This window comes from Geotrypetes seraphini, chromosome 5 (genome assembly GCF_902459505.1).
Source record: "Geotrypetes seraphini chromosome 5, aGeoSer1.1, whole genome shotgun sequence".
Classification (NCBI taxonomy): domain Eukaryota; kingdom Metazoa; phylum Chordata; class Amphibia; order Gymnophiona; family Dermophiidae; genus Geotrypetes; species Geotrypetes seraphini.
In genome coordinates this window covers 41,583,208-41,644,155 of record NC_047088.1, presented here as the reverse complement: position 1 = coordinate 41,644,155, position 60,948 = coordinate 41,583,208, and the positions used below count along the sequence as shown (strand labels likewise).

At 42.2% G+C, this 60,948-nt stretch overlaps 1 protein-coding gene across 1 annotated transcript; it reads left to right on the top strand.

Annotated features, from left to right (window-relative positions):
• Positions 1-1,494: 1,494 nt before the first annotated feature.
• Positions 1,495-40,711, top strand: VGLL1 (vestigial like family member 1). Its single transcript, XM_033943972.1, has 4 exons — positions 1,495-1,800; positions 27,902-28,135; positions 31,269-31,691; positions 38,128-40,711. The coding sequence occupies exons 2-4, from the start codon at positions 27,922-27,924 to the stop codon at positions 38,199-38,201; spliced, it is 711 nt and encodes a 236-aa protein (XP_033799863.1). The 5' UTR covers positions 1,495-1,800; positions 27,902-27,921; the 3' UTR covers positions 38,202-40,711.
• Positions 40,712-60,948: the final 20,237 nt, after the last annotated feature.

The following is a 60,948-nucleotide window of genomic DNA, read 5'->3' as shown; positions in this document are numbered from 1 at the left end:
ACGCCTGCTCAATGCAGGCGTTAGCGGCTAGCGCAGCAGGTGGTTTAATGCACAGTATTAAGCGTGTTAAACCCCTACCGCAGCTTGATAAAAGGACCCCTTAGCCTTAACCGGATAAACCTCGAACACTTATGATTTTGAAGTGTTTGAGGCTTGTGCAGATCAGGACAGAACTTGCAGAAATGGGGCAGGGACGGGATGGAAAAATGAGTTCCCACAGGGATGGGAAAAAATGTGTCCCTTTGTCATTCTCTAGAACAGTGTTCTTCAACCACCGGTCCACAGGGCCGGCATGTGCATCAGGCCCAAAACAGTGTTCTTCAACCGCTGGCTTCGGCAGTGCGACTGATACGGTGTTATCTTTGGGCCGGCTCCCTCTTCCTCACTGACTCAGTGCACAAAGCCACGGGCAGCGGCTCCTACGCACGTCCTGCGCCCGAACTGGAAGCCTTCTCTCTGATGTTGCAACATCAGAGGGAAGGCTTCCAGATGGCCCACAACTTAGCTCAGTGTTGTTCAACCGCCGGTCCGCAGACTGATGCCGGTCCACAAAATAATTCTTTTATTTCTGCCGGTCCATAGGTGAAAAAATGAATTCCTTCTCTCACACCAAGCAGCATCATGGGGTAAAGACCTAGAACAATTACTTTCGCCCTCTACTTATGAGGAATTTAGGAAACGTCTAAAAACACACCTGTTCCTAAAACATCTTGACAACTGATCCACGTATCTCTTTCCTCTCAATAGCGACCTACTGTCCTTTTGATCACTTTTCTCCTCAACAATGAATTTCCTGTCTAATTACTTCTCTTTCTTCTTCCCCTCTTGAAGTCAGTCAATTTGTACCTTTGCTTAATCTTTTGTAAACCGCATAGAACTTCACGGTATTGCGGTATATAAGCTGTTATTATTATTATTAAAAAGGTTGAAGAACACTGCTCTAGAACAAACCTTTTCCAGCCTCGTTCATAGACAGGTCCAAATTCAAATCTGCAAATATCTTAACATTTATTCAGACAATGGCAGTCAGTTCTGACCTAGTTCAAATATAACAAGAGAAAACCAAAATCAGATGGGTTTGAGATCATGGACAATTAATAGATTTAAGCTGTTGAAATATAATGCAACTTTAAAAATACGATTTTGACAGACTAAATATTCATTTTCAAAACAACAAAAAAAAAATGACAGCTTGACTTGATTTGATTCTATCTGAAGCCCCATTTTTCCAATTTTAAGGAAGCTCTTACTTAACCTGATCTGATTTACCCTTCCTTAAGCTCTAAGCATAATTATGTATTAGGCCCTTTGTATGACTAGGTGCAACATATTTTTTGACCAAAATGATGTGGGCAGTTAATTACTGCATTTGTTTACTGTGTAAGGTAATTTAAAACACGTTGCTCCCTCTCCCACAATGAGACAAATCCAGTTGAATGCATTTTCCTTGTTCCTGAAACCTCTAACCTGGTATTCTTGTTTGAGTGCATTGCATACATTCTTCATCTGTTAAATGGAAAACGCCTTCAACTGCTGCTCTAGGGTAGAAACTCGTGCAGAGTCTGGAGGAGGTCAAGCGCTGCTTCTGTGCTGTCAGTGGTTGTGGAGACAGTTGTAAGGGCTTTTAAAGAGAAAACTGTTCATTTAGCATTTTGCAGAGAGATTACCAATCATCAGAGGATCTTCCGTGCTTCGGGTTTCTGGTCTGCGTAACGTGCTGAAGACCAGGAGGGAAAAAAAAATGTTTTCTTGCCTTATTCACCGTTTCATCACTGGCACAACTGAAAGTACCAAGACAAGGTAAGACTTGATTTAAGGAAGGGGATGGAATTTGATATACTAAGGCAGTTTATATTTAGTTAGTGGAATTTCTTAGGCGCCTTTAAGGAGCGATTCAGCCAAGGTGGTGCACAGCAGGTACAATTCCACATAAAATGTACCATTTTCTTAAAAAGCATAACGGTGGCAAAAAAAAGTCTGAACATAAACATAAATACAGTGAATGAGGTTAAATTCAAACTCTGCAAATTGATACTTAATAATAGGACTACCATGAAACGGTTTCGAAAATATACTTATTCAAATGAGAGAGAGATAATACAATGTTAGCATAATATTTATGAAACATCTAATAAGCACAAATGGGAACATTCAATAACATCTTGGCATCTTGGGCAGTGAAGGGTTATGTGATTTGGCCAGAGGCGCTAGGGGCTACAGAGGGAATCAAACCTATTCTCCCCCCCCCCCCAAGTTCTCAGGCTAACTCAACCTTAGGCTACTCCCCCCACTCAAGAGTTTGCTGCTGTTGCTTCTTCTGTTCACAGAATTTGAACTCTATCCTGTACCTCCAAGTTCTGCTTTCAGATCTCGTGCTTGTTAATTGACAGTGTGATGTTACCTTAAGTGTAAACCCCCTCTCTTTTTCTCTATATTAATCAACAAAAATTGTCTTACGTCATGCTGTGCTACGTACAACACCGGCCATCCTACATAGCAGACTAGATTGGCCATGTCGATCTTTTATCTGCTGTCACATACTGTTTTACTATCGTCCATTGTCTATTGAAAAGTTTGGCTTTCCATTGGGAATTGAGCAAGAAGGGTAGGAGAGACTAGAGATAAAATAGAAAGGGAGATTGCCAAAGTGGGTGACAAAAAGAGAAGGTAGAGTCAATAAATGAAAGAAGAATACCCAAGAAAAGACAGACGGGCAAAAGAATGAATGAGATGAGATATTCCAACATGTCTCTAGCCGTTGTGAGCTGCTAGCCTTTATCCTGACCTCTGGACCAGCACAGGATTATTCATTCATACTACATTTGTCTTAAAAACAAAATGATTATTGTAGGCATCTCACAAAATCCTAAAGATTATACCAAATAACTTGTCAGAATAGAAACATGAAGGCAGATTAAAGGCCAAATGACCCATCCAGTCTGCCCATCCACAGCACCCACTATCTCCTCCTCTCCCTAAGAGATCCCACATGCCTCTCCCATGCTTTCTTGAACTCACAGTCTTTGCCTTCACCACTTCTACCAGGAAGCTATTCCATGCATCTACTACCCTTTCTGTAAAAACATATTTCCTTAGATTACTCCAGAGCCTATCACCTCTTAACTTCATCCTTTGCCCTCTCATTCCAGAGCTTCCTTTCAAACGAAAGAGATTTATCTCATGTGCATTTATGCCATGTAGGTATTTAAACGTTTCTCAAGAAAAAACTAGAGTAACAAAATAACTCAAAAACCAAAAAATATATATTACTCACCAGGGATGGGCTCCCCCGATAAACATTACATGAAAAACGGTAGAGAAAAAGCCTCAAAACTTTCAAATGCTTCAGCAGTAAACACTCAAACTGATATAAGTTTCAAGCTGCTTAATTTCCTATCATCGGCAAAAAACTCCACCACCCCAGAAATGTAATTATCAAAGGGGTGAAAAACCCATCACTGTGCACAGGAAAAGAAAAATCAAAAAGTTTTACTTATCTTGGGATCCATGGTCTGAGGATGGGGGTTGTATTGGGGGCATCGTTTGCCCCCTCAATTGCCAACTTGTACATGACAGGCTTTGAACAATGCTGGGTTTATTCTTCCAGAGGCTTTTTCTCCACCATTTTTCATGTAATGTTTATCGGGGGTGTTGAGCCCATCCCTGGTGAGTAATATATATTTTTTGGTTTTTGATTTAAACGTCTCTACCATATCTCCCCTTTAAAGTATACATATTGAGAATTTTAAGTCTGTCCCCATACGTCTTATGATGAAGATCACCGACCATTTTAGTAGCCTTCTTCTGGACCAACTCTATCCTGTTTATATCAGAAAAGAGCGATGCGATTGATAAAAGGTATGGAAAATCTTTCCTATGCTGAAAGATTAGAGAAACTGGGGCTCTTTTCCCTGGAAAAGTGGAGGCTTAGAGGGGATATGATAGATATTTACAAGATCATGAAGGGCATAGGGAAAGTGGAGAGGGACAGATTCTTCAAACTTTTGAAAACTACAAGAACGAGAGGGCATTCGGAAAAATTGAGAGGGGACAGATTCAGAACCAATGCTAAGAAGTTCTTCTTCACCCAAAGGGTGGTGGACACCTGGAATGCCCTTCCAGAGGGTTTGATAGGACAGAGTACGGTATTGGGGTTCAAGAGGGGATTAGATGATTTCCTGAAGGAAAAGGAGATAGAAGGGTATAGATAGAGGATTACTATATAGGTCCTGGACGTGATGGGCCGCCGCATGAGTGGACTGCTGGGCATGATGGACCTCTGGTCTGACCCAGCAGAGGCACTGCTTATGTTCTTATGGTCTCCAAAATGTAAAGCTATCTATTTAAAATGTAAAGCTAGCTATCCTCTTCATAACCTCTAATTTCTTATTATGTCCTTCCCTCATTTATTGAATTACCTGTAAACCGTGCCTAGCTCTATCTTTATGGAGATGATGCAGTATACAAACTTAAGGTTTAGTTTAGTCTCCAAAATTGTACACCAAACAAAGGAGAACCCAAGAGTTCCACAGTGAAATGAAAAAGCCAAAGAACAAAAAAAGAAGTGTGGAAAAGATGTTCCTGATACAGTTGTTTATTGAGTCAATCAAAAGTTGCAAAAAATGCATTCACAAAGTGAAATCCACATATGTATGAAGTGGTGCGGACCCAACGCAGTCCGTGTTTCGACTCCAGAATTGTGCACAATATTTAAATGAGGTCTCACCAGGGGCATCAATACAGTGGACTATCTGTTAACTGGAACTCAAGCAGCCAGAAAAAAGAATCTAAGAAATACTATAATACATTAAATATAAATGAAAACAAAATCAATTTCTAGCCGAAATTTAAGTATAAGCTTGGCATGCCACATCTGAGTACGCTCACATTTTGCCTACCAAATGTCCGGTAGTTTGTCTGGTAGTTAGGCCCCAGAAACTACATTTATCCGGCATCTATCAATCCTCATGGATGCCGGTTAACTGAGAGTCTACTGTACCTTCTTTTTCTTACTCTTTGTTATGTAGGTGCTGAAGCATAATCTCAGTTGCTGCTCAAGGAGTGGCCGCTTTAGCACCCACTAACCCAACACCTCATGCACAACACAATCTTCTCTTTTATTCACAGTTTCAGTATTTCATTATGTAGTCTAATGTCAGTTCCTAGAAATTAGAATATAGATAGTTTATGTGAAGACCAGAAAGGAGCCTGAGGTGAATAATCATTCAGTTATGTGTTTTGTTTTCATGATTATGTAACTAATTATTGTAATCCGCCTTGGGCAAAGGCGGGCTATAAATAGAAATATATGAAATGAAATTCACTCCAGTTGATGAACACAATAATTTGCTCAGGAAGTTGTATTGGGGGAAAATGGGTATTTAATGGGACATTTTGTGTCCATCCTGTTTCAAGCTGCAAAATGCATTAACTGTGCAGGAGCCTCATTAATCCTTCTTGGACATGCAAAGTCAATCCAGTGGTGTCACTTCCCTATAGATAGAGGCAGGGAGACATACTCGGCATACCAGTGCCATGATTATCAGTGTGATCAAAGGACAAAAATTCAAAATCACCAGCCCTTGCTAAAGTCTCCAATGGCCTGTTCCTGGCCAGAACCAAAGGCCTCTATTCTATCCTCATTCTTCTCAATCTATCTGCTGCTATTGACACAATTTATCACCACCTGCTCATTGATAAACTGTCCTTACCTGGATTTCGGGGCACTGTTCTTTCTTGGTTTTCTTCTTATCTCTCCCATCCCATTATCGGTCAGTATACCTTGGGGCTCTGTCTTGGGACCTCTTCTTTTCTCCATCTATACTTATTCCCTTGTTGCGCTGATCTCCTCCCATGATGTTCAGTGATGACTTTCAGATCTACCTCTCCACAAAAGAAAATTTCAGCAGGAGTCCAGGACCAAGTTTCAGCCTGTCTACTTGACATTTGCCGTCTGAAACTAAACATGGTCAAAGCTGAGCTTTTGATCTTTCCTCCTAAACTCACCTCTCCTCTTCCCCCATTCTCTATTTCTCTTCCTTCCTGTCTTGTCAGCTCATAACCTTGGGGGTCATTGTTGACTCCTCTCTCTCTTTCTCTGCACAAATCTAATAGACTGCTAAAACCTGTTGTTTCTTCCATGTCACCAAAATGCATCCCTTCCTATTTGAGCCTCTACTAGAACCCTTATCCACACTGTTATCACCTCATAGTAACATAGTAAATGACAGCAGATAAACACCTGAATAGTCTATCCATTTACACTCATTATATATTCACATTTAAATTGTCTTTTCTTTAATATTTCTGGGCAATTGACCATAGAAGTCCACCCGGTACTGTCTTTAGGTTCCCACTGCTGGATTTGCCTTTAAAGCCCAGACCAGCCTATCCTAACCACCCTGTCACTGGAGCTTCAGCACATCCTAAACTAAATCACCATATATGGGGCGCCCAGTACCGGCCTTAGTTTGCTTTATACCGTTCATATGCTAATTAGAGATCTTCTGTGTTCGTCTCACGCTTTTTTAAAATTCCGTCACTATTTTCATCTCCACCACCTCCCTTGGGAGGGCATTCCAGCCTTAGATTGCCGCAACTTGCTTCTCACAGGTCTCCCATTAAACTGTTTCTCTTCCCTTCAATTCATTCAAAATTCTGCTGCACGACTAATAGACCGCCAGCGTCGCTATGCTCACATCAGCTCTCTCCTCAAGTCATTTCACTGGCTCCCTATCCATTTTTGTATACAATTCAAACTCCTCTTATTGACTTATAAGTACATTCACTCTGCAGTTCCTCAGTACCTCTCCTCTCTTATCTCACTCTACACTCCTCCTGGGAACTCCAGTTAAGTCTCTATTCTGTACCTTTTTCCTCTACAGCCAACTCCAGACTCTGTTCCTTCTGTCTTGCTATGCCTGGAACAGACTTCCTGAGTCTGTATATCAAGCTCCGTCTCTGGCTAAATTAAAATCTAGGCTAAAACCCACCATTTTGAGACTATTTATAACTCCATTCAGTTTTCTATACCATTCTCCCAGGGGAGCTCAGAACGGTTTACATGAATTTATTCAGGTACCTAAGCATTTTTCCCTGTCTGTCCCGATGGGCTCACAATCTATCTGATGTACCTGGGGCAATGAGGGGATTAAGCGACTTGTCCAGGGTCACAAGGAGCAGCGCGTGTTTGAACCCACAACCTCAAGGTGCTAGGACTGTAGCTATAACCCCTGTGTCACACTCTCATACATAGTGTGGTAGGGGATAGCATGGCAAGCATTGTCTGACAGAGATGGCAGACATATGTTTTTGCCATGCTTTGTTAACTAACATGACAAACACGGTGTGGTGAGACATAGCATGGTGAGCATTGGATTGTAGAACATAGCATGAAAAAGATAATATTAGAAAGTATGTCCCTCTGAACGATAGGAGGGGAGGAACCTTCATTTATGACTGACTGGTTATTTGTTTCTTATAAACTCTCTAGACTGCCTTCTTACAGATACAGACCTCGGGTTCTTTCAGAATCTGGCAATGTTCCTACGATTGACTAGTGCTTACATTTTTTGATGGTATCTGATACCTCGTTAGGGGGGTGGGGCCTGCAAACACTGCTTCACAATAGTCTCCTATTCCAGTAGGAATGTAGTCAACAAAAGAGTTGGGTGTATATATAGGTAGATAATTGTGATAATCACACACACAGAGACATGTGAATGCTAAAATAAATACAGGCCTATTAGGTTCATCCTAAATTCTCCCAAAATAGATCAACAACTCCAGTTAAATAAACATAGAAACATGATGGCAGATAAGGGCCAAATGGCCCATCCAGTCTGCCCATCTGCAGCATCTACTATCTCCTCTTCCCAAAGAGATCCCTAATCTGCTTTAATTTTACCTGCTCACGCATGTTGGCTGCAAAACCTTAGGCCTGGATTCCCTAACCGGTGCCGATTCTTTAGGAGCCGATAGGCACCCAAGCTGACAGATTGCTCTAGAGAATGACACGGGGATGGATACCCATGGTTTACAAGGGGGGGATGGGGATAAAGCCCACAGGTCAGGGACAGAGACAGAGCCCATGGGAACAGAAAAACTTTGTCCTCGTGCCATTCTCTCAAAACTTGAGACTAGTATCAATAAGTAAAAACTTAACACATCTTAGACAATTGGCAATTGAATTCAATGAATAAAAAAAACAACAACAAAAACCCAACCTTAGAAACTGCTTTTGGATTTAAATGAACTACTGTTAAATTGCATCATTTGTGTCTTGTCTGCCCGTGATATGGCAACAAAAGTCTTGTCTGATGCCCAGACTCCTACCATCTGCAATGTCCTTACATCATATGCCCAGCCGCTCAGTCATCTTACTGCTACTGCAACAGATTCATCTATTGTTGCTGGCATCCAGGAACATTTCCAACATTTAATAGACCCTCACTTTCCTGTTTATTCACTACCTATTTTAGGTTCTGTTCTACACCCATGTCTGAAAGACAATCCAATTACCTTCCCAGGAGATGTAAAAACATAGACAACTGAAACCTGGGGAAGTTAGTACCAAACCAGATCAAAATGGAAGGCTGTATTTGGGCTTTATAAACAGTTGTGCAGAATATCGTCCCATTAAAAATATTTGTATATAGAATCATAAGAGTTTGAGGCTTGTGAAAATGAGGACAGAGTCTGCAAGGTCAGGGATGGGGACAGAGCTTGCAGGAATGGAGACAGAGACATTTGTCCCAATGTCATTCTCAGTTTTCAAAGTCTGCAATGGAAAAAGTGTCAGCACTCCTCCGTATCGCCTTTTTTGTGCGAATGCATTTTCCAAGTAAAACAATGTACATATTCCCAAAACCTGCCCTAACACTTTACTTCCTCTGTGCATAGTGGATCTTTATGTCATTTTGTTTTTATTTAAGGAGGGTAGTTTTCAAAAAGCTCATTTTCACTTTACCCATAAAAATGGCTTTGAAAATGTCCTGCTATGTGCTTAAGAATTCGCTCTTAAGGGTTTAAAAAATATATAACTTGTAATATATTTGGTTTCATTTATAACGTAGTTAGAAATATCTTCTTAAATTATGGGATATTCTTCTCAAATCAGTTATATATAAATAAAATAACTGATTTGAGAAGAATATATATATACTAGTCTTTAAGCCCGTTACATTAACGGGTGCTAGAATATATGTTTGTCTTTCTTTCTTTCTTTCTTTCTTTCTGTCTCTCTCCCTGCCCCTGTCTCTTTCTTCTTTTCTTTCTGGCTCCCTCCCTCCCACTATCTGTCTTTCTTTCTGTCTGTCTCTCTCCCTGCCCCCTATGCAGCAGCATTTCTCTCCCCCCCTTCCACTTCCTTGTGCAGTAGCTACATCAGCATTCCTTCCCCTCCATTTCCCTGTGCTGCAGCATTTCCCTCCCACCCCACTTCCCTGTGCAGCATTTTCCTCCTCCCCCCTTCCCCCACTTCCCTGTGGTCTCTCTGTCTGTGTTTGTTTTGGTGTTTGTCTCTTTGTCTGCTGTATGTGTGTTTGTTTGTTTTTTTCTGTGTGTGTTAGGCTGTTCGGGCAGCAGCAATCAGAATTAATTGCTGTTGTCGGCTTCAGGTCTTCCTCTCTGGCGGGTCCTGTCTTCATCAAAACAGGAAGTAGGCAGGACCCGCTAGAGAGGAAGGCCTGAAGCCGGCAACGACAGCAAATTTTAAATGCTGCTGCTGCCCGAAGAAGCCAGGCTTTAACAACAAAGCTCCCTTAAGCGTTGGCAGTTGCGAGAGCGTGAGAGCTACCCGGAGCCGCCATCCAGAATCTTCCCTCACATACACCTATCACCGGCCGGCAGGGAGCTGAGGATGAGCGTCGGGACCTCTGAGCAGCCCCCGGATCCTGCCCGGCAGCTCTGACCTGGCTGATGTCGCTCCGGCCGGCAGTCTCCCGGGGGCGAAGCTGCCGGGCGCCCTAAGGCAGCTCCTGAACGCAGTGCTGCCCTCCTGGCACGGTCGGTCGACGCTGAGCCGCTGGGGGCAAAGAACCTAGCCGTCTGCGAACGGACTTTGCGAGGCGGGCAGCTACACGGATCACCGGGGACTGCTGGAGCTGCCGTGCGAGCTGACGGAGGGGGCGGCGGCGGGTGGGCAGTGGCGCTGCTGCTGGTATCGGAGCTTTGTGCTGGTCTGCGTCTTGCAGGGAGGCTTGTCTGGCACACATGCGCACTCCTACCGGCCACATCCCGACAGATCAGATCTCAGGGAACACGTGGCGAGAGTGCACATGCGCGCTTAACATTTTATTATTATAGATACACCCAATCAGTTATTATATATATATAAAGTATATGTATCCAACCTTTTCTTGAATTCCACATAACCACAGAGATTTGAAATGGGATTGAGCCAGATGGCTCAGTGGTAATCCTGTGTGGTGTTAAATGGAAAATGCAAGCCATTTACCATGGCCAGCTAAAGTTTTTTGGACCAACTGGGATTGGTGATGCTCAGAGCAGGGGTGGGCAACTCTGGTCCTCGAGGGCCGGAATCCAGTCAGGATTTCCCCAATGAATATGCATTGAAAGCAGTGCATGCAAATAGATCTCATGCATATTCATTGGGGAAATCCTGACTGGATTCCGGCCATCGAGGACTGGAGTTGCCCATCCCTGCTCTAGAGCAGGGGTAGGGAACTCCGGTCCTCAAGAGCCGTATTCCAGTCGGGTTTTCAGGATTTCCCCAATGAATATGCATCGAAAGCAGTGCATGCAAATAGATCTCATGCATATTCATTGAGGAAATCCTGAAAACCCGACTGGAATACGGCTCTCGAGGACCGGAGTTCCTACCCCTCCTCTAGAGGCAACATTAAAAGCAAAGTCTCCGAGCAAAGGAAATCAAGCCTTTGCTCAACACTAACAGCAACTGACCATACTTGGGAGGTATCTGAGAGTCATCTGTGGCCCCTGGCTGAGGATTTTCACAGGATCAGCAGGATCAGATAAGATGGGTTCAGATGAAGTGTAGGGGAACAGAAATAAAATGTTGGTGCAGTAGTTCAGTGGTTCCCAACCCTGTCCTGGAGGACCACCAGGCCAGTCGGATTTTCAGGCTAGCCCTAATGAATATGCATGAGAGAGATTTGCATATAATGGAAGTGACAGGCATGCACGAATATGCTCCATGCATATTCATTAGGGCTATCCCGAAAACCCGATTGGCCTGGTGGTCCTCCAGGACAGGGTTGGGAACCAGTAGTTTTTTCTAATTGAGCTATAAGCTCAAGCCAAATGAAAAAGCTGCAGGTCAAAAAAGTTTGTACCAAAAATATGACGTTTCTGAAATGATCTACTTTATAACCTGATCCAATAATTCTTCTGTTTCTAAATAATATGCTTGCTTTTCTGAAGTAAGCTGTGAAAACTGTTAAGGCTGTTTGTAGCTTTTCTGCATGCTGTTTTAAATTCTTTAATTTGTATTTTATATTTCTTATCTTTTCATGACTTTTCATTCTTCTGCATTTTGATTAAAATTCATAATTGCGATTCCCCTCCTACCCCCCCCCCCACTGCAGTTCCTTTTGACTGGGCAATGGAGGATTAAGTGACTTGCCCAGAGTTACAAGGAACTTCAGTGGGGGAAAATAAATAACATACCTTTAATCATGCGATTAAAATTTTAATTGACATGCAGCCCTACCAAATAACATTCTTGGAATTGTCCTTCTTTGAAGCTCACATTCCGTAGTTTTAATGTTGTTGGAACTACAAAGGGTAGCAGTACATGGTGTTTACTCAGAGGAAAGGGATGTTATTAGAACCCGTGCTGCTGGTTTGGAGAGGTTAGTATGGTGTAGTTGAGTAGATTGGATAGGATGTGTGATCTTTTATCGGCCATCTTTTTCTGTATTGGAAGAGCGCGTTACTTCACATCGTGCAAAGACTATTTCCTGCACTAAAATTGCTAAAAGTGCATGTTTAAGAGGTCTGGTGCAAGTGGTGGGTTGCTTGTCTACTGCACCCACAGCCTGAGTTCAGATCCCTCACTGGGAATTCTGCCAGGTAGCCGGCCTCTAGTCAATTCAGCCAATCATCCACTTTCGGACAGTAAATGAGTACCCTGCTTTAGCCATGGGGTAAATATGACTGGGGAAGGCAATGGCAAACCACCCCATTACTAGTCTATCATGAACCTGTCATGCAAATGGAAGCCTCATAAGTCATTCATAACTTGGTATTTGCATATAGGGACTACTTTTACCTTTTAGTGCATATTAAACAGCATAATGCATACTATTTAGGCTTGTAACTTGTGAAATTTTCTTGTTTGCTTTGCAACTAGCTACTGTTTTTCATGTGTACTTTACATGCAAGACATTTACATTACATTCAGTGATAATAGAAGTAGTAATTCAAAATCAAGCTAAGAAACATGTTAGTTATGCATGCTTACCTAAGCACCAAAAAGAGGCTTTGCAGACTTAGGACCCTGTTACTTATGCAGTGACATAGCTATGGGTAGGCCTGGGTGGGTACCACACTGTATACTGCCCTCTCCCCTCTGCAGCATCCCGGTATCTGCGCTCCTATCTCTCAACCCCATCCCTCCCTGGTATACCTTACATGAATCCCAGTGCCTGCAGCGATTAATTTCTGCTGCCAACGCCAGCCTTTAAGGCTTCCCTGTGCCACATCCTGCCAGACAGGAAACAAGAAATGACATCAGCGAGGGCAAGATACAGCAGAGAGAAGCCTTCAGAGCTGGTACCAGCAGCAGAAATTAATCACTGCAGGTGCCAGGAAGCGTGCAAATATATCAGGGAGGGACGGGATTGAAAGAGAGGCCCGCAGATGTCGGAACGCCACAGAGTAGAGAGGGCAGAGATGTTGGATAGGTGTAAAAAAACCTGTATTTAAAAAATAAAAAAAAATCTCTGGGAGACAGAGAGAGGGAGGTGTGTGGAAGGACCTATCAAAGTTAACCGTGGACACCATCCAAAATACTGGGGTCTGGCTATGCCACTGCTAATGTGTGGTACGTTTTGCACTTAACTCATGTTACAATAAAAAATTAGCGTAAGGTGTGTGCAAACCCTGTGCAGCACAGGACAGAGAGTTATTTTACAGGCACCATGTTATATGAAGTGCCAGAAAGTGTGGGAGCACCTGCGCTAACAGGCACTGTATGTAACGTAGTGTCAACCCACTGAAAATAGATTTTAAAAACCTTTCCCCGATCCAATCTCCCCAGATAATGACCCCCATCCCAGTCACAGTTCCATCCCCGCCCATATCCTCCTACCCCATGATCTAATCCAGGGGTGTCCAATGTCGGTCCTCGAGGGCCGCAATCCAGTCGGGTTTTCAGGATTTCCCCAATGAATATGCATGAGATCTATTAGCATACAATGAAAGCAGTGCATGCAAATAGACCTCATGTATATTCATTGGGGAAATCCTGAAAATCCGACTGGACTGCGGCCCTCGAGGACCGACATTAGACACCCCTGATCTAATCCCTCTATCACAACCTTGAACCCCTCAACACCTCCTGATGATAACCCTGAAACTCCAATTACAATTCCAAACCCCATGACTTCCCCTAATTACAATACCAAGTCCCCTGGTCAGAATTCTGAACTCCCCAGCACAACAAAACAACCTTGCCCCCCAGTAATACCACTATGGTTATATTTAAATTATGATTTTGGCATTTGTTTTCCAAATGACTCCACGTATGCAGATGCTTATAAAACTACTGTGTTTTGGGGCATGTCCACCTCAGCCCATAATATAACTATTACATTATAAAATATCTGAGAATTTTTTGATAAACTTTCACTGCCAAGAAATTATTCTGTGCACTAAACAGAGAGACAGAAGGTCCTGAAGTACCAAACAGTAAATGTATTGAGAGAATAAAGAGCTGTCTGACTTTTGCCTGAGAAGAGAAGGCCTCATCTTGGGAGGCACAGAGTCCTAAAAGGTTCAATTCGGTATCATCCAGTCCCCCTCCCCCCAGATTCCTTAGATTGTTGAATGATAGAATGGATTGGGGGGTGGAGGCCTAAGTCCCAATCTTGTTCTGTCCATGCCCGATGAATGAGCTGTAAGCCGCACTTCCTGGTTGACATGAAATGCCAAAACTATCTTCAGTAGAAAGGAAGACACCTCTGCTTCTGTGAATCTGAGGAAAGGCTCTCTGCAAGATAACATTTGCATTTCTGATACCCTCCTCGCTGAAGAGATTTTATTTATTTATTTAGATTTTTATCCCGTCCTCCCAGTAGCTCAGAACGGTTTACAAGTAAACATTCACAATGGAGTGAATTGGACATACAAGATTATACAGTAGATTTAAATACTTGGACATACGAGACTGAGCAGCAGTTTAAATATAGGGACTATACAGCAAATTAAGAACAGTAGTTTAAATATAAGTAGTTTAGTTTAGATACGAGTTATTTGAGTATAGGCTGAGAGTGGACTATACAGAAATTTAGGCAGAAGATTAGAATGGAGAAAGAAGGGTAGAGGTGGGGTTTAAGGGGTTGGGTGTAGCCTGAGGGGACCTTTAGTTGAAGAGGAGGGTCTTTACCATTTTCCGGAATGTCATTAGTGAGTTCTGTAGTCTGAGTTGAGGGGGGAGTTGGTTCCAGAGTTGGGGAATGAAGTGGCTGTAGGAGCGTTTGCGAGCGGTTTCTGAGAGGAGGGACCTTCCGGGGGGAATGCATAGGCGTATCTCCGTTTCTGAGCGGAGGGTGCGGGTGAGGATGTAGATGGGTAGCTTGGATCGCAACTAAAAAGACCGTCTTCAAGGTTAGATCCATGATAGACATTTCCAACAGAGGCTCACACAGCTTTAGCAAAGGCCCATAACATAATGTTGAGATTCCACGTAGGGATTGGCGGCCACTCTGGAGGGTGGAACCTGAGAACTCCCTTCAAGAACCTGGACACATCTGGGTGAGAGGCCAAAGACCTTCTGTCCACTCAAGCTCTGTAACATGAAAGACTGGCTATTTGAATCTTGAGAGAGCCTATTGCCAGGCCCTTCTCCAGACCTTCCTGCAGAAAGAACAGGATTTTGGAAATGGGAGCCCGTAAGGGATCTAGCTGCTTCTCCTTATAGAGCTGAAAAAGTTGTTTCCACCCAGTTCTTGAACTGGGGAAAGTAAAGGATTCAGGAAGGGTGGGAGGATTAGATCACATAGGATAGCGCTCTGTAGCATTTGACGAGGTTGAGAAAATGAGACACAAATATTCACAACCATATTAGGCACCTCTGGCCTGATTAAAAATAATTTCCCAGCTCACCATGTGCACAGACCAGCAAGTATAGTTTCCAGATGCCAAACACAGAGGAAATTAATATTTAATGACTTTACACACAAGAAAACCAGTTTATATGGGGACAACTGAAAAAAATGCAAAAAATGCAGAAGCTGCATTGCAACAATGACTGTAAATCTTATTCAACCGATAGCTAGTGTTGCTTCCTGAGTGACTAATCACATACACAGCAATGGCATGTAGGTTAATATGAAGACACTGTCATTAAATAAAGGGTTCTGATTAGCAGATTAGTCACATCTGAGCTGCATTTATGTTACGATAATTATATGACTAAGATACATCTTCAAGAGCACAAGTAAACCTGGCTCTCTTCTGAAAATACAGTATATGTAATACTTCCTCTATAAAATTATGAGTAAATATAGAGGAGATAATTTAATGACAGGACACATATATGAAGTGCCTATGTGCCTTTAGAAATAGACGAAAGCCAGACCATACATGTAAAAGTAAATGAGCATACACATGTATTTTATAAAGTTATGCACATACTTTGTGCACACATCTGTAGCTGTACTAAAACTTTTTGCATGTTAAGCAGACTTTACATAGAAAAGGCTTTATAAAATTACCCCCAGAAAACCAAAACTCGACACATGCTAAAGGACACTAGCAGGCACTAAGTGCTATGTGGCCTATAGGCATAAAATTGGTTGCATTATATTTAGCGCATGTTAATATCGCTCAATACACACTAGTTGGGTGCCATCGACTCATGCTCGAGTCCTAGCGACTTGATGAATTACAGATCTAAAAAGAGATCGGTTTTGTGTTAGTCTGGAAAGGTCCTCCAGCGTCATCCCCATGGTTGTTTTCAACATGTCCTTCGATCTTCCCATACATGATGTCCTTCTCCAGTGATCTCTTTCATGTGATGGTGTGACCAAAATAAGACAGTCGTAGCTTCGTCATTGGGCTTTGAGTGACTTAGCCTTTTTGATCTCTTCCAGAATCAATTTGTTAGTTCTTCTGGAACTAAGCTTTAGTAAAAGGGCCTCTAAGTGAAAGAAATGTTCAGAAATAAAATTGTACCACATCCTAATTTTATTCACCTTTATTGGAGTTACTTAATGCATTTATTGACTAGCTAGCAGGAGCCGAGGCTCCCTCAGCTCAGGTTATTGAATCTTATTCCCATGCATAGTAGCCATGCTTCTTTTCATTGTTTACCTCTAGCTTGCCATATATTTCCTTCACCCCCTCTAAATTCTCACTAACTCTATACTCTTCCCCGCATTTCTCTTTTTTCTTTATCCCCTCCTTGCATCCACTATGTGTCCTCTTTCTCTATCCACTTTCATTCCCCTCTTGATCTCCTCTCCACTTCCATCCAGCATCAGCCTCTCTCTCTCTCTCCACTTCCATTCATTGTCCACTCCCCTCTTTCTTTCCTCCCCACATCCATCCAGTGTCTGCTCCTCTCTCTACTACTACTACTACTGCTACTACTACTACTCTCTCTCCCCTCCCCGCTAACATACAATGTCTGCCCCCTCTCTCTACATCCACCCCACTTGCATCAGCATCTCTCCTTCTTTCTCCCTCCATTCCAAATTCATCCAGTATCCTGCCCTTCTCTCTTTCCCTCCACCCCACTTCCAACAGCATCTGCCATTCTCTCACCCTTCACCCCACTTCCATCCAGTGTCTGATCTCCTCTCTCTCCTCTCCCTTCTGTCCAGCATCTGCTCCCCTCGCTCTCTCTTCCTACCTCACTTCCGTCCAGCATCTGCTCCCCTCTTTCTTTCCATCCACCACACTTCCATCAGCATGTGCCCCTTCTCTCTCTCTCTCTTCTTTCTCTTTACTTCATTTCCATCCAGCATGTGCCCCCGCTCTCTCCCTCCTCCCAGCATCCTGCCCCCTTCTCTCCCTCCCCCCACTTCCCTTCCATACAGTATCCTGCTCCCTTCTCTCTCCACCCCATTTCTACTCTGTATCCTGCCCCCTCACCTCCCCACTGCTGCTACTGCTTTCCTGAACCAGCAGCAGTAGTAAACTTAAATGCAGCCACTGCAGGACCTTCATGCACCCTCCTGCGGCTGCTGGCTCTGCTCCAGAAGAAGGAAGTGATGGCAGAGGGGGAAGTGATGGCAGAGGGGAAGGACCGGCAGTCACCAGAGGGTGCCTGAAGGTCCCACGATGACTGCATTTAAATTCACTTCCACTGCTGCTAGTTTGGGAAAGCAGCAATAGCAGAGAAGTACAGGTGGTGTTGTGTGCTGGCTGTATCTCCCTTAGTGCTTGCGGTCGGGGCGGACCACCCACTACCCCCCCCCCCCCGCTTGGTACACCACTGTTTCCATACCAAAGAAGGTGTCTGATATAAGTTTTGAGGCAGTAGGGGGTTAAATGGTTTGTCCAAGCTTGCAATGAATGTCAGTAGGAGATGTAGATTGGCACCCTAGCTTCCATGCTTCTTAGGAGGGAAGTTATCAACGTGGGCTACGGTTATGACTGATTATTATACTGCAAGTCATGCTACTTTAGCACAGGGTCTCTCTGTATAAAAGAAAATGCCAATTGCCCACTTTGATAATTTTCCCTCTTAGTTTGCTACTCTAACCTCCTAGTTAGTTCTTCATTTCACTTCCTGCATGTTTGTGAATCCTTATTTCTACATAGTCAAGAGGGATGGCTATGACAATCACAATACTTTTCTCTCCCCTAGATTTGAAAATCACTTAGGTATGCTAGGGAACACCATCCTGATATGCACACAAAAAGGATAGCTTTAATGCCTGAACTTTTCATTAGGAGTATCTCGGCTTTAAACAAGTTCTGTATCTCACAAGTCTAAAATAGATACGACGGTTCAACTGCAAACCAAACCAAACATTGGTACACCAGCTTTAAGGATTTGAAATTAGTCTTGCACCCTAGCATTATTAATTTGTATTCAATTTGTATTAATTTGTATTATTAATTTGTATTTTATAGACTGTAATGTGTACTCGCGATTCAAAGTTGCTAATACATAATAAGCAGGCCAGCGATAAACACAACTTTGCAAATCAATTTATATACATTTGGATTTTAGATTTAAATTAGATACTTTCCTAAATCCAAGCTCAATGCAAGTAACAAATATAGCTGCAGTTGGCAGCTTCTTATTCACAACAGCTTACAATTAATAATAATATTAATAAATTTATTTATATTCCGCAGTACTTTGCAGGTCAAAGCGGTTTTCATCAAGAGAAGCTGTCATACACAGCAAAGATACATACTTAAACACCTGCACTAAGATAATTTAAGTTCAATAATGTTTATTAGAATTTTCAATAAATATAATATAAAAAGACAACCAATAAAGAACAAGAAGGATATTTTCATTCTTGCAGTATGAGAAAGAGTTATAGCAGTATCCAGTGTCTGTGATATTAGAGGATAAGCGATATATTAGTTAACCATGTCATAAGACATAAAATTTACATATCAGATGTTAGAAATGTTGCAATAGTCCAGTACTTTCCTCCATGTCTTATTAAAAGTGGTAATATTATTTATATTAGTAGCAATTAATTTTTCATATTTCGCATAAAGACAAACAGTGTTCTACCACTCATTATAGCTCAACGCATGAAAATATTTCCAATGAGAGAGAATAGTTTTGATGGCAATCAATAGAAAACATTTTAGCAACTTATCATCATATTTGGTTAATGTATGTGACAGTGCAGTTCCACCAAAGATAACAATAGAATAATTAATGGATACTTGGATAGATAATATAGTGCAAATGATAGACCAAGGTTTGGACCAATAGGGTTGTAATAGGTTGCAATGAAAGAGCATATGGTCTAAGGTACCAATTTGTGCCGAACATGACCAACATAGATTGGAGTTGTTTGTAGATATTTTAGACAATTTGTGTGGAGTCCAATACGCTCTGTGATATATAAAAAGAACCAATTGCTTAATCGTCGCTGATCTGAGTGAGCTAAAGGAAGTAAGCCAAATATTTTCCCATGTGCTAAGGGAAAATGAGATAGAGGTGTCCTTAGACCAAACTGCAGGTAATGCTGATGATGGTAAATATTTGTATTTTTTGATTAGGTTGTACCAAGCAGAAGCCTCATCACTCTTCAGACTAAATAATTTACACCAATTTAGAAGTGATGGAGTATCATGTGATAAAGGAATTTTATGAAAACATGATTTAATTGAATGACTTAACTGAAGCCATTTGAAAAACTGTGTAGATGATATATGGTAGGTATTGGAGAGTTCTGCAAAGGTGATCAAAGTATTATCATGATACAGTTGGGATATGGACCATATACCAGATCTGATCCAGGATTTCCATTCAATGTAGCGATCTTGAATAGTCACCAGTGGATTAAGCCAAATAAGAGATAATGTGGTCGAGTTCCATGTGATATCTAAAAGGGCGTCCATTTCTCTAATAGCTGATGCTGTTGACAACACAACAGAATCATTGTGTGGTAATACAGATGGAGAAGTGAAAGGCAGGAACCGCAAAGATTCTTTGACATGAAGCTTGTGTTCAAGTTTCAACCACATCGGGGTGTGAAAACAGTCTGAGTCCAAAATCCAGCGGGAACCTTGTCTACACAGGAAAGCTATATGATAGTCATACAAACTGGGAAAATTCACACCACCATTGTTCTTGCAACACTTCAGCTTTTTCAGTGCAATTCTGGGGACTTTATGATTCCAAAGATAGGTAGTCATCAAGGTTTCCATTTTAGCATATGACTCCAAGGGTAACAGAAAAGGCAGCATTGACAATATGTATGTAATTTTAGGAGTTAATACCATTTTGATAGAGTCCAGACGACCCCACCAAGAGAGCTTCAATGGTGACCATTGTATAGTAACAGTCCGTATGATGGAGTAAATTTGATTAACTACTAATGGTATTGTGTCTGCTATGGTGGGCGCAAAATATATTCCTAGATACTTCATTTTGTCCGGGGTATATCTAAGACCAATCTCTGTTATCAGATCTCCACATGGAATACTGTTTAAAGGCATAACCTCAGTTTTTAAGGTATTGAGTTTATATCCAGATATAAGAGAATAGGATTGAATGGTGGACAAGATGTGTTGTACCGAGTCAAGAGTTGAATAAAGAAGGACATCATCCGCATATGCTGAGAGTTTAATGGATAAGTCTTCAATCTGCAAACCTATAATGTCTGGATTAGAACGGATGGCTATCAGAAGAGGTTCAAGTGCAATATTGAAGAGTAGAGGCGATAATGGACAGCCTTGTCTTGTGCCTCTCGATGGACTGAAAGAAGCAGAAAACAAGCCATTGATACGTAATTTTGTAGTAGGGTTGGAGCATAAAACTTTGACCATCCTTATAAATCCATCAGGAATACCAAGCCAACTCACCACTCGAAAAAGAAAAGACCACTCTACACGGTCAAATGCCTTTTCTGCATCCAAGGCTATTGCCAAAAACGGATATTTTAAATTTTGTGTCTGATTAATAACGTGAAAAAAGTCTAGTATTGTCATTTGACAGTCTGCCTTTCATGAATCCATTCTGATCTGTATGGATGAGTTGTGGAAGAACTGAGTTCAATCTGGTCGCCAACATTTTTGCAAAAATTTTGGCATCCACATTAATCAATGAGAGTGGTCTATAGTTTTGAACCTGATAAGGATCTTTGTCTGGTTTGAGTAGTACAATTGTCAAAGCTTCTGTAAATGAACCATGGGCCACTCCTGTTTCTATTAGATGTGAGAAATACTGTGTCAAAATAGGTAAAAGGGAGGACATAAAAGTAACATAGAATTCAACAGACAATCCATCCGGACCTGGAGATTTATGTTTAGACATGGAGAGGATAGCCGATTCAACGCTAGAAGCTGTTATTGGTTCCAATAACCTGTTAGTATCAGTGTCTTCAAGGACAGGATGTGGTAAGTGATGTAAAAAGGTTTCACATAGATCTTCATTTGGATACTCAGATGTATACAGGACTTTGTAGAATGAGTGAAACTGGGTACAAATGTCAGACGGATCCACAACTAGTTGACCCGCAGAGTCTTTTATAGCTGGAATCATTGTTTTTTCAGAACGGAGTTTCAGGTAGTTTGCAAGGTGGTGACCACATTTATTCATAGTGGAGTAATAAGAGGCAGAGGTTGAGAAGGCTTCTTTAGCTGCCTTGGAACTGAGTGAAAGGTTATATCCATATCTCAATTTCTGAAGGTTAGATTGAAGGTCCGGATTAGACAGATCAGCTATGTGCAAATGTTTCGCTTCTTCTATTTTGTGTTCCAATTGTTTTATTTCTTTTTGTGCTTCTTTATTGGTTTTAGCCACTTAGGCAATTATAGTGCCTCTGATATAAGCTTTAAAGGCATCACAAGTAACCTGCCAAGAAGTGTCTGACACTTTATTTAAGGAAAAAAATTCTTCAATATTCCTGCTGATATATTCAGTGAATGAAGTATCAGAACATAGAGATGAGTTGAAGCGCCAGAGATTTTTTGGGCTAGGTCTGTCTATGTTGTGGAGAGTGAGAAAGATGGATGCATGGTCCGATATAGATATTGGATGTATGTCAGCGTGATCCACTTGTGATGTCAAGGAATAGCTAATAAGAAAATAGTCTATTTGGGAGTAGGAGGAGTGTGGAGGAGAGTAAAAGGTCAATGTGCTCTCTCCAGGATGCAGAATTCTCCAAATGTCCAACAATTTTGTTTGGGATAAGAGGTCTTGTAAACTAGACCAGGCGTTAGATTGTTTGTATGAAGCGTGAGACTTTCTATCCATCTTTGCATCCAAAATCTGGTTAAAGTCACCACCCAGTATACAGGGTACATCCAGAGATGACATTAGTAGCTCCAACAATGCATGTAAAAATTGAGGATCGTCTGCATTGGGTGCATATATATTTACTAACATAATCTTAAGGGAACCATGAGACAGGACAACTTTCAACCATCTACCCACCAAATCTGTAGTATGAGATAGTATCTGTATATCAGGTCTTCTTCTTATCAGGGTGAGAACCCCATTCTTCTTTCCAGCAGCTGGCGAGTAGAGAGGTTGATATGCCCAGTTAGGATGTATCTTTAAAGATTCAGCCTCCGAGAGATGAGTTTCTTGGTAAAAAAAACAATATCTGGTTGGTATTTGTTAGTGTAATTCAAAATTTTCGTTCTTTTAATAAGGTTATTAAATCCCTTAACATTCAGGGAAAGGCAGGAAAGTGTCATATGTTTACAAATATGTAATGTACCCAGGTGCTTAACAATACAATTGGGATATAAAAACAATAATGAAACAAGTCAAGCAGCATCATTATTAGAAAGGAGCAAACAAAGATAATGTGATGTACCCAGGTGCTCCATAATCCAGATGGGTATAATGGACACAAGACATGTATGACAGCCTTAGAGACTGTGTTTAGATTAAAAGGGACAATAGAAATGAGCTTACTGTGATGTACTCCGGTGCATCAATTAACAGTTAGGTGTATGCAAGCCCAGTTTGATCCAATAACTAAAAACTTGTATAGAGCAGATTAGATTAACCAATGACAAGGTGCCCATATATGGGACCGGTAAAGTGTGATTTTACAGTAGAAGATGAGAATCCCATTCTTAACAAGTAAACATATAATGATCATAGGTATGATAGAAAACCTTGAGATGATCCCTAAAGCAAGATAACATAATCTGTATTTTAGGACAAAGACCAGGACGAATGAGCACGAGATGATGAACAAATTACAGTACCCACAAACATGAAAAGAAAAATACTCATTAGTATATGTGTCTGGACAATAAATATACAGCTGAACCATAAACAGTACAATGCCAGTATCTGAGAAAACCAGAAGAAAAGGTGTCTAAGGTAGAGACAGTAATAAGTAAAGAAAGTGGCTGTAATAAATCGTACAGAGGTAGCAGTTATATTACATATAGAAAGAGGGATAACGTGTGCATTTACCATTGTGGTAGGAGAGAAAGAGAGAAATATGGCTGGAAGTAAAACAAGCAGTATAGATTGGTAAATAGATGAGATAGAGAAACAAGCAAAGAAAAAGCGCTGAGGAAGAGGTGACCTATATTTAAAGGATAAGATATGATAAACAACATCTGGAGTGGAAGGGTGAGACACAGAAATGTAAGAAAAGTGGAGAGATAGGCTAGTGAACAGCTTGAGCGACATGAAAAGGAAAAACAAGTAAGGTATGTAGTTCAGTAAACATAACAGTACGGACTTTAAAATCAGAGCCAGAGAGCTCGTTCTCTGGACGCCATCAGTACTTTGTGAAAGAAAAAGGTATATAGGGGAGAACGGTGGAACCACAAGCATTAGAGAAAGTAGAAAAGTTGTGAAGAGTACTGGAGACAGAAAGGTTGAGAATAGATTGAGTAGCAGAAGTAGTGGTTGATATATAGGGAGTGCTGCTGAGTAATACCGCAAATACATCAGAAAACCTGCAAGAAAGAAAATGTTATCAGGAAAACAACAATAGGTATTCTCCATGGGTTAGCGAACAACTGAAACGGAACTAACGGCAAAGGGTCACAATCAAATCCATAAGCTGTGAGAAAAACATCAGTGTCTAATGAACTGTATGTGCGACTTAGGCGAAGTAATCATGCAAAAACAGAGCATGAATTGCAAAGTCTCAAAACAAGTAAGGTATAGTTAGCTGTTAAATATATCGCAATGTATGGAAGCTGAGACCCAGTAAACCGGTGTAAAGTTCAAATTTTGTCAATTGCAGTTGGATGAATCGATTTGATAAAGTCCACCAGGTCAGCCGGTTTGGCGTAGTCTTTAGTCAAGTTATTGAAGGTAATTCACATTCGCGCTGGATATAGCATGCCACGTTTGGCGCCAATCGCTGTAAGTTTGGGCCTAAAGGCGAGCAGTTGTTACCTCTTCTTTGCTGATTCTCCGGATAAATCCGGTACGAGAAGCAACTTGCTACCCTCGAAGGTGATCGGAGAGTAGGTTTTCGCCTTTTGGAGTAGGAGTTGAACCTGAGATTGGCGGAGAAGAGTTACTATGATCGGCCTTGGAAACTTGTTGTGGCGAGCCACGTGCTGCAGCATTCTGTACACCGCATCAAAATCAATATTAGTCTCTTTAGGGATTTTGAGCAATTCTGGCAAAAGGGCCACCACAAAATCCATTAAGTCACACGCTTCCCTTCCCTCCGGTAAGCCAAGAAGACGGAAACTATTCCGTTTAGCTTTGTTATTAGCGTCTTCCAGAGCTAATTCAAGGTGAGTAATACGGAAGGTTTGTCTTTGGAGAAGTTTAATCGAATCTTCTGAGGGTTGCATTTTCAGTTCAAGAGTGTCAGTGCGCTGTATAACACTACCAAACTCTTCGCGCAAAGTAGACAGATCGTCTCTCATATCGGAAATATCCTGCTTCGTATCTAATATTAGATTGCGGACTGACCTGAGTTCGTCCATGATGGCCACCGACGAGGGCTCATCCGATTTACCTTCTACTGTTTTCTGCGGAGAGGGAGGTTCAGTGCTCTTGCGCTTGTTAGGCTTTGTAATAGACATAGTAAGAAGCGGAGAAAAGCTCTTAAAGGTGAAAAGTATTCACGGAAGTTCGATGTTTTTCTCGATTTATTTTAAGGTGGTGCGGGAGCCCGTTTACCACGTGTCCATCACAAGCTGTGCTCGCTAGCGCCCCCCCTCACTAAGATAATTTAAACAAATTTATCATATAGGTAAGCTTTCAAAGATCTTCTAAATCAGGGGTGTCCAACCTGCGGCCCAAGGGCTGCATGCGGCCCAGTGAAGTATTTTGTGCAGCCCTGGTCGAGGGCGATGCAGTGTTTTCCTCTGCTGCTCCCAGGTGTTTACCGTCGTGCCGGCTCCCTCCTCTGTCTTGCTGCAACGTTTGTGCGGCCCCAGAAACATTTTTTTCGGCCAATGCGGCCCAGTGAAGCCAAAAGGTTGGACACCCCTGTTCTAAATGTTTGATATGTAGAAGAGTTAAGCAACAATTCACGTTATGGTTTTAGCCCAAATGACAGCCTGATAAGATAAAATTTTGTCCAGGAATCTTTTATAAACACATTCTTTCAACGTAGGACATGAGAACAAAGAAGCTCCACATATGTATTGTAAATTAGTAGACAATACAAAATGTTTTGAAAGGTAAATAGATGCAAAACCTAACAACATCTTTTAACAGACACGCAAATTTGAATATAATCCTGGCTTCAACTGGTAATCAATGTAATTTTTTTTATAATATAGGGTGATATGTTCAGATTTTGTCAAACCAAAAATTAATCACTGTGTTTTATTTATTTAAAAATTTATATACCACATAAAACTATGTGGTTAACATGTTGGTTACATACATAATATATTGATCGCCCTTTGGTCGCATAGATGTGGACAATGAACAGCCTAACACACACAAGCCTATATGAGACAAAATTAGAAAATCACAAACAACTGCACTCTCAAAATATTTGCAGCACAGTAAACACACACACCATGTGAATGCTAAGGAGTAATCCACAAACTCAGACTGGCAATGGGTCATGAGCGGAGTTCCGCAGGTGTCGGTGCTGGGATCGCTCCTGTTCAATATATTTATTAACGACCTGGAGGCAAGAATAAAATGTGAAGTTATTAAGTTTGCGGATGACACCAAACTATAAAGCAGGGTTGAAAACACGGAGGACTGCAAAAATCTCCAAAAAGATCTGACAGCGCTGGAAGAGTGGGCCAAAAAGTGGCAAATGAGCTTCAACATAGGGAAATGCAAGGTCATGCATGTAGGGAAAAAGAACCCGATGTTCACTTACAAAATGGGGGGATCACCGCTAGGGGTGAGTAACCTTGAAAGAGACCTGGGAGTGATGGTAGACACATCATTGAAGGCGTCGGCGCAGTGCGCCACAGCCTCAAGGAAGGCAAACAAAATGTTGGGCATTATTAAGAAGGGTATCACGACCAGGACGAAGGAAGTCATCCTGCCACTGTATCGTGCAATGGTGCGCCCGCACCTGGAGTACTGTGTCCAGTACTGGTCACCGTACCTCAAGAAGGACATGGTGGCACTTGAGAGAGTCCAGAGAAGAGCAACTAAGCTAATAAAGGGTATGGAGGACCTCTCATATACTGACAGACTGAAAAAGCTGGGGCTTTTCTCCCTGGAAAAGCGGAGACTTAGAGGAGACATGATAGAAACCTTCAAGATCATGAAGGGCATAGAAAGAGTTGACAGGGACAGATTTTTCAAATTATGGGGAACCACAAGTACAAGGGGGCACTCAGAGAAATTGAAAGGGGGAAGGTTTAGAACAAACGCCAGGAAGTTCTTTTTCACCCAGAGGGTGGTGGATACATGGAACGCGCTACCGGAGGATGTAATAAGCAGGAGCACGCTACAGGGCTTCAAAGAAGGTTTGGATAGGTACCTGGAAGACAAAGGGATTGAGGGGTACAGATAGGAGTAGAGGTAGGTTATAGGGATAAGATTAGAGGATTAGAGGCAGTTACAAAATTAGTCAGGGACACTGTTCAGGCAATTAGGCCTGATGGGCCGCCGCGGGAGCGGACCGCTGGGCAAGATGGACCTCTGGTCTGCCTCAGCGGAGGCAACTTCTTATGTTCTTAGTCTCCCAAGAACCTGAATAGAAACAAAATAGGGTTGGCAAGCACTAACCAACCGGCTTAATATTCTGAAATTTATCACGAGGTAGGAAAAAGCCTCATATCCCCTCCTCCAACCCAACAATATATTAAAATTGTAGATAAATAGGAAGCTTTAAGGGGGTTAATGTAATCACTGGCATAAAAAACCTCCTCTATAATGTTTCACTATATAAAAGCCTTGTGCAATGCAATGGAATCCCTAGCTGCATTGAGAGACTACAGAAATGATTAAGCAGCTAATGCTTCATTAGAGCAATACTGATTGTGTCTGGAAGAGATCTACCACCCGTTGACGATGGCCAGCGTTTCGCTTCAAAAAAGCTGCCTCAGGACGTACAGGTAACCAATCTCTTAGTGAAGTTCCGAGTCAAAAAACATGGTGGCTTCTCAGGTTCTTGGGAGACTATTTGTGGATTACTCCTTAGCATTCACGTGGTGCGTGTGATTACTGTGCTGCAAATATTTTGAGAGTCTGTTTGTGGCAAACAATGAACAAACATCTTATCAATTAAACATTCAGCAATAAAAGTGTAAAAAGTTAAAACCCATATATTCATTAACATTGTATCTTACAGGGAGAGAGGGAATTGGCAAATAGCTGATGGTTTTTTTAATAGGATCCCAAGTAAATAGCATTACAATAATCCAGAGCTAGATGCATTAACATACCTAAACATTTTAATGTGCTTTATTGCTCATTAAAGCAAATTAAGGCAATTTAGCTCCCATTCTTTAACATAAGCCCCATTACTGTCAATGGAGCCTATTTACTAATAACTCATGCTATTGCATTAAGGTGCATTAATTCAGGTTAGTAAATCTAGCCCTCAGTAGGCAATGGAAGGTGAAACAAAGAACATTAGTACTAGAAATTGTAAGCAAGAAATATTGAATTTTTTTTTAACAGATACTGATAAATAATTGAAGATGGAAGAATTGAGGAAGAGCCCTTCAAGTGCAAGCAAAAGCAAAGAACAGCCTGTGAAAACTGAATGGGGTTCTCGATGCGTTGTTTTCACTTACTTTCAAGGGGACATTAATAGCGTGGTGGACGAACACTTTTCTAGAGCTCTCCGCAATGTGAAGAGCCCCCATGATCTGAGCACAAAAAGCAAGGAAGAAGGCGTTCTCCTGAAGAACGGTAAGCCAGGTCTAATGCCTGCTCAGATCCTCTGTAGGAGTTGTGAGATCCTGAGCCAGCTTTTGTACCCTCGTCTTGGTGTATGAACCATGCAGATGGCAGGGCTCCTACATAAGAATGATCCCATATCAGAAGGCCATTGCTTTACCCTGTCTCTGGACCTAGAGCTGACACATTTTATTCATACCTTTCTTCTTTGATAATTTTATTTTTCCAGTGGGGTTGGGCCTGAGCTCTAATATCTCATTTTCTGTTTCTGTTTCTGAACACCCCTCCCCATCTCCTTTCCTTCCTCCCCTCATAGAACTGTAGAACTGTCACCAAAATTGGTCCTTCTATTTTATCTTTTCTTTTCTTCTGCCTTGTACATATTTATGCATATTAGTTGTAACCTACGAGAGTCATTTCATAAATAATGCACACTTTTTTTTTTTTTTTTTTTTTTTAATTTACGTGTTTTATTTTTTTTTTCAAGTATTTCTTTACAATCCTTCAATATAGTCTCCCTGCTTTGCAATGACCGAATCCCAACATCTGGGAAGCTTCATTATTCCATCCAAGACACCATTTTTGTTCAGTTGCCGAATGGCTTGGGTACCAGCGGAAAAAAGCTCTTCCGGAGATGCAAAATGATGTCCACGCATAGGTTGTTTCAACTTTGGAAAAAGATCAAAGTCTGGTAGACTCATGTCTGGACTGTAGGGAGCATGAGGTAACACCTCCCAGCCGTATTAGCGTAGTTTTTCAATGACAACATTCCCTATGTGCGGGCGAGCATTGTCGTGAAGAATGAGTGGACCAGCCAAGAGCAACTGAGGTCAGGTTTTGTGCATTTTCCTGCACATTTTTTGCAAAAAATCACAATAATACACTGCTGTGACACTTCTTCCACATGGAACTTTGTCTGTGATGATGATGCCTTCATGATCATAAGCAAAAATCATCTTTTGATTGAGCTCATCAAAATTTTATGGGTCGTGGGGAAGATGGAGCTCTCCACTTATCATTGAAAAACTACACGAATACAGCTGGGAGGTATTACCTCATACTCTCTACAGTCCAGACATGAGTCCACTAGACTTCGTCCTTTTTCCAAAGTTGAAACAACCTATGCGTGGACATCGTTTTGCATCTCTGGAAGAGCTTTCTTCCGCCGGTACCCAAGCCATTACGGCAACTGAACAAAAACGGTGTCTTGGATGAAATAATGAAGCTTCCCGGATGTTGGGACTCTGTCATTGCAAAGCAGGGAGACTATATTGAAGGATTGTAAAAAAATACTTGGAAAAAAAAATAAAACATAAATTTAAAAAAATTGTGTGCATTATTTATGAAATGACCCTCGTACTTTGATTTATAGAAATAACCTTTTCAGTAAAATAAAATCTACCTATAGATAGTTTTCATTCCTCCTCCCCCCCTTTCTTTAGTCTCCCTCTATTCACCTTTCAGCTACTTACCAACTTTCTATTCTCCTCTATCGTCCTTCCATTCTACCTGATTCTTTTGCCCTCCTATTCCCCTTGTCTCTCCCCCACTTTCTAGTCCCTCATTTCTACTCATCCCCTCCCCAGCCTGATCTACCTTCCTCTGCCTCTCATTCCCAGCTCTTTCCCTGTCATTCCTTCCCTTTCTACCTTCAATACTTTCCAAAAAGCTTCTGCTGCTTGAAAGATGAGCCTCTGAGGCAGCATTTTGGCACCCTGAGCCGATGCCTTACTTGCTTGTATAAATATTATCCAGGGTGACACAATAGGCAAAGACTATTGAGGGGGGGACTTACATGATCCTTAACTGTAACAAAAAGAACAATATGGAAACAGAACTCTGTGCAAATAGTACAGCTTTCCCCAAGTGTTGAAATGTCAGTAAAATGTGATACAACAATTAGCTATATGATTATAACAAATTTTATGAGAAATTATTTTAAAAATATATCAATTAATTGCAAGATGACTCCTAAGTTTTCACCATATATATCTATATGTACAGTAAATATTCAATCTTTTTTTAAATTAAAGCTATTTTCAGCAAGTACAACTTTTAGGTTGTAGCTATTAATGGTATTTTGATGTAGGTACCACTTAGCGCCAGTTCTATAACAACACTTAAGCGTGCTTAAACCATTATAAACACTAGGACAAAGCTGCGTTGGAAGACCATAATTTAAGTGCACTCAGTTATGATCACTGTTCCCTCAAAGCAGAGTGGGAGTCCTCCAGCTGCATTGCCGTCAGTGGCATAGTGAGGGTGAGAGGTGCCCGGGGCGGAGGTGCCCCTCCCCCACCCTCATCTCTGCCCCCTGCTTCTTCCCCAATTGCTGCTGCCGCACACGCACCCCCTTCCCTTCCCCCCGTACCTCTAAGTTGTTCACTGTAGCGAGGAACAACTTCAGCGTGCTCCGCGTGACCCCGGCGGCTCTTCCTCTGACATCACTTCCTATGTGCGGCGCCTAGAAATGACATCGGCGAGAGAGCCGATGCGGTCACGAGGAATGCGTTGAAGTTGTTGCTCTCGGCAGGGAACAACTAGAGGCATTGGGGAAGGGAAGAGGGAGGAATGGGAAGAGGCAGAGAGGAGGAGGGGAGCCTGAGGTGGACTGCCCCCCTCGCTCCCCCCCCTTACTGCACCACTGGCTTCAAAATTGTATTTTCAATCTCTAGAGCAGTGTATCGCAAACTGTGTGCCGCCTGCGATTCCGGGTGTGCCGCAATATGCCGAGAAGGAGGAGAGGCGCCGGCGCTGACTGCCTACAGGAAGTGCCTTTCGCAGCGAGAGGCACTTCCTGTAGGCAGTCAGCAGGCACCAGCGCCTCTCCTTCTCCCTGCTCATCTTCCCTTCCAGCATCCCCCTGTCAGCATACAACAAATACGTCAAGCTGTTAACATACATTATAAATTGTACTCATGGCTAATATTTGTGAGTTTCTAGTGCTTTGTTGCAAACCTTCAATTATAAAATGTGCTAAAGCAAAAGTAAAAATTAAAAATTAAATCTCATCTACCTTTCTTCTTCTATAATATTCATTAAGACAAGTACAGTGTGCAAGCCGTGCAAGGAGTGTGTTCAAAATACGGTAGCTTCCTTCATTGCAATTATAGCATACATTAGAGTGTACATTTTTGTATTTCAGTAAGTCACCTATCTCCAGAACAAATTAATTTCTCTCCTCACTGGATCAAGCATAATCAAGCGACTGCTGCTATGAGTGTGGTAACTCCTGGCCTGAATCTGTCCACAATGCCTCCTGCTGGCCATTATCCCGCTACTGTCGTTCAGACTCATCCTGCATCAGCTGCAGAATTGTGGCATTTTTCTTCACTTGGGACTCCCAATATTTCCACACCAGTATATCATCCTCATTCCATACCTGAGGTGCATCAGGCTCAGTCACCATGCTCCGAGGGAAAATATGGTCCTCTCCTTAATCTTTTGCAACAGGAGAGGTACCCTGCATCAGTTCAGGAATCCATGATGATGCATGAGCTTGGGTCTAACCATATGGCGGCATCTCTTGGCTCACAAAATATGAGCCACTGTGTAAGTCCAGAGACAGGTAAGGAAATATTTGCTCTTATCCTGGTCAGATCATGCCTCTTTGTATTAATGCCCTGTTGCATCATGGGAAATGGATTATCTACAGAATTAAAGTGCAGTATGTAATGGAATCAGAACCCCCCACCCCCCAACAACAGGAAGAAGCGACTCTCCACAGGAGAATCTAAGCAAAACAAATAGCGGAGATCAACCAATGTATTAGACCAGTCTATCTCAAACTGTGTGCCTCCTGAGATTTCAGGTATGCCACGGTACACTGGGTAGGAGGAGAGGCGCCGGCACCAGCTGACTACCTACAGGACGTGCTTCTCGTGGGTGCCAGCACCTATCCTGTCCGGCCCTCTTCCCTTCTGGCACCCCCTACTGGCATCTCAAGGCCCACCTGGAGGGCCTTCACACACACGCAGACATCGACATGAGGATGTCACGCATGTATGTGATGTCATCACGGCGATACCCGCACACTTCCAGGTGCCTTGAGCCACAGCCACTACCTTTAGTGTGCCGCGGCTCGAAAAAGTTTTCGGGACACTGTATTAGACAGTTGGGGTCTGATTCTATAAATGGCACCTAACTAGGTCATGCCAGTTAGTGCAGTTGTCAATCAGCCGCTGGATGCCGTTTATAGAATCATGTTTAGCGGCGCCTAGGCATCCTTGTGGTAGGTGGCAGTATATTAGGCTAGGGTTTTCTTGGCCTAATTTCCTGGCGCCTAACACAGATGCCTAGCGACGCCTAAGTCAACCATGCCTATTCTCTTCCCCCCTAACCACACCTACTTTTCAGGTAGGTGTGGTTAGGCATTGTTAGGCACATCAACTTAGGCATAGTTAGATACTGTGTGGTATTCCACATGCAAATTAATAACTTTTAAAAAAATTTTTATTGTTTTTTAATGGCATGGTCAATTTCCATGCCAATTAAAGCAATTGAAAACAAGTTCTGCATGGAATTCAGTTAGGTGTTTCTAGGCAACCTTGATTAAGGCACCTAGGGATGCCTAATAATTTAGGTGGCTTTCCTTGGGAGCAGCATGACTTCAATATTAAATTAATGCACTTCTTGGGTTTCTATAACCAAGCGTGACAGGTGTCAAAAGTATTCTATTACTGATAAAAAGAGTTAAGATAGAAATAAATCATACACCAGAAAATAACTCGCTTGCTGACTAGATGTATTTTATTAACTTTCTATTTCTGTGATGTACTCACTCACAACTATCGTAGTAGCATTCTGAAATGTCATCAGAGACTTGAAAGACAATTCTGAATGGAGCATCATTGAAATTTTTTCCACATGCATAAGTTGAGACAACAATAGAAAAGTATTATGAGAAAGAACAAATCTGAAGGACTGTACTATAAGTCAGCCCCATTTTGTTCCTCCGGTCAAATGGGTTTAGCGTGCACTAAAATCCTGTGTGCATTAAAAACGCTAGCGCACCTTAGTAAAAGGACACAGTACTACTCGAAAGGGTCCAGAGAAGAGCGACTAAAATGGTTAAGGGGATGCAGGAGTTGCCATACAGAGAAATTGGAGAAGCTGGGCCTCTTCTCCCTTGAAAAGAGGAGGCTGCGAGGGGACATGATCGAAACATTCAAAATACTGAAGGGAATAGACTTAGTAGAGAAAGCCAGACTGTTCACCCTCTCCAAGGTAGAGAGAACGAGAGGGCACTCTCTAAAGTTGAAAGGGGATAGATTCCGTACAAACGTAAGGAAATTCTTCTTCACCCAGAGAGTGGTAGAAAACTGGAACGCTATTCCAGAGTCTGTTATAGGGGAAAACACCCTCCAGGGTTTCAAGACAAAGTTGGACAAATTCATGCTAAATTGGTGAGACTGGACTCATTTAGAGCACTGGTCTTGACCTTGGGGCCGCCGCATGAGCGGACTGCTAGGCAGGATGGGCTTATGGTCTTATGTTCTATTTTGGGTTTTTGTGATAGGAGGAAAAGACAATCTTTCAAGGTCTTTAGGCATGTAGAGTATTCACTGGCACGTCCAAGTGACATCAAGTCTTACACTATATTTATTACATTGATAATTCCCCGTTTCCTCAAATTTCCCATTAGAAGTTTCCTGGATAAAAAAGATTTGACTGTTGATTCATGATTGGATGACCAGTTTTAAGTTATAATTGAATAAAGAAAAAAACTAGAGTTTTCTTGGCTTCTAATAATAAGACAGTTTTTAAAAAGTTACAGCTAAATGGGATTAATGACATCATTATTCCAACAATAAAAAAAATTTAGGGGTCCAATTAGATTGGAATTTATCAATTAAATCACAAGTAGATTTGATAGTTAGAAAAGGATTTGTAATGCTATGGAAGTTAAGGTCCTTTTGTTCTTATTTTGAACCTTATTTGTTTCAACTATCAGTGCAATCTCTTTTATTACGAATCCTAGATTTTGCAATATATGTAATATACATAGCGGGTTCCTATATAAATTTCCAAAAGTTACAAATTATCCAAAATTCCATAGTGTATCTGATATTTAATTATAAGGAGATCTGTTAATTTCACTATCAGTGTCTTACATGCATTTTAGAAGATTAATTAAAACTTATTTTTTTTAGTAAATTCAGAAAATGATTATTGTGAGGTTTTAATTGATTGTAAATTCAACAGTTAATGAGCTAGTTTTATCTTTTGTAAATAGCATAGGACCACAAGGTATCTGTGATTCATAAATAAAGTTTTATATTATGTTATCAAGAACCACATAAAAAAACAAAAACAAAAGGAATTGACCCCAAAATATCCACAAAGAAGAAAATCCAGAGAAAACCAAAAAAACTCTGTGGAGTGACAATGTTCCTAAATGGACATTTTGCATAGACTCAAATATTTTCTGTTTTCACATATTTATGATATTTATCACTTTTTTCACCAACTCATTTTTATTAGTGCCATTTACATCATTGTGTCCTTTATCACATATTTTTCCTACTCTTTGCAGCCTCACATCTTATCACCACTACTATTCATAACTTACATGCATTCTTAATGTACCCCTCATTATTTATAGGATCCCTGAAGAAGACTTTTTGTTGAAACGCAGACCGTATTGGGTCCTGTATCCATAGTGGACTAAGTCCTTTAAGGCTTTTATGTGGATGATTTATTTTTATGTGGATGAAATTATTTTATGTGGATGATTTCAGTGTACCTTTGGAACTTTGACACTTTCAAATAAAGTCCATTTAGGAACATCGTCACTCCACAGAGTTTTTTTGGTTTTATCAAGAACCACATAATCACATCAGATGGTTGTTCTAAGTAGAGACCAACAAAAACTGCTTTTTAAGTTTTGATTGACACCGAAACTGCTACTGAAACTGTCTAAAGGACAAGCAAAAAAAGGGGAGGGGCAAATTACCCACACCAGTAGTAAAAAGTCACATAATAAAGTGGGATAAAAACATAGGGGTCCTTTTCCTAAGGCGCGCTAGCCGATTTAGCGCACGCTAACTGCAATACGGAAGCAGTGGAGGGGCATAATCGAAAGGGACATCTAAGTCCATTTATGTCCATCTCGCAAGTCGTCCAAAGTTACAAAGAGCCTAAGACACATTTTCGAAAGATACGTCCAACTTTTTTTTACTTTCGAAAATCGTCTAATTATATGTCCTGCCGATCTGATCGTCCAAGCCACTATATCGTCTATCTTTATACCACATTTCCATCCAACTTTTCGTCCAAGTCAAAAACGCCTAGAACAAGCCCTGTTGGACGTGGGAGGGGTCTGCAAAGTGATGGACTGCACACCCAGACATGCCACCTAAATAGTGGGGTACCTTACAGGGAACTGCTGTGAACTTCACAAAAAGGGTGCCATGGGTTCTCCTCACTACAGCTTCCTTATAGGTGAGCCCCCAAACCACCTCCAGAATCCCCTAGACCCACCTATCTACCACCCCAATAGCCCTTATGGCTGCAGGAGCCACTTATATGCCAGTAAAAAAGGGTTCTGGGAGTGTATAGGGCAGTGCACATGTTTCAGTATCAATGTAGTGATTACAGGGGCTTATGGGCATGGGTCCTCCTCTCTATGGGTCCCTAACCCACCCCCAAGATGACTTATGCTGCCTCTGGGCTGGAGGACTAGACTTTCCTATGCCAGGCGGCCAGGTGATGATGGTCTGGAGGCTGAAATTTAAAGTTGTGAATAAAATATTTAGGGGGGGTTGGTGATCACTGGGGTAGTGTGTAGGGGTCTGTATTATGTGTTTTCAGTGCTTTTCTAGTGAGTTTAGGTGGGGTTTTGTGACGTAGACCATGTTTTACATGGTCTAAGTCACAACGTCCAAATTCCGTCTAGGCTTTGTTGTTAAACTTTGGGTTATACATGCTATACGACTAAGTCTAAGCCGGCACATGTCCCGCCCAACTCCCGCCCTTGACACGCCTCCCGAAATGCCCCATTTAGCTTTGGACGTTGAGCGGCACTATGAAGGCCTAAGTTGTTTTTAAATATGTCCAAAATCTGGTTTTATTATCGGCACTTGGACATTTTTGAGAAATGTTCGTACAAGTGCCGACTTAGGCTGGTTTTTGACATTTTTCTCTTTCGATTATGAGCTCCATAGTGTTTAGCGCACGCTAAATCGGCTAGCGTGCCTTGGTAAAAGAGGGGGATAGTATCTGGATGAACACATACAATTTTATTATAGGAACAATTCTTGATTGTAGTAGATTCTAAACAGTTCTCGAATGTGACCGGTGATAGGTGTTGTAATATGGGATTCAACACGCCGTATGATTCAAAAAAGCCTAGAGACCGGGATATTACCTGATTATTGGAAAACTGCAATAATACACCCAAAAACTAACTAACACAAAGTTTCAACATTAGACTTATCACCCAATATCAAAACTCCCTTTTATAGCAAACTTACAGCACCTACAGCCAGGGCAGGATTAACCAATAGACCAAGTAGGCACATGCCTAGGGCCTGAAATGGTCAGGGGGGCCCGATGAAGGAGGGCATCAGCATTGTTTTTTCCAAACGGCGATGGGCCCCTCCAGCATTGATCGGCAACATGGGCCCGTCCCCACAATCGGCAACGCAGGCCCCCACCCCGATCAGCAACACGGCTCTCCCCATCGACGGAAAGTAACACAAGCAAGCAACGCGGGTAAGAAAGGCAACGGGAACTGTAATTGTGCAAGCGGTGCTGCTTGCCCAAAGCTTCCCTCTGACGCAGCTTCCTGTTTCCGCCTGTGCGCTTGGTGGGGTGGGGCGGGGCAGGGAGCCCAGTGTAATTGTGTGCCTAGGGGCCCTCGACGAATTAATCCTGCCTACAGCCCTGCCTACAGCCTGGAACTCCCTACCTTCACATCTCCGGGAAGAGATCCAGCTAGATAAATTTCAATCCAAGTTATATTCAAATGTTTTTTATTGTTTCAACAGTAAACAAACAAATACAATCAGCTGAGTCTTCCAGTAAACATCATTGCAACTACTCCCCCCCCCAACCCTCCCCACCCCAAGAGTCCAGTGCCAGAGCGCGAACTGAGAGTCCGAGTCAAACTTAAAGATTCAATAGTCTGCTACGGGCATGCGGAGTGAGATTCTGCCAGAAACAGTCCCAGGACTGACGGAATCTACGGCCTGGTCCATGATCCAAATCTCCCACCAGTCTCCGCTCTAACATTGCATGGATTATCAACAATGATCTCCATTGGGCATAAGTCGGGGGATCACGGGACAGCCAGTTAGTGAGAATTGCTTTCTTCCCCATCAAGAGTACTCTGGTTATGAAGGCTGACATTCCCTTGGGTTTAGGCGTGGCTATATTGTAATACCCAAATAATGCTCTCGGTTGCGGTAGCCAGCGCCTCCCCCAAAGCCTTGTAATTTAGTGTCCCAGGTGTCTCCAAAACTGTAGAATTTTGGGGCATGCCCAAAGCATGTGACCCAAGGAAGCATGAGCCTGGTCACACTTCTAATTTTTTCAATCCAAGTTAAAAACTTTCCTTTTTTAAAGATGCCTATGATCGCAAGTCGAAGGAAGAGCACTCCCCTCCCACGTGTGCTGACCCTTTCATGGCCTCCTTTCCTTTCAAAAATTGTGTTTCTCCCCTTAATCCTTTTGTCTCCTGTATGTCAATGTAGTCTAATTAGTCAATGTTTTCCCTCTTGATTTTAATGATTACAATTCTGTGAACCACTTAGACAATTTTTTAAGCAGTATATCGAATGTCAAATAGAACTTGAAAACTTAAGCATTCCATGCCTTCCTCAGCAATTGATCCACTAGTCTAGTCAAACAAAGCACAAGCAAAATAAAGTCTGAAATATTCCTGTTTCACAGCAAATAAGCTTCAAACTGAATGTCTGAGGGCCTCAGACAAAGAGCTAGCACTGCTTTCAAAGCAAGCCTCCAATTTGTTCTAACATTTCTGAATTTCAATTTTTTTTCAGGTATTCATTCTCAGGACCGAACAAAGGATGTATTTAATGCACAGGATAGACGAAAAGATTTGTTCTTTTATTAAATGGACATTTTTATTACTTTGTTTTGGAAGAGTAAAATTTGTCTGTGTTAACTGTGAAATGATCCTTCTGGCCTGATTTTTAATACTGTAGCTGTGTCGCAGGCGAGGGCCTTTGAATGGCAATGGACTTTCTAATTAGTTAATAAGCCATAGGCCAGGCTTGTCCAAGTTCAGTCCTCAAGGGCTGCAAACAGGCCAGGTTTTCAGGATATCCACAATGAATGGCATGTAGTGGGGTTTCCAATGTATGCAATTCGAGCTCAAGCATATTCACTGTGAATATCCTGGAAACCTGACTTCCCAAGAGAGGTTTGGGAAGCCTTGAATACTGTTAGATGTCAGCAACCTCATAGTTATCAGCAATGTGACTATATAGTGTAGTTACTTACCTGTAACGTAGGTTCTCCGTGGACAGCAGGATAGTCAGCCACACAACCATATGTGGCTGACTCATCCTGCTTGTCCTAGGAGAACCCCTTCTTGCCGCATCAACATCACTTTTCTGCTATGTCTGCTCTAAAGGGATATAGCCAAATGTAGCCGGGGAACAAGCGCTCTGCTAAGGCTCGACAATGTGCCACCTTGAATTTTAGCAGAACAGTTTCCTACCAAAGATGTGAACTCAACCACATTTTCTGTGTTTTTCTGTTTTCCCAGTCATTCCACAGTGAAGGACATTTGTAATGCACTAGTGTATTTTTTCATGTAAAACTCAAGGAAGCCGACCCTGTTATCTCTTATCAATTTCTTATAAATTGTACATGTTTTTTGTAAAATAACAGTCCAAAATGTCATGCTAAAGCACATTTAACATCAGCCATTAAGTCATGTTAAGGGGTCGTTTTAATGATATGCAAATTCACTTTGCAGTAATTTAGGGCTCCTTTTACGAAGCCGCGTTAGGGCTTTGACGCACGGAATAGCACGCGCTAAATTGCCCCGTGCGCGCTAGACCTTAACGCCAGCATTGAGCTGACGTTAATTCTAGCCGCGTAGCACAGGTTTAGCGTGCTAAAATGCTGTGTGCGCTAAAAAACGCTAATGCAGATTAGTTAAAGGAGCCCTTCGTGTATCCTATCACAAAATAATTACACCTTATCAAGGTGTAATCCGTTTTCTTGCACTAACAGATCTGTATTAGCTTTTGTGCATTTTAACAAGTGCCATTTTTCCATGTCATAGTAGATAATGAACTGTTTTGCGTAAATATGCTTCTGTTACCTAATTAGCTTGTTAACAGCCCTCTTTACCCTTGTTTGATTCTTGCATTAGTGTAAGCTTTAATGCATGTTAACTATGCATTATTAGTAATATATTTTAGTACATTAGCTCCCAAGTGAGCTTTAAAATATATTCAGAACTGCATTCAGTTATTTAAAAAGGCATATATTTTAAAGGATTTCCATTTCTTTTAGAGCTTTCTGAGTTAAACAGTAGCAAGCATTGTTCTTTTAAGTGGTCTATTTTATTCATACTTACCAGGTTTTGTTTAGCATTTTTTTTTAAACATTTTCTGGTTTCTTCCTGATTTAATGGTCTGAAATCTGTTGCATGTTGGCTGGAGGCGGGGCTTAGCTGCTCATTGTCTATCATCATTTACGATCAATGTACAATATAAGAAAATTGCAAACACAATTGTGCAGACAATGCAATTAGAAAAATGTGTACAATAGATTTTGTGTACAGGCTTAAATCTTTGCAGTAAATGTGAATAAAATATAGGCAGAACAAATTGTTCAGGGCTATTATGCTTTCAATGAGTTCAGCCAGTTTCGAAGCCCCGAAGCCCTGTATCAAAGAGCAAAAAGACACAACAGTTAGAATGCAAAACTTGATGCACAGAATTGTAGCAGCATTCTCTCTTAATTGTGAGTGTCAGAGACACTTTTGCTGCGCTTTTCACTTGGGATGGAGGATATGTGAGGTGAGGGGAATATGTTTGAATCAGGATGATTGTTAGTTGATATGATCATTGATTTTGTTTGGTGTTATATAACGTTAACGACCTTGAATGACCTCAGTCTAATTGGCAAAGCATCTATCTATCTAATCTATCTAGTATGTGTGTGCCATAGACCTGAAATTAGGTCAGAATCAGAGACTTTGATGGAATTATTGCCTGGGAGAAAACATTCCTCATCAATAACCTTCACCCATCTTTATATCTATGACCCTGCATGATATAAGAAATTTAAAAACAAGGCAAAAGAACATGCGTATTATGTAGCCAAAGAAAAAAGAAAAATCTAGAAAATGAGAATTGAACATAGCAGTGTTCATGATTGATAAATAAGCAGAAACCACACACACATAAGCACAAAACCTACTTTGCTGTCATTATAAACATGGAGAGTAATATTTATTGCTGGGAAACAGAATTCAAAGGCACAAAAGTTTAGAAGCCTCCCAAATATTAAGGTTACCATATGGCTCCAGAAAAAAAAATAATAATAATAATAACTTTATTCTTCTATACCGCCACAATCTTGCGACTTCTAGGCGGTTTACAATCAAGAGTGCTGGACATTCAGCGAAATACAATAAGTAGATATTCAGAGGAAATACAGAGATCAGAGACCTCAGGAGGACAGATTGAGACATCTGGGCTTTACTTCTCTTGAAAACAATGGAAGCAAAACCCGGATGTCTCAATCCTTCCTCCTTTTTCTAGAGCCATATGGTAACCCTATCAGATATGCCTTTATGTTCACTTAAGTGAGATATGTTGTGTATCTGCAGTCAGTGACATAGAAAGGGTGGGAGGCCCTGGGGCGGTGGAACCCCCCTGCTCCTTCCCTGCCCCCTCCCTGCCTTGCATGCATCTTCTCTTCCCTCATACCTGTAACTCTTCACCAGCCACAAGAAGTGCCTCCAACCTGCTGCTTGCGCCGGCATCGGAGTGACCAGGAAGTGACTTCAGAGGAAGAGAAAAGGCTGGAGCAAGCAACAGGTTGGAGAAGCTGCTTATGGCCAGCGAAGGGCCAAAGAGGTCCAGGGGGTGGAGAGGCGAAGAGATGCCAGCGTCCCCTCCAAGACGACGCCTGGGGCAGTCTACCCCCCACCTTACTTACACCATTATCTGCAGTATCCTTTTAGATGATGGAATAAATGTATGATTTCCTTTTACTGCCTTGCTGTATTGCCTCTGTTTTTTATTTCACTCCACTGTGGAGATGGGAGAAGACAACGAATATTTCCAATTTTAACTGTATTTTGCCTGCAGTTGCTTGGTCTGTCCTCTTAAAAAAGTCTGTATCTTGGCTGATGGACTATGGTCAGTGGCAAAGTAAGGGAAAATGGCACCCGGCAAATCCCCCCCCCCCCCCCCCGGCGATAGGGGGGGGCACTTAACTGCACTCCCCTCACCTCAGTACTTCTTTTTTTTTTAGTTCAATAATTTTTACTGACATTTAAATAGATCATACATAAATGAATACAACAGTATAAGATAACATGAGTTAAATGTATGAGAAAAGGTAGAGAAGAAAAAAAAAAAGCAAAACAATATAGTGATATAATGACAATTAACAATTAATCAATAATGCTATCATAGGACAGTATGAATGTACACCTTGTTCAGCTGAATCATCATGGTTTAACAGGCACGTGACTGTAAGATTTTAATGGCTCCCATATTTCATTAAATTTATTTAACCCATTTAATCTTTCTGCAACAACACGTTCATATTTGGCAGTTAGACAAACAGTATTCCACCAGGTTATATATTCCACCCTTGAAGCATCCTTCCAGTGTTGCAAAATGATTGTGATGGCCAAAGTACTTCTTAAATCCTTCTTTGCTTCACTAGCAGTGAGCAGCACCAGCTCAAGCCTTCCCTCCGACATCACTTCCTGGTCCTGTGAACAGGAAGCAGTTTCAGAGTGAGGGCTCAGGGAATTGAATGAGCTTTGTTGTATTTGCTGTGCTGGAAATATTAGCATGGCTTTGTAAAAGGAGGCCAAAGTTCCTAGTATGAATGTGTACTTTTATTTATTGAATTATTATTATTATTCAATATATTTCACCTGTGGGGAAATGCAAGGATTATAGTTAGATACTATGGAAAAACTGGACAAACAAGTACTGGATACCTACCTCAGACTAGAACATCTGTTATGGGGTGGAAAGTGAGAAGACGGAGTCTGTGACACAACAGGGCTACTTCTTTCCTATTTGTCCAATTTAACATTTAATTCCGCCTGTCAGCAAATCCTGATTCTGAAAACCTCATTTTTATTAGCAGAAAAGCTAGAAGGCTCTGAAGCTAAAAGCAACATTTCACTCAAACTGCATGAAATAATCACAAGACGGTACAAAAAAAGAGTAATGACCACAGTCCTCACCTCCCACCCCCTGCAAGCCTCTGGCAGTCTGGGACAAGGCTCACATTCAAATGTCTTCCTACCCAGAACTTCTGAGTCACAGCCAGTATCCTTCCTCTCAGCTTGCCATAAAAAAAAGTCTTCCAGTTCAGTTTAGCATTAAAAATAGTTTTGCTTGTTATTAGCAGCGTGCCTGATTTTAAGAAGAAATGGGATCGTCACGTGGGATCTCTACACAGAGTTAAATAGGGGAGGGTCATTAGGGTGGGCAGACTAGATGGGCCGCGGCCCTTATCTGCCGTCTTTTTCTATGTTTCTATGTTTCTATCATGAACAGAGCATTTTATTAAGTTTGTATTGTGGACCAATGCCAATTGTGTTTTTATGGTGCTACGTCTTTACTGCTGGGAATTTCTTCAGATTCTCAGATAAGAAGATTTTGTGAAACGTTTGTGTACTGCTGGTCTACAGGTGTTATTTTGTTTTTCCTGTGCTATCAAAACTCTCTCACAACCGACTCAGAACTATAGTGCAGTCTGGCGGCCTGGGGTTTCCAATTCAGATTTTCTCTTCATGTGTGGTGTTTTAGCTAGGAACTGTCCCTTCTAAACTTCATTAGTCAACTCAGGCTGGCCTGTGATCTCAAAGATATTTTTTCTCTGATTCCAGGACTGTAAGTAAGCCCAAAGCAACAAAGGAGAGGGAATCCCAATGCAGAACAAATGAAATCAAAGAACAAAGCTCAATGGGTCTTCAAGAGTGAATTTGTAGTCAAACTTTAATGAGGGACCCGACATGGATGGTGTTTCAGCAGGCACCTGTGTTAGGAGTCATCAGTCTCAGTAATACAGTCTCAAGTAATACAGTCTTCTATTCTTTCTGTGTCAGCAGTCGGTTCCGCCAAACATAAAAATGAGAGCAAAGTAACCTGTCCTTTCAAAATGCTGAAAAAACACTGTCAAGGCTCAAGACCCTGAAATAGAGAGTCTCTCTGTTATAGCAATGACACCACAGGACCCCACCCTGACTGTGTTACTGAGATCGATGACCCCTGATGCAGGCATTCCACTGAAACGAGGCCTTGTCTGCCTTTTCATAGGTAGAATTTTTCCTGTGTGACTCCTGGGAGTTAATGCTGTTTTCAAATGACAAATATGCCATACACATTCTGACTGCATTTTACAGGGTTTCTGTAATTGTTTTGGTTGGTATCACAGCAGTGCGTATTAATATAACTTGCATATCAGAATGTGAGTTTTACATCAGGCTGTATTTTGAATGTCTTTTTCTCTACTTTATTTCCAGTTATTTCCATTTCCAATGTAAAATCCCATCATAACCCATCCACCAGCACAGGCAGGATTGGTCGCTCAGGCTAGCTCCCCTGGACACCAACCCTCCCACAAGGCAAGGCACTAAGACACATCTCTCAAAGACATGTGTAGGGACAACCATGTGAGGCAATTCTGATCTTCAAGGCGCACAGGCAGGCCACGTTTTCAGGATATCCACAATGAAAATGAATCAGAGAGAGAGTGAGTGAGTTGCATACCAAGGAGACAGTGCATGCAAACCTCTCTCATGTATATTCATTGTGGATATCCTGAAAACCTGACCTGCCTGTGCACTTCAAGGACTGGAATTGATGTAGAGAATGACACAGGGACAAATTTTTCCCCGTCCCCGCGGGAACTCATTTTCCCATCCCGGTGACTTCTTTTCCTGTCCCTGCCCCGTTCCTGCAAGCTCCGTCCTCATCTGCACAAGCCTCAAACACTTTAAAATAAATAAGTAGCAACATTTGAGAGCTCAGATTGTGATGTCATAATGCCTCATTCCACCAATGCCTAAGCTCCGTCCTCATCTGCACAAGCCTCAAACACTTTAAAATCATAAGTAGCAACATTCTAGAGCTCAGATTGTGATGTCATAATGCCTCATTCCACCAATGCCTAAGCTCCGTCCTCATCTGCACAAGCCTCAAACACTTTAAAATCATAAGTAGCAACATTCTAGAGCTCAGATTGTGATGTCATAATGCCTCATTCCACCAATGCCTAAGCTCCGTCCTCATCTGCACAAGCCTCAAACACTTTAACATCATAAGTGTTCAAGGCTTGTATGGTTAAGGCAGAGCTTACAGGAATGGGGCATGGACAGACACAGCGATAAAACTCACGGGGGTAAGATGGGGAAATTTGAGTTCCTGAGGGGACGGGGACAAATTTGTCCCCGTGTCATTCTCTATCCCATACTTGAAAGCCCCTGGTGCTTTTCTTGTATTGTCATGTGGTGTTTAGTTTGGTTTCCCTCTCTTCACTGTCTCTTTTCAAACCGCACACGGGACTGTTGCCACTACTGCAGTGACAGTGGCATAGTGAGGGGGGAGGGGGGCGGTCCACCCCGGGTGCATTGTTGGTGGGGGGCACTGGCATCTGGCATCCGCCCCCCCCCCCGCCTCTTCCCATTCCTCCCCTCCACACGTGCACCCCTTCCCTTCCCCCCATATGTCTAGATGAAGTTGTTGTTTACAACGGTCAACAACATGCTCTTCACGACCCCATAGACTCTCCCGCTGATATAACTTCTGGATGCCGCGCATATAAAGTGATGTCAGAGGGAGAGCCGACGGGGTCACAAGGCGTACGTCGTTGACTGTCGCGAGCAACAACTTCAACTGGAGAAACAGGGGAAGGGAAGGGGGGGTGCTTGCAGCAGGTGGGATCAGAGAAGGAGTGGGGGAGCGTAGATGAGGGCAAGGGAGGGGGCGCTACCGCTCTGGGGGCTTCTCACCCTCAACTATGCCACTGTGCAGCGACACTAAGGCCCCCTTTTATCAAGTCACATTAGGGTTTTTTTTAATTGCCAGCTGCTGCGTTAAAAGCTCCGACACTCATAGAATTCCTATGAATGTCAAATCTTTTACCACAGCGGCCAGCGATAAAAAAAACCCCTAATGCGGCTTGATAAAAGAGGGGGGGGGGGGCCTAAGTGAAGTGAAAAAGAAGAAAAAGCCCAGTAGGTGGCAGTGTTACAACACAGTTTGTGCTCAGTATTCAGAGCTACAGGTGAGTCTTTTTCAGAAGACAAAGGAGAAACGAGGATGGTACTTGCACCTGACTTAGGAAGTTAGCTGCCTGCCTGTATTCTAAACTGCTTATAGGGGAGAATGAGACATTTTGGACATGCCTAACATATTTGAGGGGTGCAAGGACTGTGTCTTGTTTTTCATTGGAGGCTCTGTGGGATTTTGGCTGCATGAATAGTGCTATTGCTGTACTAATGCACTGAGTGATTTTACCACTGCAAAAAAAAAATGTAAATGTAAAACACCATTCAGCAGAGACCACCATTTCTTTCTGACTGCTCATATCTGTGCCAAAAGAGTGGAAATCTAACTTCATTATCCATTTAAACTCACCAACATTAGAATTTGAGCAAGTGCTCAAACCGGATGTCCGCTGCTTGCTGCGCATGTTAAGAACCTTGGCAGAATATCTAGGTCAACGTCTCATCGCTGTCACTTCTGGCAGTGCATAGCCCAGGATCCGCACTAAAGAGTTTTCACTCATTTCTCCACACAGTCTGAGTTTTCTGCAATAAATCAGACCGTTGCAGTTCTAGAATGTAGAACCAGGAAGGTGTTTTTGTTTAGATTGTAAGCTCTTTCAAGCAGGGACTTTCTTCTTTGTGACTCTGTACAGTGCTGAAACTGATAGAATCATGGATGCAGGAATTTAAATTTAAATTAAATCATGATAAGAGCAAATTCTTTGTTGCGTCTCCACCCAGAATTTTACATGAACCATCAATTACTATAGACTCAACACTCTATAAGATCAATCCAACGATTAAAATATTGGGAGTTATTATAGATCAACACTCGACCATGAAAAGGCAAGTAGATGCTGTGGTGCAAAAGGGTTATTCCACATTGTGGAAGCTGCGTACCATAAAATCATATTTTGAGTTTCTGACCTTTAAATTTTTAGTTCAGTCGTTACTTCTAAGTCTTCTCGACTATTGTAACAGTGTCTATTTGACATGAACCAAGAAAAAAATGGCTGGGCTTAGACTGATTCAAAATATGGGGGTCAAATTAATTTATGGTCTAAAGAAATATGATCATGTGACTCCTTTCTACCGTAAGGTGCATTGGCTTCCAGTGGAGGCGCGTGTTTTGTTTAAGCTGGGCTGTCGTTGTTACAAAGTTGCGTATGGTATTGCTCCAAACTATGTGACCGATAGATTTCTCATAGCATTCCATAAACATAGGAGAGAATCACATGCATTGTTTAATTTTCCATCTGCTCAAGGTTGTAAGAGCAAGAAATCCTTGGAACATACTCTAGCATTTCAGGCTGCTTTCTATGACAGGGAATTTAGGCCACTGTTGCTTAGTGCTTGCTCTTACAAGCACTTTAGAACTCAATTGAAAACTCAACTTTTTTCAAAATATTTAGCGAACTAATTTAAATCATCCTTATGATATGTTATTTTTAATGTTTTGTTCACCGCATTGAACTTACGGTTATGCGGTTTATAAGTACGATGTTATGTTATGCTGTGTACATCTGGTAGTGCTATAGAAATAGTAGTGATAGTAGAAGGGTTACCAGATTTTAATTAAATAAAATCCGGACCCATAGCCTGGCCACCCCCCCAGGCTCGCCCAGTTCCGCCCCTGTCATGCACCAGCCCCGCCCCCTCAACCTGCTCTTGTCAGTAAGGAGGGCATCCGTGCATGCGTGGATGCAACACGGTGATGGGTGATGATGATGATGCATGTGCATGTGACATCACCGCACTGCCCTCCCGACGCAGTCCCGAGGAAGAAGCTTTTCACATTGTCCAATGTGACACGGATAAGAGGTCATAACTGAAACTGAGGGGCAACAGGCCCCGGACAGATGTCAGGAAGTTCTGTTTCACACAGCGAGTGGTGGACGCTTGGAATTCCTTCCCGGAGGAGGTTGTGACGGAGACCACCATTCTGGGATTCAAGGGCAAGTTGGATGTGCCCCTTCTTGCAAATCACATTGAGGGATACGGGTTAACAAGGTCTTCATAAGGGAAAACCTAGCTTGGCCTCCGTGTGTGCGGGTCACCGGACTAGATGGACCTAAGGTCTGATCAGGTGAAGGCATTTCTTATGTTCTTATAACTCGGACTAAGTGCCGGGTTTTGAATAGCCGCCCGGACATGCCCTCTGAAAAGAGGACGTGTCCCGGTAAATCCGGACATCCGGCAACCCTTGGTAGTAGTAGTAGTTTTGGAAATATCCTATGTAGGTCCATAAAACCCAAGGCTCTGTTTTTAATTAAACGGAATTATATTTCAGTTTTACTATAAATAGAACTGAGATTTAGCTAACAAGTAGAGCATAATCAAATAACATCACTTGCCAGCCAATATTCAGTACAAGTTAACCAGCTGGGAACGGCAGTTGACAGGTTAACTCACGTCTTGTTGGCTAACCAGGCATTTTCAGCAGCATTTAACCAGTTATCACCACTGAAAATGCCCTATGAATGTTGAAAAATAAGTCAGCAATGTTGGGGGGGTCTCGGGGGGGGGGTGGAGTCACAACTACTTGACTCCTAACGGTTGGAACGTAAGTGCCCAGGCTTAGTGGTCAAATTAAGCTGCATTTAAAAAACAGGCCTATCTTGCCCGCTAAGCCATGGCCAGTTAAGTCTGAATATCGACTTAACAGGCCATGTGCTAGCCGACTAAAAAAAAACCCCAGAAACAGCCTAGCATTGAATATTGGGGTTTAACGTCGGTGGTGGACACTCAAAGCACTGCCACTGCCCATTGACTATTGGACAGATAAAGTATAAAATGCTCACATGGGTGCATATATTTGATTGTTTCCTTGTACAATGTTCCAGTTTCTACCTCTCACATACAAGAACATAAGAATAGCCTTACTGGGTCCATCTAGCCCAATATCCCATCTTCATGGAGGCCATTCCAAGTCATAAGTACCTAGCAAAAAAACCAAATAGTGTAAAGAAAATGTGGGTAACACGATGGTCTCAATAAAGTTTATATACCTTGACTCTAAGAAATTCCTTTAAAGTGCTAAGGATAGCTACTGCTTAAATTATGTTTTACACAAATTCTAGCAGGAATATCAAAAAATCTCTTTATAATAATAATAATAATTTGTTTATATGCCCGCAATACTAGGAAGGTTCTAAGCGGCTAACAACAGGAAAGCAGTATATCCAATTCTAATATATACATCAAGATAAAATGCAAACATATAAGTAACGTCAATTTTGTAGAGTTCATCCGACAAGAAGAAGCACTGGAGATGTTAAATCCAACCGAGTGGACAGAAATCCTTTATTAGCAGTTTGTATCACAGTTTAAAAACAAGCAAAATTCCAAAAGGCAAAGTCCCGACTATGATCTATATATCATTTCAGGTCCGCATCCTGAATTGAATTGATTGTTGTGATCATTTATGCTCCAATCCTCCTACCCACCACTTGAATCAATTATCCACAACTGCTGAACATTTTTTTACAAAACCTTTTTTTTGAAATGATTCAGTGTATAAGACAAAAATAGAATATGCCAGACAACCGTGGAGTTATTCAATAAATATTTTTAGGAAAAAAAGGCAACATTTATCTTGGGTGGAACCAGCCACCACCAACGTTGGTATGTTAGATATAAACTCCCGACGCCCACTGGTGAGGGCGTTTCAATCCTGAACGGATCTTCCTTGGGGGATTGTTAAGAATTGCTGCCTCTCCCTATGAATAAATCAAACGCAAATGAATGCTCATGAAAGGGCTTCAGTGACGGTCGCAGCACTGAAGCCCTTTAATGAGCACCATCTCACATATTGTTATCCCTCCCATATGCCATATTCTCAATCTAGCTCTTTCCACTGCAACTGTCCCTGCCGCTTCTCAAAAAACCCTCGCTGGAACCCTCCTGCCCGTCCAACTATCGCCCTGTCTCCCTTCTTCCGTTCCTACCCAAGATACTCAAAAATGCTATTCTCCATCGCTGCCTTACTTCCTTTCAATTCAACAGATTCTCAATCCTCTACAATCTGGTTTTTGCCCCCAACACTCTACAGAGACTGCCCTCACTAAGGTCTGCAGTGACTTCTTCATGGCCAGATTTAAGGGCCTTTACTCTATCCTTATCCTTCATGACCTGTCTGCTGCCTTTAAATCACAGCTTACTCATTCGGATTCCGTGATTCTGTCTTCTCCTGGTTTGCCTCCTACCTTTCCCAACGCACCTTTAGTGTATGTGTTGGTGAGTCCTCTTCTGCTGCTACCCCGCTAGCGGTTGGTGTACCCCAGGGTTCTGTCTTAGGACTTCTCTTCTCTCTCTACACCTCTTCCCTCGGTGTCCTGATCAGTGGCGTACCTAGGGTATGTGGCACCCGGGGCCCATCATTTTTTGACACCCCCCCCCCCCATGTAAAAAAATATTTTTTGTAATGACCATGAAATGGAATAAATGGTCAGAATAGAAACAGGCAGTGAAAATTTTCTTATATTCCAAACATAACATAACATAAATTATGTCTGAATTGTCATGACATCAGAAGTACATATGGAGTAGTTGCAGGTGATGCTTGGGACAGTTCTGATTGTGTTAGTTCGGTTTTATGTGTTTTTGAACAGAAGGGTTTTTATTTCTTTTTTTAAGGTTTTGTAGTTTGTGGTCGAGGTCAATAGGTTGTAGAGTTGGGGGTCGAGTGTTAGGAGGTTGTCGAACAGTTTTTTTCTTTTGACGTTTTTGGTTGGAGGGTGTGTGAATGGTGCGCGAGTTCTCCTATGTCTGGTTGAAGTGGATTGAATTATTTAGCTGAAGAAATTAGTTACCCCCTCATCCCACACACATTAATTCTCTTCCATTTTTGTTCCCATTATAAAAAACACTGATAAGTTCCCAGAAAAAAAATACATTAAAATAAGAAGTGAAAACAAAGGCCCCTACAGATGAGAACATAACATAAGAATAGCCTAACTGGGTCAGACCAATGGTCCATCATGCCCAGTAGCCCATTCTCATGGTAGCCAATCCAGGACACTAATACCTGGTCAAAACCCAAAGAGTAGCAACATTCCATGCTACCGATCCAGGGCAAGCAGACACTTCCCCCATGTCTTAATAACAGATTATGGACTTTTCCTCCAGGAATTTGTCCAAATCTTTCTTAAAACCAGCTACACTATCTGCTTTTACCATAACTTCTGGCCACTTCATTTTTAAGTTTAGATCTTTCCTTTCAAACAGAGACCTTGCTAGATGTCAAATACAGCACAAGGTAACTTCACATGGACTTAGCTGTGCAGGAAATGTGAATCTCCTCATACACCCACCATATAGTGCAAAAATGTGCAAAGGTCTGTTTTTTTCTTTCGATCACTACATAGCCTAATGCCACACAAGCAGCGCTGTTACAAACATATTCTGTAGGTCAATGCTAAGGATAACAAAGTTTCCTTCCTTGGACCAGAAGGAGATACTGATAAACCACTGGAAGAGATCCCAACACAACACCCAAAGACCCACTCAGTGTGTGAACCAATTGAGTGGAGTGGACTAACTGGGGGGTGGAAATGGGCCCAGAGTTTGCTCAGCAGAATTTCCCAGACCACCTCTTCCTCTCAACAAATTGACACGCTGCCACCACCACCACTAGAAACACCTCACTGAGTAGGCCAGCTATGCTATAAACTTTATAAAACACATTATTATATTTTCTTATAAAGCACATATTTTAACTGAACTCTCTGACATCCTCAGCCTTTCCATTCACAAAAATAGAAGGAAGAAAAGTTCCCATTTCCTGCTGTTTCATGTCCCCGGCCTATACAATATTTTTTTTCTGCAGACCCTTCAAAAGTCTGACCAAATTCCTCGTTTCACTTGCATTATAAAGTACTGAGGATGCCATCTCTCCCCAATCCCAGGTCCTAAAGTCTAAGACAGTAGCGCAAACTAATGCTGCCAGATTCAGGAAAAAAAATTTCGATTCGATTCAGCCTATTGAATTGGTTTTTCAATTCGATTTTCCTGCCCAGTTGGGTGATTTTTTTCAAAACTCCTGGTGGGTTTTTATAGCTTTTTCACCCCCTTTGGCTTCTCCTAACCACACTGGCGCTGTGGTGTAAATAAAATAAAGAAACAAAAAGGACTTTTCCTCTCTCTGTTAAATCCTAGCTCACGTTTGCAGTCCAACACCAGCTCTGTCAGGATACACATTTCAAATCTGACATATTATAATCACAAAACAGAAAATAAAATTAATTTTTCTACCTTTTGTTGTCTGGTTATATTTCAAATCTTGTTGGTCCAAGGCTCTGGTTTTCTTCTGATAACTTGCTTGCCAGGGTCTCCATCTTTCTTCTTTCTGCGTGCTAACCATCCATCTGCCAACTCTGTCCTCCCTTTCCATTTCCCTTCCCTCCCCAGGAAGTCTGGTATCTTTCCTTTTTTTCATCTCCCTCCACAGATCCACCTTTTCTTAACTACCCTTTCATCCGGCATCTCTCCCTCCTTCCCCACCACCCCAGAGTCCACCATCTCTTCCTTTCTTTTCCCAATTACCCTCCTATCCAGTATCTCTATCCCTCCTCCACACCATCCCTTGTGTCCAATTTCTCTCTCTTTCAGTTCCTTCCCTCCCTAAATCTCATGGTCCATCATTTCTCTCCCTCTCCTCTATTTTCAGACCCATTATTTCTTCATCCCCCCCCCAAAGTTTGGCATATGCACGTCTCTTTGAACACCCCCTTCCCTCTGTGTACTTCTAAACCAGGGTCCCCCCCAAAGGCCTGTCCCCCCTTAAAGGTCTGCCTGTCCCCCCTTGAAGGCCTGTCCCACCCCCTTGAAGGCCTGTCCCACCCCCATGTAGGCCTGTCCCCCCCTTGAAGGCCTGTCCCTCCCCCTTGTAGGCCTGTCCCCCCACCTTGAAGACCTGCCTGCCTGTCCCCCCCCTTGAAGGTCTGCACCCCCCCAAAGGCCTGCACCCCCCTGAAGGCCTGTCCCCCCCTTGAAGGCCTGTCCCACCCCCTTGTAGGCCTGTCCCCCCCCCCTTGTAGGCCTGCCTGCCTGTCCCCCCCTTGAAGGCCTGCACCCCCCCCTGAAGGCCTGTCCCACCCCCTTGTAGGCCTGCCCACCCCCTTGTAGACCTGTCCCCCCCTTGAAGGCCTGCCTGCCCCCCCCTTGAAGGCCTGTCCCTTCCCCTTGAAGGTCTGCACACCCCCCCTGAAGGCCTGTCCCCCCCCTTGAAGGCCTGCCTGCCTGTCACCCCCCCTCCCCCTTGAATGCCTGCCTGCCTGCCCACCCGCCCCACCCTGAAGGACCGCTCGCCCCCCTGGCCTCCCCGCACCACCTATGAAGCAGCACTACCTATGCTCCCGGCCTTGCCGTTCAGTCCCCACCACCCCCGAAGGACCGCTCGCCCCACTGACCTTCCTGCACCACCTATGAAGCAGCCGCAGCAGGATCGCGACGTCAGCTATCCCTGCGCTGCTTAGGCACTGCTTCCTGCGCCGCGTTCCTGCCCCTCCTCTGACGTCAGAGGAGGGGCGGGACCGCGGCGCAGGAAGCAGCGCCCAAGCAGCTCAGGGATAGCTGACCTCGCGATCCTGCTACTTGCTGCTTCACAGGTGGTGCAGGAAGGTCAGTGGGGCGAGCGGTCCTTCGGGGGTGTGGGGGGGACTGAACGGCAAGGCCGGGAGCACCCCTTCAGGGCTGGCACCCGGGGCGGACCGCCCCTCCCGCCCCCCCCCTTGGTACGCCACTGGTCCTGATCTCCTCCCTTGGCTTCCTGTATCACCATTCTGATAACTCCCAGCTCTACCTCTCTACACCTGAAATTTCACCTAAAGTCCAAGAAAAAGTCTCTGCTTGTTTGGCTGGCATTGCTGCCTGGATGTCCTGCTGTCATCTGAAACTAAATATGTCCAAGACTGAGCTGCTCCTCTTTCCTCCTAAACCCTCTGCTCCTCCTCCTCCTTTCTCCATCTCTGTAAATAATACTGTCATTGTTCCAGTGTCCTCTACTCGCAACCTTGGAATCGTCTTCGATTCTGACCTCTCATTTTTTACATATATCCATCATGTTGCTAAGACCTGTCGCTTCTATCTCTTCAATATCACCAAAATTCGCCCCTACCTCTCTGAGCACACTATCTGGACCCTTGTCCAAGCTCTCGTAACTTCACGCTTAGATTACTGCAATCTACTCCTAACTGGTATCCCTCAGTGTCGCCTCTCCACCTTGCAATCTGTGCGAAACTCTGCTGCGTGACTCATCTTCAACCAACCTCGCTACGCTCATGTCACCCCTCTCCTTAAGTCACTTCACTGGCTCCCTATCTGCCATCGCATACAGTTCAAGATCTTATTGCTGATCTTCAAGTGTGTTCATTTTCTGCCCCCCCAGTATCTCTCCTCGCTTCTCTCTCCTTATACACCTCCCAGAGAACTCCGTTCCTCAGACACATCACTCTTACATTACCCTTCTCCTCCTCTGCCAATTCCAGACTTCATTCCTTTCATCTAGCTGCCCCCTATGCCTAGAATAAATTACCCGAGTTTGTCCATCAGGCCCCTTCCCTTCCCTTGTTTAAAAGCAGACTGAAAATACACATTTTTGATATAGCTTTCAATCCTTAATCCTACTCCTCTGCCCTCCAACCCAGCCAGATGATTAACCGTCCGTTCCCCTTAACTGTATCCATGACATCTTGTTTGTCTGTCTTGCCTGTTTAGATTATAAACTCTTTCGAGCAAGGACTGTTTTCTTATTCTTTGTGTCTCTGTACAATGCTGTGTGAGTCTGGTAGCACTATAGAAATAATTAATTGTAGTAGTAGTGTGAAGAGTTTCAGTCTTTGGGAAGCAGAGCTCAGATTGTGATGTCATAATACCTCATTCCACCAATAAAAGCCAACCTCATCAGTGATGTCACAATGGCTTGATTGTCCTGTACTGCCTACTGCCCACTAACCCAGCCAGATGATTAACTGTTCCCCTTAACTGTATCCATGACATCTTGTTTGTCTGTCTTGCCTGTTTAGATTGTAAGCTCTTTCGAGCAGGGACTGTCTTCTTCTTTGTGAGTCTGTACAGCGCTGTGTATGTCCAGTAGTGCTATAGAAATAATTCATAGTAGTAGTTGTGTGAAGAATTTCATTCTTTGGGAAGCAGAGTTGAGATTGTGATGTCATAATGCCTCATTCCACCAATAAGAGACAACCTCATCAGTGATGTCACAATGGCTTGATTGTCCTGTACTCCCCTCTGCCCTCCAACCCAGCCAGCTGATTAACTGTTCCCCTTAACTGTATCCATGACATCTTGTTTGTCTGTCTTGGCTGTTTAGATTGTAAGCTCCTTTGAGCAGGGACTATTTTCTTACTCTTTGTGACTCTGTACAGCGCTGCGTGCATCTGGTAGCGCTATAGAAATAATTAATAGTAGTAGTAGTAGTAGTAGTAGTAAAGGACTCTCTTTCTTGTCTGGTTTTATATGTGCCTCCCGGGAGGTGGGCAGCAGCATGCAATGGCTTTTTTGATTTTGCTTTCAATAATTCTCTCTCGGCACCTACTGTTTGCTGTTAGGGGACATTAATTTGCATCTTGAGTGAACGAATGACCCTGCGGCGGATGATTTGTTGTCTTTTCTCCAAGTTTTGAGCTATGTTGCTCCCTCTTTCTCTTCATCTCATGAAAAGGTATCATCACTTGGACAGGGTTATCTTATGGCTCCAGAAAAAGGAGGACGGATTGAGAAATCTGGGTTTTACTTCCATTGAATGGATGTCTCAATCTGTCTTCCTTACTTCCATTGCTTTTTTTTCCCCTGATATATTTTATTGAATTTTCAAACAAAGAAAAAGTACAATTCAAACCAACAGATATCGTATCATAGAAATCTGCTAAAAAATGAATACATAAATCCCCAACTTCCATTGCTTTAAATAGAAGTCAAAGTCAGATGTCCTCCTTTTGGTAACCCACTCTTGAATTTGGTTACTGTCTCTGCTAAGGGTGTTTTATTTCCTAGTGTCATCATGTCTGATGGAATTTGGAAGTCCACTGTTTGATCAGATCATTTATTTATTTATTTATTCGTTCATTTAGTTTTCTATACCATTCTCCCAGGAAAGCTCAGAATGTTTTTACATGAATTTATCCAGGGACTCAAGCATTTTTCTCTGTCTGTCCTGGTGGGCTCACAATCTACCTAACGTACTTGGGGCAATGGGGGGATTAAGTGACTTGCCCAGGGTCACAAGGAGCAGCGTGGGTTTTATATATTTTTTTTATTGTTCAAACATTTTTAATGAAGGAACAAAAAGAAAACACATTCATATAATATATCAAAGATAATCAAGGCAAATAAATTCACATATTTAAAATTTCCATTCTATATAGTACATATTATTAAATAATAATTTTAATTTAATTTAATTTAATTCTTATATACTGCTAATAACCGTGAGGTTTCTAAGCGGTTTACAAAAATGAATGCATTAAAAGATACAATAAATAAAAATAAATAAGATAGGTACTTGGAAATTCCCTAACTGTCCCAAAGGCTCACAATCTAACTAAAGTACCTGAAGAGACAATTTATGAAAAATAAAGATAAAATATAAAGACATTCTATATTATAAATCATAATCCCTCATTATCACCCCCCCTCCCCTGATGAAAGGTAACAAAGAAAAAAAAAAACAGCTAAAATTTGAAATGTAATTAAGACATCCACAACTTCAATGTAATTCATTGAGAATTAAACTTTGTACTATACAACCCCACATGGTCAACCAGAAACTGTAACATATTTGCATACCCAAAGATCACCGGCTGCAAATACAAATCCTTTTTGGACAGGTATTTCATGTTTCAAGCAAGCATACAGCAATGCTGGCTGGGTAACTACACCAAAGGAGCCAGGCTGACTTATGGCGCCTTTCAGAGAGCAATTAAAATCGTATTGTTTGACAGATTCATCTCCTAAACAGAAGCCACACTAAATTTATAAATTTATATTTTCCTTATGTCTATTTCTTGTGTAATATGTTGTACCCTCACTTTTTTCATTCTGTAATTCGCTGATTGTCCAGCCCTCTTCGATGTGAACCACCTAGAAGTTATCTGACTATGGCGGTATAGAAGAATAAAGTTATTATTATTATTATTATTATAGGTATTTGAATTGGTGACAGTTGGGTGTTCGGTACACCAACCAGTTGTACAGCATTTTTCACCAGGATATGTGGATGTGATGGCATTTTGGGCTCATGGCAATTCTGACTCAGAGCCATTGTGTCCTTTGGAATTTCAACTGCATTGAGAAATTGTTAGGAGATTCTTGATGATCGTGTGTGTAGCCTATGCTCCTGTAAGCCTGATAGATGGTTTGATAGTGAGCTGCTTGATTTGAAGCACTATATTCGGCAGTCGGAATGTGCTTGATGTAAGACTGGTTTAGTCAGTTTTAAAGAGCAGTGGAGAACAGGGCAGGATTAACCAATAGGCTAAGAAGGCATGTGCCTAGGGCCCGAAATGGTCAGGGGGCCCGATGAAGGAGGGCATCAACATTGTTTTTTTCAAACGGCGATGGGCCCCTCCAGCATCGATTGGCAATGCAGACCCCTCTCCCCCCCCCCCCCCCGCCCGATTGGCAACACGGGCCCCCCTCCCATCGACAGAAAGTAAGACAAGCAAGCAACGTGGGTAAGAAAGGCAAGAGGAACTGTAATTGTGCAAGCAGTGCTGCTTGCCCAAAGCTTCCCTCTGACGCAGCTTCCTGTTTCCGCCTGGGCGCATGATGGGGTGGGGCAGGGCGGAGGGCCCAGTGTACTTGAGTGTCTAGGGGCCCTCGACGAATTAATCTTGCCCTGGTGGAGAAGGGAGGGTGCGTGATTATAAAGGGATGTGGAAACTGGAAAGTAAAGCGGTGGACTTATTACTCTAATTTAGTGGGCAGTGTGGTACTAAATACGAATGCTTTTAATGATCTTACTGACGTTGGGGGTTGTAAGGAGACGCTGTAGATTCTTTCAGCTGTACAATTGACTTTAAGACAGTTTGTGTGAACTCTTCAGAGTTTTGGGAGGACCCGGTAGAGCTTACTGCTTGGAGTTGTCACACTGATCTGGTCTGGAGCAAATTTGCGCATCTGGATCAGTCGCTTTTTAAGTTCCAAGTTTAAGTTTCCAAGTTTAATATGTATTTGATTAATCGCTTTGTCATTCTTCAAAGCGATTTACAAGTAATTAAAATTACAGTAAAAAGATATATATATAAAATGAATAATGACTGACGGGACACGGACAATTGACAAGAACTGGAAACAACAGGATAGGTCGGGGAAGAAATTACAATATATAATTAAAGAGTGGGATACAATAATGGAAAACACATAAGGAAAGGGTAAAATATGAAAATGATTCGATATGAGATTGTGGAAAGGAGAAAAGGTTGATTTTAAGACTCATTAAAATTCTTAAAAGGTAAAAATTTCCGCTGGGGTTAAATTGTGAAGGCGTCGTTAAAAAGAAAAGTTTTCAGCTTAGTTTTAAATTTTTCTAATGTGATTTCTTCTCGTAAATAACCTGGGAGAGAATTCCAGTTTTGAGGAGCTGTGACTGAAAAAATATACTGCCGGCGCGTATTTATTATTTTTAATGAAGGGATTGTTAATAAATGCTGTTCATCTGATCTTAGAGTTCTGTTAGAAGAATAAGGGATTAATAATTTATGAATAAAAGCAGGAGTTTTAAAAAGAAGAGATTTAAAAGTGAGCAAGCTAAGTTTGTATAGTATTCTGTGGGCCACTGGAAGCCAATGGGCTTCCTTAAGAAGAGGTGTCATTATGTACAAAATATGTGTATTTGTATTGTACTCTTGGGGTTTTCTGTGCCGCTTCCCCTAAGTTTTGCAGATTGCTTTATACTTGGGTTTTTTCTTTGCTTGATCTGGGAGAATTTCCAGTGCATAAGGGTCACATTATTGTTACCCCTGTTGTAAAGAATGATAAGAAACCCAAGTCACAGGAAGTGGAGGTGTGGCCTCGTGGCTAGAGCAGCTGTCTTAGGTTATGAGTTCATTTCTCACTGCAGCTGGACAAATCACTTAACACTTCATTGTCCCAGGTACAAAAGAAGCACTTGTCTAAGATATAACCACACAGAAAAAGCAGCACATCAAGTCCCACCCCATCACCTATTGCTTCTATGCCATTTTTTGAGAATATTTTTGTGTGCACATTTCTATGGGTGGAGCATGACTTAAGCACCGCTAAGCGCGATTCTCCAAAAACTTAGGTGCCTGAAATGTAGGCCTTTAAAACTCTGGCCTACATTTCAGGTGCCTACGTTTGTACTTAGGCACTGCCAGGGCAGGATTAACCAATAGGCCAAGTAGGCACATGCCTAGGGCCCAAAATGGTCAGGGGGGCCCGATGAAGGAAGGCATCAACATTGTTTTTTCCAAACAGCGATGGGCCCCTCCAGCATCAATCGGCAATGCGGGCCCCCCTCCCCCCCCCCCCCCCCCCCCCGACCGGCAACGCGGCCCCTCCCATTGACAGAAAGTAAGACAAGCAAGCAATGCAGGTAAGAAAGGCAACGGAAACTGTAATTGTGCTTGCCCAAAGCTTCCCTCTGATGCAACTTCCTGTTTCCGCCTGGGCGCATGGTGGGGTGGGGTGGGGCAGGGGGCCCAGTGTACTTATGTGCCTAGGAGCCCTCAACGAATTAATCCTGCCCTGGGCGCTACTAACCACGATTCTGGAAATGGCGCCTAAGTGCCACTGACACACGGCCGGCGCCATTTCTCTAGGCACTGATCGATTTAGGTGCCGTTTATAGAATCAACTTCTAAGGGCTCATGTGGTAATCCTGTGCTAACCAGATAGCATGCAGTAATGCGAACATGTTAACTAATTAGCATAGGAATGCCTACCCTCTACCCCTCTGACATGCTCCAAGAGGGTAACACGTGGTGATTAGGAAATTACTGATGGCTGACTGAGCATGTCCTGGAGGAAAGCACTTTTAAGCTGTGGTAAGCGCATGTTAGTGTTTACTGTAACTTAGTGAAATGGCCCTTACGTCTTTAGTTATGTCCAAAGGCAAAGGTAGACTACAAGGTGTTCTTTCCTTCCCTTTGGCCACTTCATCGCTGTGTCAGATTGTTATACCATCATTTGCAGTTCCCTCGTCGGGCATTTCTGCTCTTGGAGTTAGAATAGGAAGGATTCCAACTTTGATGATGACACTTTGCAGAGCATGTCTGGGCCCACATCTCCTCCATTCCCAAGGATGATCAGGCAGCAACTTGTCAGGTCTGGGGAGGAGCCCAGAGTGATATCCATACTACCTAACCAGGTTGTTCTGATCCATCTTTGGCGCTAATGCTTTGATCAGCACCAACACAGATGACAGTAGCTATGTGGCAACTGAGAAAAGTGGAAAGGTATACCCGATCCATTAGTACCTCTCCAATCTCTCATGAAGCCTCAAGTGGTTACCCTAGCCTAGAGGCTTTGTGGTCAGCTATGGAAAGTCTTCACAGGGTTTGCGCCTCATATGTTTCCATTTCTTTAAGTGTTTCTAAGTTGCAAACTCTAGAGAGTAATCTGACTCAATGGGACGCTAGGATTGGCACTATGGAAACTTCTATTACTGAATTAAAATCTGTAACCTCCCAGCAAGTCCAAGACAAGTCCATGGAAAATAATAATAGAAGCTTGAATTTCAGGTTATTGCATTTTTTTCATTCTCTAGGTTAGCTATTCAGAGAGATATATTTCAACACTTTTTGATATTGGTACTAAAAATGCCAGAGACTAATTTACCTAATTGTCTACAATCAAGATGGAGAGTGATGTTCAAACTGTTCATACTATGCTGGATATCTCAGCTATTTTGGAGTCATCTGAGATGGAAGTATCTGGGAAGAATATTTAACCTTCATTATTTTTCCCTCAGAACAAAGAGATAGTTTTGAGACTTTATTCAAAATCATTGAACACTACTTTTATTTTAAAGAAAAAATATCTATTTTTCGGGATGTCTCTAAATGGATGCAACTTAGGAGAAAAAAAAATTCTGTCTATATGTCACGCTGTATTGTCTATTGGGGCTTTATTGTTTCCTATCAAAATAATCATCATGACCCTCTTTTACTAAAACAAAATATAAAGACCACCAATATAGACCAAAATGATACGGCAGGTATTTATATATATATATATATATATACTAGCTGATGCCCCGGCGTTGCACGGGTATTTAATTATAGCAATAACACTGTAAATGGATTCAAATAAAGATACTTTATAGTGGTGAATGAAATTATTTTTTTACAGCTTTATAAAAAGTACAATATTCAAATTATAATGTGAAATATTT

Bases quoted from the DNA above. Each gene is read 5' to 3' on its own strand.
- VGLL1 (XM_033943972.1), top strand. From the start codon at position 27,922: ATGGAAGAATTGAGGAAGAGCCCTTCAAGTGCAAGCAAAAGCAAAGAA. The intron at 28,136-31,268 runs GTAAGCCAGGTC...TTTGTATTTCAG, and splicing joins AGGCGTTCTCCTGAAGAACG to TAAGTCACCTATCTCCAGAA. The intron at 31,692-38,127 runs GTAAGGAAATAT...ATTTTTTTTCAG, and splicing joins CTGTGTAAGTCCAGAGACAG to GTATTCATTCTCAGGACCGA.